Source organism: Melozone crissalis, unplaced genomic scaffold, assembly GCF_028551555.1.
Source record: "Melozone crissalis strain CALT ecotype California unplaced genomic scaffold, PUWL_Pcris_2 ptg000018l_1, whole genome shotgun sequence".
In the NCBI taxonomy this organism is placed as follows: Eukaryota; Metazoa; Chordata; class Aves; order Passeriformes; family Passerellidae; genus Melozone; species Melozone crissalis.
The window spans coordinates 10,478,540-10,540,466 of record NW_026535796.1 but is presented as its reverse complement, the minus strand read 5'-3'; the positions used below and the strand labels follow the sequence as shown (position 1 = coordinate 10,540,466).

Below are 61,927 nucleotides of genomic sequence, written 5' to 3'. Positions count from 1 at the left end.
GCGCGCAGGGAGCGGGCGCTGCGCCCCGGGGCCGGCGCCGCTGAGGGCTCGGGGGCCGGGACAGAGCGGGCCGGGCTCTAACCGGGGTCACCCGCCAGCCTGGGACACCCCCGAGCCGCGCCGCTCCTGGCAGAGAGCGCGCTGCCGTGCGGTTCTGGGTCACGGATGGTTCCCGGGTTGCCTAGCGCTGCGAGGCTGAGCCGAGAGCGCTCCCGCAACTGGGGCCACCCCTACCGCCTGTCACCCCTCTGCCTGCTGAGCTGGAGCAGCCGGGACCTGCGGGGCGCCCCACGGGACTCATTCTCCCTGGGGTGCCCAAGCTGCAGAAGGACAGGCGTAGGGACAGCGCGGTCTTGGAGGGCGGCATGGTGAAGTGTGACCAAAAATCAGGAGGAGTCTGACCCACGGGTCAGTTTCTGGATGGATGGAGTGGGCTCCATCCCCATCCTGGAGCTCAGGGCTCCCCATCCTGCTGCGGGTTCACCAAAGAACTGGCCTGGTTACACGGCAGGGGCTTTTCTCTGCCCTTGGCCCTGGCGTGGCAGCTCCAGCTTAGAGAGGGATTAGGGTTTAGAAGCTTAGGTTTTGCTGGTGCTTAGGAAATGAAGGGAACCTTCCTCCCTGCCGATACAGATGCCGGATGTTTTAAAATTAACTCTCATGTCTCCAGACACGGGGCCGGCAGCTTGCTCAGGAACGTCGAGCTCCCACAGTAACTGGCGGCAAAATCTTTCCCAGAAATGTCATTTCTCACAAAGCACCAGAGGTATAAAACCCGGGGATGCTAAAAAGTCTCGCTCTCCCCATTGCATAAGCAACACTGAGTTCATGCCCTTCTCCTAAGCGCAGAAAATCAGCTCACCCAAAGCTGTCAGCAGGGAAACTTTTACAAAATGAGGGATATTCTACCTAAACTCATGGGTTGCAGCCCAGTTATCATAATCAGTGGCAAGATGCTGGGGTAGCACGGGCACTTGCTGCTTTAGTGGCATGGGAACACTCGGTCCTGGTGGGAGCTGGAGCAGCAGCATGACCGGCATGGCTGGAACAGAGCCTTTCCTGCTGGTTTTCCTGCCCAGATCCCTCCTTGTGGCCATGCAAAGCACCCAGATGGGGAAAACCAGAGAAAACCTAGGGAAAACCTTCTCTTGCCTCAGCTTTGGACTGTTTCCTCCCCTACCCAACACCCCTTTTCTGGAGCAAAGCAGGAAAAAAGAGGGGGAAAGGAATGAGCCTGAAAATCCCAAAGCTTCCTCATAAAAGCTGTTATCTAGGCAGAGAGCCATGAGCTCACAAAACCTGCTGAAGGAAGAGGATTTAAACAGTTTTTTTTTCCAAACTCCAGTTAAAATCAATGTTTCCAATACTGGACCTGGCACATCCCAGATGAGCTGTCAGGAAGATTGTTCCCTGTCTGTCCAGTGGCATGGCACAGGGGAGGAGAGTGGGAAGCAGATGTAAGAAATATGTTGAGTTTGGAGCAGGCAAGGGATGGGGAGGTGATGAGGATGGAGGGTCCTGAGGGACACCCTTGAACTGTACATTCCAGCAAGGGACCAAGCTGAGCTCCCTCTTGAGCCTTCATCCCTGGCAACCTCTCCTCAGCTAATCCATGGGTGCCCCTGCTGCATCCCTGGCTGATGCGGACACAGGAGATTTGCCCCACACAAATCCCCACTGGCAGCAAACAGGAGGAGCAGCTCCAGCGGGCTGGGGACCAGTGGGACACGGGTTCTCACGGCCACGGGAGTGGCTCCAGCCCACGAGCCTGCATCTCTCCCACGCCCACTGCTTCTGCGAGAGGCGCTGCCGCCAAGCGCCTGGTGGGGAGAAACCAAAACAAATGATTCACTGCGGCTAAACTGCTCCCGGGATCGCAGGGGCCGGGAGCAGGCGTCAACTGAGGCTTGCAAAACCTACCTGCCTCCCAAAGCTGGGAGCTAACCCTGTTTGGATCCCAGTCCTGCTCAACTTGATATTCTGGCGTTTGGGTGCGGACCCACGGCTGCATGGAGGTGGGCAGCCAGCCCGAGCGAGGGCAGCGCTGCGAGCTCACCTGGTCAGCTCTGCATGGCTCGGGTCATCCCTATCACCCCTGTTTTCCCCAGGGGAAATTAGGCTGGGAGAGCCAGGGCAATGCTGTAATGGTCAGGCAGGCAGAACAAAGCAGGCTCGTCTCTAAGCTCCATCCACCAGATGTGGATCTATTGTCTCAGCCCCAGGGCCATCACACCCCCCTCTCGTCACAGCCATCACCAGCTGAGCAAAAATTACACAGCAAGGTGCTTATGGCTAAAGGAAAGCACTCTGTTTCAGGTAAAGCACTTAAAAAATAATTCACCCCACTCAGGTTTTTCCTCTCTCCCAGATTTCAGGCACATCCAAAGATAGATTGCATCCCAGCTACGTGTTTCAAATGCAAGTTATGCTTGTACACGTAATAGTTCTTGCTGAAACGTTTTCCAGGCCCCCTAATTGCCATGGCAGGCCAAGTGCAGAAGAGTGCAGCAGAGCCTTCTGCATGCATCCTGCAGGGATTAAAACTGGAACCTGATCATGAAGGAAACTAAAACTAGTAAAAAGGAATTGCTGCCAAACCAACTTTCTTACCCATCAAAAAAAGAGAGACTTTTGTCAACTTGCAATTTCTTTAAATGGCCAAATAATATTTTTTTTAACCTATCCTAGTTATTTAGAGGCAGTTGCTTGCACCACTGGCTGAGCCAGCATCCCATCACCCTCACTCAGCAGGGCTGGCTGTGGCACAAGATGCTGTGTTCCCAGCATCTTGTGGGTATCTTGAGGGGGTATTGGCACCTCAAAACTGTGCTGATAGCTGAGGCCAGAGTCAGCCTGGGGCTGGCATGGCTCTGCTTCTTCCAGCCTTGGCACGTGCTTGCGTGTCACCCTTGCTGTGACATCCTGGAGTGGGGCACAGTGTGGTGCTGGAGGAAGGGGCTTGTCAGGCGTTGTATCCCTTGTTCTGTTCATAAAGAAATGTGTTGGTGTGGTGAACTCCACATCGACTTTGAGAAGGGCATCACTCCCTTCTCTGGTGCCTGTCCATGCTCTCCCAGCTCTCCCACCTCGTGTCTGGGATGGACACGCAGATCCCTGTGCACGCCACCTTCTTCCTGCAAAGCCCCAAATGGTGTCACTCAGTGAAGAGAGCTGACATGCTTGAGCAGCAAAAGACACTTACAGCATCACCAGGCAGGTGTGTTTCTCACACAGGGGCTGCCCTGGATCTGTCTCCATTTTCCCAACAGGAGAATCTGCCTGTGTGCAGGGTGGCCCAGCCCTGGCAGCGTGCAGGGCGGTGCATGCACGGCGCAGGAGCAGCTCCCGTGCAATTAATCGCAGAAGGAGCGGGCTGGAGGGCTGCGTGCTGTGCCATTCAGCTCAGCACATGCTGCAGAAGCATTCATTCTGTAGCTCTGACTGTGCCACAAGGCACTCCTGCCAAAGGGGAAAAGGAAAAGTAAATCATCATACAGTGAATAAAGTCCCTCTGATTCCCTCTGGCCCGGCACACTGGAGGAAAGCTGGGCAGGAGCGTGGAGATGTGCCAAACACGGGGCATGGCTGCTGCGAGCTGGCACGATGGGTCAAAGTCAGGGGATGGGAGGGGTGCAGGAGCAGGACCTTTGCACTGGCATGAGGCTGTTACAACAGAGGAGCTGCTTTACAGTAACACTCTCAGGTGCAGGAAGCATTCCTGCTCCTTTGCCCCCAGTGCTGAAATGGAGTGCCATGTTGGCCCACTTTAAGACTTGCCATGGGTAGTGAGGGTGGGCGAGGGGCTTAGATGTGCTTAGAAGCTGTCAGGGGTCATATTCACTTCTTTGAAGGCAGAGGGAAAAGGACAAGAGAGAGGATAGGGACAAGGGAAAGGGAGAGAAACCAAAGGGTTTCATTTTAATGTATCCAAATCTTAAACAATAATCACTGCCCAGTGCTCTGGGACAAGGCACAGTCTTTTTTCTCTGTGAGCTGGAGACAGGAAAAACATTACCCTGGGCCAGAAGGCAGCATGGAGCTAGGCTCCATGCAAGGGTCTGTCAGGTCCAGACCCTTTCTCTGTACCCCTGTGCTAGTTTTTGTTAGGCTGCTCACCAGTTGCTAGGGTTTTTTTGTTTTGCTTCAATCATTTTCACTGATGAGAGCATCTGCTGCCATCTGTGCCTCCCCCTCCTCCCCCCGGCAGGGCTGTGCATGCCGTGGTCTGCCTGCAGAGCCAGGCGCTCTTCAGTGTCCAACCTGTGCATGGATGAGGGCATGGACAGGAGGGAAGGGGCAGCTCCATCAGTGTCCAGCTCTCCCCCTGTGTTTGCCAGCCATAGCTGGGCACTCCTGCAGTTGTACCCATCACAGGACACCCACAGTGCCAAGGTCCCAGAGCCTGGTGGTTCTCAGCAAGGCTGCAGTTCTGCCTTTGAGAAGCCATCAACCTATGGGACAGTGTTGGAGGGGGATAAGGGGATGAAAGGGCTTTGGTTAGGTCACCCAGGACATCAGCACATGGCTGGGAAGGGAGGTGAGGGTTGCTACTTGCTGGCAGCATAACTCTGCCTCCTGGCCCATGGAGCACCTGGGAAGCAGGGCTGTGATGCTGCAGCATAGTCAGCTTTGCTGGAGGATTACACACCCCAGGGCAGAATAGAGGTTGCCATCTCTCTCTGACAGTGAATTTGGGTATCCAGGCCGATGGCTGCTCCAGGCCTGACTCACTGTGCTCTGCCTGCAGCTCATCCCAAGCAGGGGAACCAGCGGGTGACGACACTGGCCCGAGAGGTCCTTACCTGAATGAGCTCCATCTCATGTTTATTACTAAAGGAGAAATGTGGGTCGTGTTTTCCAGCCAAACCCAATCCAGTTCACCCCAGCTAGGACTCGTGCTGCTGTCTGCACACTGGCTTGGGGCCCTTGTGCCCAGGAGAGATCCCTGAGCCCGGCGTGGCAGCAGGGGCAGAGGCTCGGCCGGGCACCGAGACTCGCGTAGGCACGGCAGGGTTTGCTCCCGCCCTGCCTGGCTCCCGGCCACCCTTCCCTGCCAGCGTGGAGGGTGAGTGTGCCCCGTGCCCGTGCCTGACGCACACCTCCCGGCTGGCACGGAGGGCACATCCCTGCGGAGGGACGGGGACCCGCTCTGGCTGCTTTTAGGAGCCACCCTGAGCTCACAGCTGCTTCCTGCACAGTCCAGCGCCAGCCCGGGGCTGGGGCTGTTGGCTCGGGGGTCCCGGAGAAGCGTGGATGGACCGCGCTCCTTGCTAGGGCACGGCTCCCGGTGATGGGCGGCGCTGCCGGCGGCGTGCAGCCGCGGTGCGAGAGAGCCCTCTGCCTGCGGGCCGCAGCCCGGCAGCCCCAGCCGGCCCGGACACCCGCTCCCTGCCCCGGCGCCTCCTCCCGGCTGCTGGCGCTGCCCCCAGGGTCCCCCCGCAGCCATCCATCGCGGGGCTGAACGAGCCCCGGCCCCCAGCATCTCCTCTCCGGACGAGGTGACCCTCACCAGCCTCGCTGGCCTTTCCCCAGGCTCACCCCTTTGAACGCCGTTCAGCTACCGGGCACACAAAACCGGCGCAGGTGTTTTAGGCACAATTGCACGATGTCGCCCAACGGGGAACAATCGCTCCCCCCGAGCTCAACAAAAACCAAAAAGCAATCCTCATCAAGCTGTCAGGCTCCCGAAGGAACACAATTAAATCTTTAAATGGCAACGTGGCCGTCAGTTCTTCCCCATCTCAAAAGATGCTTCTCAAGCTGCGTTCGGCTGTTCCTCCCTTCCACCCCCTCCTCACAGCTTTCCTTCCCGCCGCGGAGCGCAACAGAGGCTGCGGCTTCGCAGCCAAAAAAAAGTGCGATTTGGAGAGCGCGGAGCGGCGTTGTGAGTGGCAGAAGTGAAAAGGCAGAGAAGCAGCTCCTGAAAGCCTGCCTTCTGCCGCGGCGGGTGTCAGCCTTGGCAAAACCCGAACTTCCAGAATTTTCTTGCAAAATTAAAAAAAAAAAAAAAAAAAAAAAGGCAATTAGAGGACCTGTCGGATTTGACTGCTGCTTTTCTTTCCCTTGTTCCCTCAAAATCAAAAAAGTCCTTTCTTTCACTTAACAGCACAGTTGGTGCAATCTGGGATGTACTTGCCTGACAGTATATGGGGATGTAGTTTTGCTGCCTCGATTTGGGGTTCCCTGACACTGACAAGATGAGAAATGAATGCTGAATACCTTGATGTTGCTTCACTTGGAAGACCCATGCATGAATAATTTTTTTTTCTCCCCCAAAAGATTGGAAATCTACGAGTCTCCCTTATTTCCCTTATTTTGGAGGTGCTTTCCTTCTGCCATGGGTTTGGAGGGACTCCATTAAAGGGGAGACACTAAGAGAGAGGAAGGGAGAGCAGAGGAGTTTTGCTGCCCCATGGCCCAGAGCTGCAGGTGGAGCCAAGGCGAGGGCTGTGGTGGAGCTGAGCATGATGCTGAGCATCCTTCTTGCTACCCTGTTCTTGTCCATGGTGTGTCTGGGTGCACCTGCAACCTCTGCAGCAATTTCACCTCCTACGACAAGGGTAACAAACAATAAACATGATGGCTGCTAATAGTAGCCCTCTCTCTCCATCCCCGATGGGTTATAGATGCAAAAAGTGCTGCTGAGTCAGTTCAATATTCCCCCTGGTTCATTAAACCAGCATCCATTTTCCTGCAGATAAGACAGTCCGTCAGGGGAAGGGATGATGATAACTCATTTGTCACACTTGTTAAATGTAGAAAAGGCTGGCTTTGGGTCACTTCCAGTTTTGTGTCAGCTCTGCCTTTATCTGAACAGCCCCATGCCTACACACCAAGCAGGGCGGCTCTCTCCTGTGTAGCACAGGAGATGGGGACAGTGGCATTGTCCCTGCAAGATTTCCTAGTGCTGGGGGTGGCCTCTGAGTGCAAAAGCGCTTGCAATGTGGCTGACATGAGTCCCAGCTTATGGGAAGGAATGCACTCATTATTGCAAGAGATGCCACTGGTCCCACAGGGATCTGAACCCTGAGCTTTAGATCCTGTGCTGAACCCCTGGCACTGCACACAGGGTGGTCCTGTCAGAGTTATCCCCCGAGCCCCCCAGCTGCACTTGTGTTTGAGCTGCAGAGCTTGAGGTGTAATGGGGAAGGATATCAAACCAAGGCCTCAGACACAGCAAACGTGAGCTTGGTGCAGGTACAGGAGGTGGGAAAGGGGATACAGCTTCATCTCTGTGCCTCTTCTCACCTTGGAGCATCCTGGGATGCCTGGTCTGGGCTGTGCCTGAGGTAGCACTGTCCCAGTGGATTTAATGTGCCAGTTCAGGGTGATGCAATGTGAGTCATTTTGGCTGTACCCTCTTTGGGGGCATTGCCATCGTGACATGTCACTTCCTTCCTCAGCCTGGGACGAGGACTGGCTACAGCCCCTACATTTGTTAGGATGGAAATGCCTACAGCCATGACCCCTCAGGTCTTGCTACAGGGAAGGCAGCAAAAAGTAACCAAGAGAGGCTGGGAAGAGTACTGACCTCTGAATGAGGGATCACAGAGCTGTTCATGGCTGAGATACTTTCAGTGCATCATACACTGCACTGTCATCTGAAAATTTGCTGCCAAACAGATCTCTGATTGATCTGATGTGGAAATGCTCTCCAGTGAGTGGGAGGCAGGGAGGACTGCAGCTCTTTCTGCCCATAGCTCCCCTGATAAATGAAGCCTGGGACAGGATGAAGGTGTGGAGACCTAGACAGGAAGAAGGTGGCATCTCATGATGCTTTCAGGGAAGCATCTTCATGATCTGTCCCTACATCTCACTATGGCACAGCCCAGAGACAGCCTGCTGATTAAACCATGCACTCAGCAGGTGATGAAGTGTCCCATGACAGCCTGTCTGCATTCCCCATCTCTTGCTTCACCTCTGCTTTCAGGGTGGGTGCAAAGGTGGATCCTGATGCCTTCTCCCCGTTCCATGGCTGGTCTGCAGTGATTGCTGCCCCTTGGCATGAGGTCATCTTACAGCTGGAAAAAGATGAGGCAGCTGTGGCATATGAGATGAGCTGAAGGGTCAGTGGGGCTGATAGGCTGTATTTTAGTCCTGGTCTTGTCATTCATTTATGGGTGTTTTCAAGTCAGGGTGTGCTGATTTGCAGCGTGACAGGCGGCTGCAGGCAGTATTGGGCAGGGCTCTGAGCTCCTGCCTGTTTCAGTGGCAAACACACGTTCTCTCCGAAATCTGCCTCTTCATAATGACCCTGGGTAGTGCTGCAGTAGCAGCAGGGTCAGGCTGCAGTGATTTATTTCCCTCTTCAGCGTTGTTCCTAGCAGGGGAGGGGGCCCTGCCCGCTTGGCTGCCTCTGCCTGCTTGCCATAGATCTTCCAGCCAGGAGTCACCGAGGTCTCCGCTCCTCAATCTGGGGCTGCGCTCTCCTTCACGGCTGCGTGCGGCCCCGACCTGCAGCAGCATCCCTCACTCACTCCTGCTTTAAATCTCTCCAGCAGCTGCTGGGGACATTAGCATTTTCTCTTGCCAGCCCATAGAGACCAGGAGACCAGCCCTGCTAAGGAAGGAATTAACCCAGCAGCATCACATATCAGAGGTATCTTTTTATTGACTGTTTACAGAAATACAGTAGCACTCCAATTAGGTGGCGTAGGCGAGTTCTCCAGAGGGTGCCTTCCTTCTCAGCACTGCTGGGAGATCCCAAGGAGAAACCTGCCCTTTTACACTTTGGGGTTTCTCTGGAGGCTTTGGGGCTCCCCAGCATATACTTCCTAACACCTTCAGCTCTCCAGGGGTTGGGAGTTGTTTGAACCAGTGGATGGAATTCAAGAGAAAAAAAGAGGAAAAGAAACCCCCACAATCTGGGGGTGGTGGGGCGGTCTGAACACACCTGATATGTTGTAAGCCAGCCCTGCCATGATCCCCATCCATCACTGCATGTGTCTCCAGCTCCACAGGACCCCACTGCTTCCCAGAGCTCAGCTGTCTGCCACTAAGTGTGCGTAGCTCTGGGCTTTGCACGCTCTTTTCACACAGCTTGTTGGCCATAAAACAAATATTTCTTGGTCTATTTTTCTTCCTGTACATGTGTAAGAGTGAGACCCTTTCCTTCAGCTGTTCACATACCATTTCAGGGCAAGAAAGGTATGCTCAGCTGGGCTGATAAACTAATTTAACATTTATTTATGTATTTAATTGACTTTTTTTTCTTTTTTTGGCAATCAAGGTGTAGTGGTTGCTTGTTTTGTGTGTCCTTGCTACAAGAAACTGCAGACACTTCTGGCATAGAGGCATTTTGGCGGCAGCAGCTGCTGTTGGCCTCACTCAGTAGTCAGTGAGAGGGTATCGCAGGAAGATGAAGATAAGGATGATGCAGAAAGTGGCAAGGGCTGAGCTGGTGATGTTAAAAAGCCGGGCTGTCTTGGCATCTTCAACTGCTCCATTTAAGTCATTGAGGAGTTTCTTATCCCGGACCTGAGACAAAAAGATAATTAAATAAAGGAATTGCAACATGTATGAAAGGCATGACTTGTTTCAAGCAACAGCCACAAAACCCAGTGCACCTGTACGTGGTTACCTGTACAGGTGCACTGTGAGGGCTGGGCTGGGCCTCCGTGTTTGAGCACTTGGGATGCCATAAAACATCCTGAGGTGAGGTTTGCACCCCATCTCTGCTATGGGTTGAGCTTGTGAAGCCAAGCACTGTAATACTTGTGGGCTGGAGATTCTTGGAAGCAGAGAGGACCTGAAAGAGTGACCCATTGCTGTTACCAACCAGGCAAACCAGGGCCCCACGGTCCCTGGAGTGGGGCAGTGTCATTTGGAGCCTGAAGGTGCACAAAGGAACTGAGATGCCATTGTACCCCCCAGGCACACAGGCACTAAAGCACACTTCCTTCCCACCATGTCACAGCTCCCTGGCCCTGCAGTGCCAGGCTGGGCCCACCCAGCCCACCAGGGTGCAAGTCTGCTGTGCATCCCTATGGCTCCATCTGCACTGAGGGGCTGAGCGGGTGAAAGCTGGCACAGCATCCTACTGCAGCTCCAGGGCCGTGCATGAGCCTCCAGCATATTAAGTAGTCCTGGGTTAATGAGTTCCCTTCCTTTTGCAGGTCTTATGCGGATTGTGTAGCATCTCTGCCACAGGCAGCTTTCCATTCTGACAGCACAGTCTGCTCCCTTCATTATCCCGCAGCTTTTATGGGATTTTATGGGCTTTCCTTGGGACAGCTCTGCAGTGGGAGATGATTGTGCATGTCCATGTCACTGGCCTGTTCCCACCTCTCCCAGGCTGCCAGGCAGTGCATGGCACTGCCAGCAGCAAAGCCACTAGCGGGCATTGCCGATGCACCAGCGACAGCATTAGCAGGCAGCAGAGGGCACTGCAAGGCAGCAGATGACACTGCCAGGCAGCAATGGCATTACCAGGCAGCATGTGGCACTGCCAGGCAGTGGATGACACTGCCAGGAGGCAGAAGGCATAGCCAGGCAGCAATGGCATTACCAGGCAGCATGTGGCACTGCCAGGCAGTGGATGGCACTGCCAGGCAGCAGAAGGCATAGCCAGGCAGCACATGGCACTGTAGGGAAATGATGGCATTGTACAGCAGCAGATGGCACAGCCAGGCAGTGATGCTACGAGCAGGCAGAGGTGGCACTATGAGGCAGCAATGGCACAGCCAGGCAGTGACGGCACAGCCAGGCAGGCAGCGATGGCACAGCCAGGCAGCTGATGGCACTGTCCACCAGCAGCAGCTCTGCAGTTGGACCCCAGCAGAGGAGGGCTCAGACTCCGCTGCTTCCTAGCAGGGATATGCCCCTGTCCCCAGGCTGCCCCTTCGGCCAGCACTCAGCACACTCAGGCAGCTGCAGCCACAAGAATGAACAAAAGGACCTGGACAAAAGGACCAGGACACTTGACCCCTCATCCATCTCCTGTATCCAAGCAGGGTGCCCAGGCCTGCCCCCCTGCCGTCTCTTGGGTAGGGGTTGTGGGGACTGGGGCTGTGAGCCTTGGTCTGCCCTGCTGCCAGCAGAGAGAGCCCTGCTGGGCACTGCTGGCTGGGCACCAGATGTGGGTGGCAAGCTGCAAAAACCAGCACCAGAGTCAGACTGAGGAATATTAAAAGGCTTTTATCGATTAGGAGCTTTCCAAAAAGACACTGCAACAGATTCAGACCACATCTTACAGACTTTTCTCTCTTCCTCCTGCAGTGCTTACCTGCAGGACTGTCCTGAAAGCCTTCTGCTAGATATGGTGAAGGGCTGCTGTACCCCTTGTTCTCACTGACATGTGCTGGTTCATGGGTCCTCCAAAACTGCATTTCAGACCCTCAAGCAACATTCCTCCTCTCCATCACACCACTGAGGACCTCTCTGCACAAGCAACCCCTGATCTTCTGAACTGTGGGTAGGGAAGCTGCTGTTTCCATGAGATCCACAGGATCTGGTGCTGGCAGGCACACAGGCAAGGAGAATGAGCCTACTTTTAATGTATTTCATTTGTATTAAATCAAACTGTGCCATGTCCTCAGCCTGTGATGTGCCCTGCTCATTGGAGCCCAGAGCTGGAGCTGGGGCCATTGCCCTGCTGTGGAGTGCTCAGCTCAGCATCCTTCTGGGACTGGGACGAGGGACAGCCACAAACTGCATGTGTCTTTGGGGCACACTTGGCTGGAGCTCTCAGCAGAGGAGATGATCTCTGGGAAAGCATCAAGCCGGCACCTTGGGAGCCCATATGCCTTTCTGTGTCAGCTGAATGTCCGGGATGACTCACATTTGAAATTATTCAGTAAGTTTAACATCCTCCCAAAAACCCTTGGGCTCAGCAGCAGCAGCAGACATTTGGCACCTCCTCACGCACTGGGGAGAAGCCCCAGAGGTGCTGGATTCGGGCCAGAAATCCCGCTTGCCGCTCCCAGCAGACTCTTTGAAGCTCTCACACGCTTTCCTCCTCCCAGCGGTGGGGCTGCCTCAGGCAAAACCGACATGGAGCAAATGCCTTTTGCCCCTTCCTGCACTGTGTGCCGGTGCTCTGTGCCGCAGGCACGCTGGCCTTTGCTGTCAGCGCTTGCTGTCAGACGGAGCTGGCTCCAGCAGACCGGCACGGCCGGCACACCGAGCCCTGCAGCCCTCCCGCAGCCGAGCCGCTCCACCTTTGTGAGGCCGGTTCCTCTTGGCCCCAGGAGCTGTCTCCTGCCCCTCACCTCCCGTTCCTCCTCTCCCTGGGGCGCCCTACAACCCTAATTTCCAGGCTCAGCCCTCTCCAGTGCTCCCAGCAGCATCCCCACCTGGCACCGGCTCACACTCGTGACTGGTGCTTCAGCCCTTTCCCGCGACACACTTCAGCAGCAGCTCTCCTGGCCTTTCCCACGGCTCTCCCTGTGGCCCTGCTGCTGTCATGCTGCTGCTGCTGTGGTGAGGTGTGCCTGGGGCTGCCCTCTCCCCAGTGACACCATTTCCCCACAGTTCCTTTCTTTTATCCCTTCCATCTCTTCCCTTTCCTGTTGTTTGAGTCCAAACGATGGCTGCCTTTGACTCCTACCGAAGGGCACCCAGCTGCCTCCTCTCCCCGCACCTCCAGCTGGTTCCACCCACACACTCCTGCCAACCCCTGTGGCTTCAGTGGTCACCCTCATGGAAATCATCCCTGATTGCCCCTAATCATTTACACTGAAATGGAGCCTCTAAGCACCAGAGAAGTGCAAGGGCCCACATGGCATAAAAGTGCAATGAGAAGGAGTTTCTCCCTGCACACCACTCACAGCTCCAGCCTCCCACATCTCTGCAGGGCAGCCTTGCCTCCCCCTGCATGGCTTTGCACCCCTAGATGCTTCCAGATGTCCCTCTTTAATGTCCTGCTGTGGCAACTGAGCCAGGCTCTGGAGGAGCTCTCCTAGAGAGCAGATAAATGTTTCAGCTCCTTCCCTGCTTTGTCCTTAAGGAGATGCTGGTGTCTTTCTTATAGCCCAGCTTCAGCTTTTCCTATTTTCATGCTCCTGTGGCCACCATCATCATAATGTGCTGGCAGCTGGTGCACAAGCTTCTGGGAGCCCTGGAAGCCGATTCTTTCCATAGCCAGAGAGATAAGTATAGTGAGGGACAGGTCCTCAAGGTCACAAGGCTGAACCCCCACCCAGACCAAGGTGTGGTGTTTTCTTAGCCACAGGCTCTTCCCATCATCCCTTTGACCCTTCTCTCTTGTCTAAAACTAGATGGTGACTTTTGGCCCTGCTTTGCACTGAGATGACTGGAGTGTGAGGATAATTACATCTGCTGACTGGGGTTTCCCTGGGCACCTCCAAGCACTATGTGATGGCATCCTTGGAAATCCCCCTTGGACAAGGCAGAGCTCACCTCTGATCCAGGCTGGCAACTTACACAATTTCTTCATCCATGCCTATCCTTATGTGAAACACAGCCAGCTTTTGTGCTCTAATATGCAAACCTTTCTCCTCTCCTTTCCCACCAACAAAAGGTGGTGTGGCCTTTCCATCCATCCATCCATCCATCCATCCATCCATCCATCCATCCATCCATCCATCCATCCATCCCTATTTGCCTGTCACCTGCCTGCTGCTCACCTTATCTTCCAATATCTCCATCTCACTGTGTCTTCCCACACCTCCAGCCTGTCAGTGCCCAAGGGTTCTTTCTCTCCTCCCTCTCCTCACCATCCTCTGCTCTTTGTTTCCTTGGGGTTTTACGTTCTGCTTCCTCTCCAAGGGCTCCCCTTGGCTCCTAGCACCCCATTCCCTCCCCCAGCAGTCACCTCCCCTCTCTCAGCCCCTCTCATTTTTGGGAGCAGCAAACTTGCTGCTCTAGTGAAAAGTGCTGCCTCAGCTTGCAGAAGGAGACAAATGGTTTGTTGATAACGAGTCTAATGAGGCTGTTTTTAAGGCAGCCTGGAAGTCCACAGCTGGTTGTCAGTAAACCCATTTCTGTGCAGAGCTCCATGTCCCTGCACAGAAGGAGCTCTGGAGGCGATCCTTGGATTTATTTGCTCTGTGAATTGCTCAAGAGCTCTCCAGCCCACGTGCCTCCACCACAGCGGCACTGGCATCACGGGACTGTCACCCCTGCCTTTCACCCACGTCCACAAACCATTGCTCCTTCCACAAAGCAGGATGAGAGCCTGCCTGAGAGGCTGGGTGAGGCAGCCTCTCAGGGTTAATAAATAGCTGTGGATTTGTGCCTCCACTCGAAACAAGGAAGATCAACAAGTGGCAAGAGAGGAGGGCAAACAGTCGTGCCCACAGCTGTGTGCTAAGGGCTGGGCAGAGAGTGGGCAAGAGAGCTTGGCATATTTCCATGACCTCAAGGGACAAGAAAACTCTGCAAGCAGTGCTGTGGGCTGCTGGTGAGGCTTAAAAAGCCAGCAAGGCTCCTTGGCATCTTCATCTCTATCGAGCCACAGCGAGGCATCCACACTGCAGCTCATCTCAGATCCCAGCTCCTCTGATCTACTGCCTCGTGGCACAATGGGTACAGAGGACTTGGCTCACCCCAGCAGTCTCCAGAGACGAAGCTCTGAACAACTGAAGTGAGATCTCCTGCCACCAGGCACTGATGCATCATTCATTACCACTCGGAGCTGGGAAAGGGGAAGGGAGGGAGCTGCTGAATATCAGACCACAACATTTGCTTCTGATCAAAATCAACTGAATCCAGAGCGTTGGTGTTGGAGTGATACTTTTATCTGCGCTGGGCTGGGATTAGGGTTACTTTAGGGCTTTTCTAACTTCCTTGTTGATCTCTCCTCCCCCAGCATGCAGCACACATGATTAGATGCAAGTGCCTTGCTTGCACTCTGGGAGGCTGACCTTGAGAAGCCTGGCATGCTGGAAATGACCCCTGGAGGGATCCATGAGTTGTGTGACCCCGCTGTAGCCCAGCAAGCTGTGTTTGCTGAGGATCTGGCCTGCAATGGGGGCAAATAAAGATGAGGCATGCTGCCACACTCCTGTTCACTCCTGACACACTCCCGGCTGTGACGCCTGCCACACACAGAACGTGGCTGGTATGTCGCAGTTTCTGCCCCCACCTGAGAACATGTGTTTCTTTCTTCACAAATTCTTTGGTGCTGGGGTGGGGGTTTTTGACATTTTTAGTAACTGGTTGTCACCATGAAATAGCATTTCCCTGCAGAAAGGAATCTAGAAGGCTGTAGCTAGCATGCAAAAGGCCAGGCAGAAATGCCTGTTTTCCCAGATGTGGCTGAAACCAATAAAATAGGGCATGAGGAAGGAGACAGCTTCACAGTAATATTCAAGTGTACCAAGGATATATCTGTCTTCCAGAGTGGGCATTATGCTGCTGAAACCAGAGGAAATGCTAGGGTGTGCTAAGATATACACTGAAACATCTCATGGACTTGGGTCACAAAGGAGATACTGCTTTATTAACAGCATGAATCTGTCAGAAGCAAGTGACCTTTATGACAGGGAATTGAAAATACTATTTCTGATAATGAAAACGATAATTCCTGAAGTTGCTAGATGTTTCAGTTATTTAAAGGAAGTGTAAAAGCTAGGTGTAACCCCAAAGTGTAACCCCAGGAACCACTTAATGGTATCAGTGCACTGATGGCTCTTGAGGAAACCTGCGTTCCACTGGCTGAGGGCTCTGTGTCAGGGGTCCCAGAAGAGGCTCAGGGAGAGGAAGGCGCAGCTTCATTCTTCTTCCTACTGCCCCTTAGTCAGTCCCTAGAAAGGCCAGACTTAAGTGCCTACTGCTCAAATGCCCTTACATTTAATTGCAGAGGAACAAGATTGTTCCCTGTTTAAAGGGACATCCGGTCCCAGGGCATTTCTTGCTCCTGTTTTCTCTGAACTTCTGGGAAAAACATTATTGACAGTAAAAGAGAAGAAAAAATGTTTCTGGAGAAATAACCGTAACACCCAGCCTGGCTAGGGGGCTGTGAAGATCCCTGCAGGAGCTGTGGGTAAGGAACACAGCTGCCTTTCTGAACATCCAGTCTCCCCCAGGACAGACCTGCTACTGCCCCAGCATCTGCATTGCCTCTCACCACCCACACCAAGAGCAGCTCATGAGAGCACTCGGCATCCCTTCAGCCACTTGCTAGCTCTGTCCTCTGCCTCTGAGGGACATTTTGTTTCTATTTTCCCCCTGCCACAGAGTCACAGTCACTGGGGAGCTCCAAAACCAGAGCAGAGTTATTTCTACCCGCTCAGCGTTGCCTCTGTTTGGGTACCGCAGTTACATCCCATCAGCTACTGCCTTCTCAGCCCAAAAACCAAGGCTGGTTTTTGACAGCCATCTTCTCTTCTCTTTTCTCTCATTTGGAGCAAATTTCCCCATTTGCCTTCCCTCTCCACTGCCTCTTTTTTTTCATGCTTTGTGTCTTCTAGGTCTTTGCAGACAGATGCCCACACTTGTGTCCCGGTGCAAGGCCCCAGGTTACTTCTGAGCTTTGCCCTCCCTTCCATCCCATGTCAAGGATAGTGAAGGGTCTAGCCTCTAAAACCTCTGTGGGTGGCAGACACCACTCTACCTTGTCACCAGGGGATGGGTGAGCCCTGTTCTCAGGCTGTCCTGCCCTCACTGCTGCAGCAGCAAGGAAACCCATGTACCCAGACACCCATGGTAGCCTCTTCCACGGGAAAGATGTCAATTGCTAAAGGCAAATACAGACAAGGAAAGGCTTAAAAAAACAAGGAGGAAGCCAGCGTTTTCTTCCCTTGCTGGATCAAGGTGTGGGGGGTGTTAGGGGACTTGCTCCCCCTACTCATACTAGCCTGCTGCTGGCTGGATTTGCCCTTTGCTTGTGGTGATGCTTCGCCCCAGGATGATTTAAGTTATTATGTGCCTCACCCAGGCAGCAGCAGAGCCTCCTGCACAGGCAATGGATGAGAGCTCATCTCCCATCTTGGGGAATGAGAAACTGAGGCAGGCACCACCAGGCCAGTGCTCGGTGAGCCCAAGACAGGGGGCCGCAGGGAGCCTTTCTGATGGAGACCCTGACAGTGCTGGGAGCAGCCTCCTTGCAGTGCTGGGTGCTCACAGTGCAACTCACAGGAGCTGTATGGGGTTAATTGATCTGCTTCTGTGACGAAGCCTGTCTGCACCCTGGCCTTCCTCTAAATGCTGCCTGCCAAAACAAATCAGCCAGCTCCTCTCCGGGCCACCCAGCCGCCCCGGGCTCTCTGCACATCCATTCAGTTAGTTTTGCATCTGGCAGGCAGGGAAGGGGAGGGCAGCCCAGGCCCCTCTCTCCTGGCAGCTGCCAAGGTGCTGCCTGTTTGCCAGGCACCATTCCTGCCGGGCTGCTCTCCCCTGCAGCTATCAGGAATAATAACCTGGTCCCATTCCCATCATGGGCTGTGCTCCACGCCATCGCCCTCTCCAACAACACAGCTCTCTATGCCCCCAGCCCGACACTGTGGGAAGCCCCCTGCACTCCCTTCCACCTTCTCACCATTCCCATGATGCTGGCAGGTCTCCAGGCCTTGTTTTGGGATTTACAGGGCTTGGGGTGGGGGAAGCTGACCATGAGTTCTGGTGTTTTAATTACGGAGAGGGCAAGAGAGAAACAGGCAGGATTGCCGTGCACTTTGTAAGCTTCTTACCCCCTGCAACTTGCCAGCTGACGGCTGATCCTGGCCGGCTGCTTTTACTGTTCCTGCCTGACCATCCAATGCTGCTGGGTCCTATCCTGATGATCTCTAACAGCCAGGATCCCAAATAAAGGACCTAGTGCCGGCGTGCCTGCAGGTGCAGCATGAGCCAAAGCAGCCCTGTGTTGCCTGCCTGTCACCCTGCACCGCGGTACAGAGGAGCCTCTGAGGGTACTTGGAGCAAGTGAAAGCACCTCTTCCCCACCTGAAGTAACATCCCAGGCTCCTCAGCTCTTCCCATCCCCATCCCCACTGTCTGCAGCCTCTCATTGGGGTGGCAAAGTGGGGTTTCACATCAGGCACAACCCCCGAACGCTTCCCCCCTGCCCGGTCACCCCGCACCCCGAGCCCGGCGCTCAGCACTCACTTTCAATGAATAGGCCAAGGCGATGAAGCCGAGGCAGCAGAAGTTGAGGTATACAAAGTTGAAGATGGACCAGAGATAGTAGTCGTTCACCTCGGTGGTGTCGGGGTAGATTTCGATGACAGTGGTGGGGTTGGTCATCGTCTTCTTCTCCACCGAGTGCTTGCACGGGACCGCTGGCCGCAGGCTGTCCCCTTTGCAGCTCTTGCTCTCCATGAGATAAACGGCAGAAGAGGGAGACAGGACGGGCGAAGCTTGCCGGAGAGCCGGGGGCTTGGCGATGCAGGCGAAGCAGCCCTGCGGGGGGCCTTGCGGGGGTCTCGGGGTCCAGGCCACCCCCTCAAAGGGGCATGGCGGGCCCAGGGGGGGGTCCTGTGTCCTCTCCGTGGTGGCTGCCGCGGCGTCACCGCGCTCTGCCCTGGCAAAGCCAAAAGACCCCCGTCAAAAATGGGGGTGAGGGGATGGAAAGGCCGGGGGCAGGGGGAAAAGAGAAAGGGGGGAAGGAGCAGAGAAGGGGAGACGTGAGGGAAAGGCAGGAGAGACAGAGAGGGACCGGGAGAGCGAGGAGCGAGCAGGGAGAGGAGTGAGGGAGTGGGCAGAGGAGAGAGGGAGGAGAGTAGGGCAGGCAGGAGAGGGAGGAGGGAGCACCGCTACACCCGGGGACCACGACGCCGCCGCCTCGGCGCGGAGCTGCCGCCGGCGGCGGCCCCGGGCGGGGGCAGAGGCGCGGGCAGGGCGGGCAGCATCCCTCCCTCCCTCCCTCCCTCCATCCCTCCCTCCATCCCTCCCTCCATCCCTCCCTCCATCCCTCCCTCCCCTGTGCCACGGCTCCCCCCGCCGCTGCCCGCTGGCCTGCGTGACCCGCCTTCCAGCCACCACCGGGGAAACCATCCTTTTTTAAAAAGGAGAGAAATAAAAGCAGAAAGAAACACTCGGGAGGCGCCGGGGGGCTGCGAGGGAGTTGCCAGCCGGCCGCGCTGCAGCCCCCCGCATCCCTCCCCGCCCGCCTGTCTGTCGGTCTGTCGGGGCCTTCTCCTTTCTGTCCCATGCCGGGATGGGAGTCGGTGGCTCGCTGCGGGCGGAGCGGGTCTCCCGGTGCGGCAGAGCAGCCCGCCCCTCCGCCCTGCCTCCCTCCCTCCCTCCCTCCCTCCTTCCTTAGAGGGGTGGGCATTTTGGGGGGGATTTTTTTCCCCTGAGTCCTAGTCTTTACGGTGATTCCATTTCCCGGTTCCTTCCACCTGCCAGCAGGTTTCCCATACCCCACTCCCTCCACCTTTTTTTTTTTTTTTAAGGATATCGTGGCTGAAGAGGTGGAGGAGAGGAGGAGGGGAAGAGGGGATGAAGACAGAGGATGGGGAAGGGGGATATTAGAAGAAGTTCCCCTCCACCCTAGCTTTGCAAATAGGAGAGACTAGTCCACCTCTGGCTGCCCGTCCGTCCGGCCATCGGTCTCCTCCGAAGGCATCAGGAGGAGCGAGGGATACTCACAAGGAGGGATGCGGGGAGTCGCTGCATATCCGGCTCAGCACTGCCTCCGGCTCGGCTTCCTCGGCGCTGGAGTTGAGGGAGGAGGGGAGGGCGGGGAGGGGGGCACCCATGGACCAGGGATGGGCAGGGAGGGAGTTAGGGGATGGCAGCGTCAACCTGCAGCCCCCTGTCTCCCCCCGAACATGCTTCTCGCAGGAGAGCTCCTCTGTGTCTCAGCCCTTCTCCTCGTGTCCCCCCCACTGGGACGTCACCTCCTGCTTGGAGCATCCTGGTAGCGCCCCGCTGGAGAAGGGCACCTCCTGGGCCCCGGCCGAGCGACTTCCCCTGGCAGCAGAGGGGGATGCTCGGCCCTGCTCCCCCCAGTGTCACCCACAGAGACATTTGCTGCGGGGACTCGCTGCAGCCTTGTTTGCGGGCTCACCGCTATGGACCTGGGTGAAAAACTACAATAAGTGTGGCAGGAGTGCGTGGGGACGAGCGGAATTAACGAGGGGAGGTGGTGGTGATGCAATGCTGTGGGGAAAAACGGGCTCTGGTGGTGAGGGGATGAATGGAAAGGGGATAAATCCCGCGTGTGCGGTAATAGATCCTGCTGGCATGGAGCAAATCCCAGCGCGGGCAGGGGTGGGAGCACTCCGGCAGCAGGATGCACGGCAGGGGGCTGCTTTAGGGGAGGGGGTGGGGGTGTCACCAAGGCTGGCCGAGCCCGGGAGGATTTGGCTGTGCCCAGGAGCAGGGATGTGCTTGCTACCTCCCATTGCTAACACTCTGGAAGCTGCTCGGAATCCCAGCTCTAGGGTGCTGCAGTAGAGTCCCCCAGGGACGTGATGGTGGAGAGCAGCTGGTGGCGTGCAGGGACAGCTTGCAGGTCATTCAGGAGGATGCACAGGGAGGGTGAGGACGCAAGGACACGCCATGTCACCCCACAGTGACATAGCCTGGCGCAGGTGGCCTTGCTGCAGCAGGCAGTTCAGCTGTGGTGCTGGGGAAGGGGAGCAGAGAAATCAATCCCCAGAATACTGGAAACGGAGTGGGTAGAACAAAAGTTCATGTGAGCAGAAACTGCAAGGGAAGGGAAATCCTCTGGAAAAGCCTTAAGCCTACCCACAAAGTGCTGAGCTAAGAAAAAAGGATGGTAATTCACTCAGCTCTTCACAGGCAGGTTTGGCTCCAGCGTAGGGGCACCCACCCTGTGTTCATCCCTGTGGGTTGGTCTGATGTGGGGCAACTTCTTGCACATCCAAAGGTCTCTGAGACTGGAGGAGGTCCAGTTTCCATGAGACCAACTTAATCCTTCTGAAGCCTGCATTGGTTAAAAAAGGACAAATTGCCCTCTGGTTCAGGATTTATCGCTGCTGGAGTGGTGGTGTGTCCTGCCAAAGTAAAGAAGGTTTTATTACTGCTACGGCTGCCTGTGATGAGATCCAGATCTCTCCCCAAGAAGCTGCAAAGAAACAGAGGCAGTGCTAGGGTGAGAGTGATGTTCCTGTGGGATTAAGAGGTTTGCAGGAGAGGCAGAGCCATGGCCAGCTGTCGTCAGCTTTTCTAGAGGGCTTGGACAAACTCAGCTGTGCAGAGCATCCTCCCTGCAGGCTCAGGAGGAACAATGAAATCCCATGGATGCAGACTGGAGCTACTGATGAGTCTGCTGTTTGTTTGTCTGGGGAAAGTTCTGTGGGTAAGGCTGCTCCTCTTCTTAATGTCAGGAAGGGATGGAGGGTGAGCAGAGAAAAAGGTCAGAGAAGGTTTGGAGCAGGCAAGAGGAGGCAGCAGGGTGGCGTAGGGGGATGTGAGATCAACAAGAGACAGTCACACACCCTGGTATGAACAGGACTGAAAGGTCAGGGAGGTTGAATGGCTGCTTCTCCTCTTCTCCAGGTACCAGGTCATCCCTACAGTTTGCAGAGCACTTTTTGGTCTTTGGGTGACTGATTCATCATCTTCCTCAATGTTAAGTGTGAGTGGTGAGAGGTTTATTACGTGGACCACAGTGGCATATATGCAGCATCACTAGTTCAACAACCATTCGTGTGACCTCAAGGAACTGACATAAAAAATGGAAGGAATAAAACCCCTCAATATTCTACATTATTTTGACCCTCCTCCAATTTTCTGAGCATCTTCAAAGGTGATGCATGCATGCCCTCAACCATATGGTCTAGGACTACTTTCCTTTCAAATAAAAGGTGGGGTGAGTATGAATAATTGCCTGCATTACATCAAGGCTGGCTTCCACTTGTGCTAAGCACGGGACAAACAGAACAGAAGGATGCTTGCTGCCCCAAAGCAATTCTCACATAATCACATTAGAGACGTGGGCTGTAGCATCATCAAATGCTGTAAGACCTGTGAGAAAATCTGTCTCAAATCCTACTCAAGCTCTTCAGAAGCCATTAGCAGAACCTAACCTTGCTTTTTTTTTTTTTTTTTTTTTTTTTTTAATTTCTGAAGGGAAAAGTCCACAGCCTCCTGAATGCTCCTTTCCTTATTTCCCCTATAAAATTGCTCAGTGGTTGCTAAGTTCCATAAACAGGCAGCCTGAGACTCTGAGGGGTAAATCCAATCTTCCCACTCTCCCTTGATCTGTCTCCCGTTCTCTGAGCTTTCATTCTGCACTCCGCTTCTCTTCCCTCCCAAAGAAACCTAAAAATAAACAAATCCAAGAAACAGCGGAAAAAGGAAAAGCCATCAGCCCCCAAAACGATGTGCTTAGTCATTCATGGTGAGTAAAAATAGTTTCCCAAATGAACAAATTGCTGAGCCAACCAGATGAGCAAGTCATCTCCATAAATGAGGGGTCTCATCTTCCCTCTCCTTGGGCAGGAAAAGGAAGCCGCTGGTTTAATGGGCTTTTGGTAAAGCCCAGAAATGGAGAAGGATCTGGCCCATGAAGACAGCCCTGGGGGTCAGTGCCAAGCCCCCTACTACTTAAGGGGACATGAAATGAAAAATTTGGTGGTTTTTTGGACCGATGGAGACATTCAATGAAGAGTGAAATACCAAATTGTCATGTGCATGGAGTTCTGCAGAGATGGTGCAGTAAACAGGGGGGCTGAAGTAAACCTGAGGATTTTCTGGGCAAGATAGTGTGGGGCTGCATTCAGGCTGCTCCTGGGGCAGGGTGTGTGCTTTGCTCCCTGCTGGAAAAGCACGGGTGGGCAATTCCAGCTCTTGGCTTCTCCTGCTCTTGGCCAAGATCAAGGCTGTGATTGCTCCCACTGGGATGTAATGTTCTGTACACAAGGCATGATTGAAGACTTAGGCAGAATCCCCCCAGCAGAAATAGGACCCTCATATTCCTGTCAATAAATATTTGGCAGCAGATGACTTGTTCTCCCCTTGGGCTATTGAGGAACAGTAGGCTGCATGATTTGTTTTCAGGATCCAGCCAGCCCTTTTGGGTTAAATCCATCTCTTTAACATAGGGGAACAGCTGATTGGGGAATTTAGGCATCCTGGGGGAACAGAGGCTCAGGACATGCCAGCAGGGAAATCAGCTAAGCTGTGTGCTTAGATCTGTGCTCAGAAGATGGGATGGGACTTGGCTGCATCCATCTTGCTTATGTAGATGATGCTTTTTTCAAAGTAGGGATTAGCTCTTATCTTCCACCTGGCACATGGGGCCTTCATTCCGCTTCAGTCTCCAGCTCCCATACAGCAGAGCTGGGACTAAAAATTACACAGCTAGGCAAGAGGGATGGATTTTTCCTACATTGTTGAAAAAACCCTACACCACGTTCATCACTGGGCTACAGGACTTCCCCAGACTTCACACCTTAGCTGATTTTAGGCCAAACTTAGAAATGAAGTTCTGCTTTGGCTGCTACAGGACTACTCCAAATCCTAAGCAGGAACTTGTTCGAATCCTAAGCAGGAGCTTGTTCTAACGGGTCCAGATGATCAGGGGACAGCTTGATTCCCTGTAAATGGGCTACCCTTGGCAATACTCAGCTGGGGAGGTGTGGCCGCAGGAGAAGGCTGTAGGCTAGCAGGGACACTGGGAATGCTCGCTGCCCCAGTGGGGCTGCATCAGGCAGGTGGCATTGTCATGTCACCTTGCAGAGGTTATGTCCTAATCCATTGGAAATGACAAATCCAACAAGGTCCTAGCATGTTTCCTTATCAGAGAGAAGGGGAGACACCCTTCTGAAACACACAGGAGTCCACACAAGAGTGCAATCAGATGTCCAGGGACAATAGGTCAGGGACATACAGTCTCTGCACGCCCACAAAATTTGTCATCTCAAACCGCAAAAGAATGACCACTCTCAGAGTTAATGGGGAAAATACTGTATTTTCTGTTCAATTTTCTGTGAAGAGACAATTCTGACAGCAAAATAATTTTAAAAAACCAGTCACATGATTAGAGATGGGTTTAAAAATGCAAATAACATAACAGGGGGAAGAGACCTATTCAGGGAAGACTGCAGTGAACTGGTCCTCCAGCCTATCCTAGTGTGTTACTCAGAGCATCACTCTGGGCCATGCTTTCCCAGGCAGCTGCCTCCTGCCTGCGGACAGACCCCAGCTCCATGGAGTCACTGTGCTGGGACCACGCCCAGCACAGCCACGGCCCAAGGGCTCCATCTGGGGCTGTGCTGCACATCCCACTTCAATCTGATGCTGAAGACGTTCAAAAGCCACTGCCAGGTCCATGTCAAGCTTCCACCTCACATCAGGTGTGATGTGTTCAGCAGGTACTCAAGAGGCCAACTCTGTCTTCCCATGCTGAAGAAATCCTGGGGCTGGGAAAGGATGTAGCAGAACTTGGAGGAGCTCGGAGCACTTAACTGGTGTGAAACTGAAGATCTCTGGAGAGGTGCTGAATATTTGCTAATTTTGGAGCAGCTACTGAAGATTTTTTTTCTTTTGGTAACATGCTACTGTTCTCTGACTAGTCTTAAACAGATGTCCTTTGGTGTCCAGATGCAGAGCTCCAGGTGAAGATTATGAGGAGGCAGAAGGAAGCTTTGGGGAGCAGCATTTGTCACATCTGGGGTTGTAGGGCACAAAGTATGTGTCCCATGTGTGCCTATGCCAGTCCCCACTGTCTGTGCCAGACCCCCCAAGGAGAAGCATGGTTATAATGCCAAACTTCTTCCACTGGGCAAAACTGTCTATTCACTCACTGCCCAAAGACCTTTCTCAAGAAATTTCTTGGCCCCACTGCTACTGCTGGCAAGATTATGAGTGACTTTTGGGTAGCCAGGATTTTGCCATCTGTTTAGCTTGGTTTGAGGTCATGGCCGCCACGGATCTTATCTTTCTGCCACTCCAAGCTTTGTTCCTTATCTGCTGCCACTCCCTTAACTTCAGGACCTGATCCAGCACACTGGGAAAACGAAGAGAGTCTTTTACTCCCAGCTTAGGGCCTCGGATTCTTGGCAGGCTCTCTTCTGCTTTCCAGTACTGCTTAAAACTAATTTTATCATGTTCCCAGCTCCACCAGTATCTGCCTACCAGTGCCAGCCCAGCAAGCGGCTCCGCGTGCGCAGACCCCGGCTCTCTGGGAGGATCTGTGTGCACAGCTAAATCAGCTAAATCCAAAGCAGGATTGTGCCTCATTCTCTCTGCAACACAGCTGGACATGAACAGACCTCAACAGCATTAGTGAAGTGGAAAGCAGGTACAGAGGGTGTTAAAGGCAGTTGGATTTTGGGACAGGGCAGCAGGGAAAGTGAATGTAAGTCCAGCAGCTACCATGGCATCCTCCCGCCCAGGAGGTTTGCTGGTTCTGCCAACTGTCTCTTGAGTTTTGGGCAGTGCCAAATGCTGTGAATCATGTTTCCAAAAGCTCTTATGTGGCTGACAAACACAGATTTTACCAGAATGATTTCAGCTTGTAGATCACTTAGTTGCTTCAGGAAACATTATTCTCAACTCACTGGCTGTGGTTGAAGCTGGGAAGATCTGCTGTTTGGGGAACCTGGGAGAAGGTCACTAAACTCAAGAGAACTTGTGCCACATGACTTTGCTCAGCAGAAGGCTGGACCTTCATGGCCCTGAATTCAAGTTACCTCTATTATAACCTATCTTGACCCCCTTAATATTCATACTGACTGAAAAGTCCCACTGCCTAGAGCCCCCCTACAAACCCATGTCCCATTATGTCAGGGATGTGGACACTATGCCTCCCAGCCCTCTCACTAATGCCATCACTAAACAAAACACACCACCACAGCCCTCAGGCTCTGAAACTCGCCCTCTGGGCACATTACCATGCTTCCCCATAGCTGCAGCCCAGGACATGCTCTCCTAGGACCAAACCTAGCACAAACTCCTTGAGAAATGACCTACTGGTTACTGCCTCAACCTCCAAAGAGGGGTCACAAAGACAGATTCTCCCAGGCCATCCACTCCCCCACTTCATGAGTGAAAAAGCAGTAAGAACTGATGTGCAGGACAGCCTTCCCTCGTCCCTCTCCCCCAGCACAGACGACCAAACCGAAGAGATGTAGCACAGCCTCTCTGCACGAACAGATGTGCCAGGGGCTGGCTTCAGCCAGCTGCTCCCCTTCCCCCCAGGAAGGACCCCAGTGCTGGGAGATGTGAGAGGGCCTTGTTTAGCTCTGAGAATCATTCTCAAAAAGAACTACTGGAAGACCTAGCAGTAAAGCAAGGGACTACTCCAGCTGGAGTTGTCAGCTAGAGACCTCCCAGCACCACTTACTCAGAGTGGAAAAAGTAGCTAGCAGGGCACTAATGACTATTTTCCATGTAATTTTAAATCTAGTTCTGTTTCTTTTTCCTTTTTTTTTTTTCCTCTTTCTCCTTTCCACTCACTGGATTTCTAATACTGGTAACCTTTCTCTACAGCTCCCATGTGTGTGTGTTTAAGTGTGTGTGTGGCAGAGGCAGTGGGGGGCAGCCGTTTAGGCACTTGTGGCAAAGCCAACACGGTTGTTATCACGGTCAAAGGCGGAGTAGTAGGGTCCAATAAAGACATCTCCCAGGATCCAGAGCGGGCCCCCGGGGGGTGGGATGTCCAGGCCTGAAAAGCCACTCATGCAGATAGTCTCTCCTTGTGCAGTCATCTAAAAAGAAGAGTGAGAGCTTCAATTTAAGCAGGCCATTCCCTTTCTTCAACCTTGCAGGCTTGGCAAGAACACCTGCAAGGCTGCCTTTGCTTCAGCCTCTCCCAGACTGAGATCCACAGATTGCCAAAGTGACCCCCAACCCACCACTTCTACAACTGCAAACCCAGCTCCCCCTCCCTTAGGCACAAAAGCATCAAGCAAAGCTGGACGTGGCCATAAACCTCCCAGCCCACACAGCTCTGAATTAGAGCCACTGGTGAATGGCTGCACAAGATGGTCTTTGTGAGTTGATTCAGATGGCTTAAATGACAGGCTGGTGGCCTCTGCTATAATAAGGCTGGCCTCATGGCACCAGAATACAGCAGAAAAGAGCTAAATGTTTGTTGGAAGTGATGCAACAGCTTGCCTCCCCTACCTTAACCATCCTGCTATTCCTCACGAGCACTCTGCAGGGGGTCTTACTCCTGTGAGACTTTGATGAAGTTAGGTGGATCCATCTGCAGTGCCACCACCCTAACACCCCAACCTTTCAGATTTTTTCCTGAGCACCAGCTCCAGCACTGTTCTGGCTGCTCTTGTGTTTTGTTGCAGTGGAAGCAAAAGCCAGGCCTTGGGGAAGAAGCATAAGGCTGGAAAAATCTGCCTGGACATACCTTGAGGACATACTGGTCTCCTGAGAGGTTGAAGGACTTCCCTCCTATTTTCATTGAGATGACAGGCAGCGTTGGCACTTTTTCACAGGGGACCATGTACTGAAATTGCAACAGTAAAGGTTTTAGATAGGACCTCCCACACTCTCCCAAAGCCTTCCTTGAGCAGAGTCACATCTTTGCTGTGGTATTCCCTAAAACCAGCTCAGCTCAGAGTGCAGAAGCTTGAGCTGAGATAAGCAGGCTGCTCCCTGCCTAGGGCTCCAAGTTGAGGGGCAAGAGGGCTTTATGGACAGGCATGGAGCCAAGGAATGTTGGATTCAGCTTTTGGCTCTGCCGAGTCCTAGGGTGCCACAGCTGATGTGGCATGGCTGGGGGTTTTTACCAGAGGAGAGGCAGCTGTGGCTCAGTACACAGACAAAACCAGTTTCACGAACAATGGCAAGCCTTGGGGATGATGGCAGGTCTAAGCCAACTGTTGCTGCAGCTTTGGGTCTCTGACACTAAAGAAAAGCCCCACAAATGCTCATGGCTCTGATTTGGGAGAGCTTTCAGAAGAGGCAATTTTTTTCTACAGGGTCTTTATAATCCATATTCTTCCACAATTTTAGGGAGGGAAAAGTCTTGTGAGATTAGCTGTGATGGTTGAAAACTTTCATACAAAGGGTTGCCATTTGCATGAAATATACTTTAATTAAAGTGTCTCTGGACTCATATTAATGTGAATCCTTCGTCTCAGCTGCACCTCAGATCCCTTCTCTTCCACCATCCAGAGATGGGTGGCAGAAGTGACTCAAAGATTTCCAAAGTTCATGGGACCTGGGCTTTCTACCCTGAGCATGAGCAGGGCAGTGCATGCTGCCCAGGGTGAAGAGATGAAGGGGTCCCTGCTGTGCCAGTGGCTTTTCCAGGAGCACAGCCTGGGAACTAAGATGAGAGGGAGCAGAAGACTAGGGTCCCAACAAGCATTTGGGTACAAAGTAGGGTGCAAGCATAGGTGCTGTTATGGCCATAGACACCCACATTTTCAGCCCGGCCTCACCTCGCCCTTTATGAGTGGTTTTGCACCAATGGCCTGCTGTATCTTCTTCACTTCTTTGGTGGGGCCAGTGATGAGTGAAGTTCCTGTGTCCACAATGGCCTCACAGCCCCCCTCACACACGCTTAGCCCATTGGCAACATCCACCCTGGGGAGAGATGCCCAGACATTAGACAACCCTTAAAGGCCTCCCAGAGAAGGCTGCAGGAAGCAGTATGCAGGCAGGCAAGGGAGGGCTGTAAGAGACACCCATCCAGGAAGCACAGATGTTCAGAAACACTGATGCAGCACCAACTCAATGCACAGACCCCCTGGCTCTCTGTTGTCTGCTCGTGACTGAGCAGGTGCCTTGAAGTGTAACTGCATTTCTGCAGAGAGCCTGGATGCTGCCTCGTACCCTGCCTGCTACCTGCACTCCAGAGCTAGTGTCACAGCTAATGGACATGGGAGAGAGCTAAGGACAATGAATTATGGACTTTTACAGTACTGTGCTACTACAGGAAAAAAAGGGTTACAGGGTGCTGTGACAGCCATGGGCAAGGGAAGGATTCCTGTGCAGAGAAAAGGCAAGCCAGGAGCTGCCTGGCCTCCTCGCCCGCATTGCATTTCACAGCAGCGCAGAAAGACAAAGCCTTCTCGCCAAGGGTCTGCCATACTCTGCCAACGCTGCAGCTCTGGGGGAAAATGAGAACTCAAACGCCGCGCTGGGGAGGGATGCAATTCCCAGGAAAAGGACACACTCTGATCACAGGGCACTTTTAAGTTCCCATCACGTGGGAGAGCTCAGAATAGACCGTGGGGCTGGCGGCCGTCAGCTCAGCCCGCTCTCCTCCCCTGTGCCTCCAACAATGCGCGCTGATTGCTGCGCCGTGCCCTTCAGTCAAGGGCTGCCTTCCTGAGGCCTCATCCTGCTCCTCCGGAGCTGTGTGCAGGACAGCCATGCAGCTCAGGCCTTGCCGAGAGCTCAGCACAACTGGGGCTTCATCTATGGGGCTCGCCCTGCCTGCAAGGAGCACACACTGCCATTCTTCTCTGCTTTGCAGGGATGCAGCAGGCATCCTTTCAAAGGTCACGGGTCAAGGCACAAACAAGAGGAAAGGATTTTGCGGAACATCTCCTTATGGCTTCTGCCTTTTGTCTCCTTCCAGCGACAAACAATCCAGCCCTAGTGTGGGATTTAATCTGCTTTTTTTGGTGTGGATGTGTTGCAGGGATGATTCCTTTTCGAGGAGGGTCTCACTGAAGCCTCAGGCATGTGCTGTCAGCACATGTGACCCCCTGCATGTAGTCAGGTGGATGGGGAACTTACGAGTCCATGTGGATCTGCCAGTAGGCCTTGCGTGTCACATTAAACCAGCTGAACTCGCCCTTGTAATACTTGGGGTCGGTCCCTCCCAAGACCATCTCACCGCCAGGTTCACCAGAGGGATCTCTGAAAAACAATACCCAAACCTGTGAACATCAAGGGCAGGGTGAGAACAACCTGCTTCAATGCCTCCCAAAACACCTGCTGGGGTGTTTAGAGGTGAAGCACGGCATTAACAGTACTGGAAACAGATAAATTATGTCATGCTATGTTCTATCAATATAAGGACAGGTACTGTGAAACAGGCTGGGATGGGGAAATGGAAATATTTTGCAGCTTTTCACCTGGTACTTTCTCACAGAAACCTGAAGAAACTCATGGCAGGGAAGGGGGATGGCAAAGGGGAACTAGGCACTGACACAGGGACTTCCTGAATCAGCTTGTAAAAAGTGCCTGTGCAGGGCTGGACACAGCTGATGCAGGGTTAGGTTATCTGCACTCAACTCTGCCAACCAGCAGCCTTGAAGTGAATCCTCTCAAGGTTACCATCAGATAAGAGCTCACTGCTGAGCAGATGGGAAGAAATATGGTGATGGGGGAGGGCTGGTGCTTGAATGGCCAGCAGCAGCCCTCTCTGCCCTAGGCGTGCTACTTTTTGGGCTGAAGTAGTTCAGAGTTGCTGCTGTGGTGCCAGAAAAGAGATGGGGGTCCTGTGGGGAGCAGCAGTGGGTGGGAAGGTGCTGGCAGCTGCAGAGGAGGATCTCCCAGGGTGGTGAGACAGCACTGGCCCCTCATTAGTGATGACTGATGGGGGGCACCTTTGCTGGGGAGGTGACATAGTGGTGACCACCTGGCTTACGGATTCTGGCAGCAGACTAGGGCTATTCACCTCTATAAAGGGGACTGCACTAATATTAATCTCACGAACACAGCCCTGCTTATTTCTATTTCTCTTTCCTCTGGAAACATCCTCTGTCTATTCATCAGTTAAGAAATCTGGTCAGAGATCCACCCAGCTTTTTATCAGTAAAAGAATTGCATTTCTACTTCCTTCTCCTTACTTCAGAGCAGCAAACATAAAGAGATTTTGGCCTGACTGCTCCTGCAAGCAGAACTTGCTGTGACTTCCTCAACTGGGAAGTGCTGTCCAGAGTGTAAAACAGCAGATGACAAGAGATGCTACTGGAAAACAGAGAAAAGCCCACTGGGCTTGCCCTCGCAACCAGGGGTGTGCCACCAAACCCAACACTACCTGTTCAGGTAGAAAGAGAACATATTTTTCTCGACCAGCTTCTGTTTCATGACATTGTCGAAGAAAGGCTCGGCGCCCTCCACAGAGATCTTTGGGAATGCCAGGCCCAGGATGCCATCAAACTTGGCAGCGATGAATGTCATGCCTGGCTGCTTTATGGCCTCCCCAAAGGTCTGATCCACGATGTTCAAGTCACCAAGCTGTGGGGAGATGGGGAGGGAAGGGAAAAGCAGATTGTAAAGAAAACTGACTCAGGGGACCTGGGTGGTAACAGACCCTCACTGAACACAGGCTGTAGCACATCCCTCAATGTGCTGCCACACTCCTGCCTGCTTCCACCACTGCATTTGCAGGCAGCTGCAGAAACCACTCTTGTCAGGGGAAGAGACTGGCAACTCTGGCTCAGTGGAACCTCCCAAATCCCTGCAAAGCCCAGCATACTTTAAAGAAGAATCCCTTTAGCCTTTTGCAGTGTCCCAGCACTGGCCTTGGTGTTCTGCAGCCCCACCTCTTTGCACAGAGGACCCATATCCATTTGTCCCTCCTCCATTTCCTCCTCTATCACTTACTTCATCATTTCCTCCCTGAAAAGTCTGAAGAGTCTGAAAAGCTCTTGTGCTGTTCCTTTCATCTTCTTCCCCACTCTGGACATCTTCTAAGTCATCTGTGTATCCTACCTCCTTGGGTGCTGCACACATCCTCGGTTGGGAGCACAAATCCCTCCCACCTCTGCCCACAATCCCTGTGATCTCCCCTACATAAGAAACATCCCCAGGATACTGCTGAATCTCTTGGAAGAGCCACCAGCCTGCAGAGACCTCCCGTGAAAGCGGAGAAGACCCATACAAGAAAGTGAGGTTGAGCATGAAGCACGAAAATAGCAAGCAGAGTACTGAGAATTCAAAGGTCATCTCCCTTGCCAGCCATGACAAGGACTGGCATTCCCCACTGGAAAGCTGAAACGCCTTCCAAGGGCAGATCCCCAGAAAGAAGATGATCAGAGAAAGGAGGATAGCTCTGCTGATGGGGAGCAGGATGCATCTGCTGGCTTCTGGCTTTAGCAGTTCAGGAGGCTTGTGAGCTTCTGGCTGACCAGAGGCAATTTTAGCATCCACACTAGGACAATTTCAGCCTCTCAGCCTGCAGCTAGCAGCCCTGTAGTGAGCCAGGCTGGACTGACAAGCTGGCCTCTCCTACCTGATGGCAGATAACGATCCCTGTAAATTACTAATATGCCCCCAGGGTTAGACAGCACAAGGCTGGGACAGCAGTGCTGCCTTTAATGGTATTGGAGGACTGCACTAGGAAAGGGCGATCGAGCCTTGCGAAAGCTGAAAGCCACAGGGCAGGATGTGGGGGAAGCGCGCACAGCAACGCATCCGCTCGCCAGCGCCTGCCCCACTTGTACAGCCCCGGTTCACAAAAGCCACCCCTTGGCACCACTGATCCTCAGCGGCTCGGAGAGTTCAGTGAAGCCTCTGCTTACAGTAAAATGCAATGGACTGATAACACTGAGTGTCAGGTGTGTCTGAATATTGCTCTGCTTGCACATCCCAAGGGGGAGGCAGATTTCTGCCCAGTCATGGATATTCTCAACAGACCCTGCCTGCACTTGGTCCGAAGCAGGGCTGAAACCCAAGACCATCTTTAGCAAAGTGCTCCTGCCAGGTCACAGATCCTTTGTCTCTTTCTCTTGGCTGGCTCTTGCCCTGAAACTGAGCAACCAAAAATCATGACCAGTGGATAGCTGCGTGGTGGCCACCCTCCAGCACTTTGGGTGTCAGCACTCCACAGCTTGCCTGGCCTCTTTGTTGGTGGCCTCAGCCAGTAGTTAAGCACTGGATGGCAAAGGCAGACCAAGAGGTGAGGGCCTCTAAGGCATAGCCTGGCCCCAGGGCTTGGGATGTAGAGGCACAAGGGAGAGGCAAGGAAAGTAATCTGCGCAGTGTATCTGCACTGCAGTCATGGGAGAGACACTGTGCCCCATGGCCAGCTAAGTTTCCTCTGCTGTCCTTGAAGGACATCCCAGGGTTGGGCTGTGATAAAGAGATGAGATGTCTGAGCAGCAGAAGGCTGGCTGAACCTGCTGCTCTTCGGAGAGCAAGCAGCCCTGCAGAGTGCGGAGCTACAGGGCATTGCTCCTCCACAGAATGAGAGAGGATGTTTGACATGAGCTCATCACCCTCTCAAAAAACCATTAGGGCTGAGGGACTCAGGACTACCTGCCAACAAGCATCTTTTGGTCAGATGTGAGGGCTACCAGAGGCTGCTGTGGCTGCTTCCACCCACCAGAATGGCTGGAGCCAAGAGGGTCACCCTGAAGGTTATTTCAATGTCTTTCTTTCAAGACTATACCTGACTGGGAGCTTGCCTACAACATGTAGTGCATCAGAGGATGCATCCATGCGTCCAAGCAGAAGGTCCCCGACCCTCAGTCAGCCCTGCTCCTGCCTGTTACAAGTGGGACATTGCTCAGCTCCATGGAAGAGGTTTCCCTTCTTGCAGACAGAAACCAAACGGTACAAGCGGTACTGTCTCACAAGAGCCATCCCCACTTCCCAAACAAACTGAGGCACAAAATCCTTCCTCTCAGCTGCTGGGAAATGGAGAACTAATCAGCAAACAGGGACTAGGGTGACAATTACAAATTAAAAAAAAAAGACAAAAAAAATGGCAATCTTCTTTCTGACTCATTTCAGCCCTTGCATTAAGCCCACACTTTCTAAGGACAATGAAGTTTGCTGTTTGCCTTACTGCATACATCTCTGGATGCAGCACAGAGGCAACAGCTGATGCTTCCAGGCTAGCCTGAAATCTTCGTGCTGTAAGAATTGGCTAAAGAGTGCATCCTGCAAGAGTCACACACTTTAAGCTTCTCCTGGATACATTTTGATTCTGATGAAATTGGTAAACCAATACTTTTCAGCTGAACCTAAACAGAAACCTCCAAATCCCCAGATTTATGTGCTTATTCAAAACTTTTGCTTTGTTTCTCCCCCCCTGCAAAGCAAACATATGCTCTTATCCCTGCCAGGAGAGCAAGTAATCTGAGAGCACATGCACCCCTGACGTTTGGCAGCTGGCAAACTCTCCCGAGCATCTGTACCTGGGAGGAAGTCATGAAAGGCACTTGTCCTTCACAGAACAGAAAACTCAGGTTTTGCTTGCTGAAAAGCAAACTGTGAAGCAACCACCACACAGGTAACTCAAGCTGCACACTGACTACCCCCAGGGTGTTACCCAGCCTTTATAAGCATAAGCACCAGTTCATGACGTGAGACCAGGATGGGGCAGTAAAGAGCTTTTCTGGTCTGTTTTTGGGCAGCTGCCCATGTGGGCATCCCCTCATGTGGGTATATTGGCCAAGAACAAGCTGGGCACCACCAGCAGTCTGTGCAGTGGTGTTGGAATATGCTTGGGCTGGTAAATTTTTGGGATAATCAGGAAAAGTGTTGGAGGGATGGCCAGAGACGATGTTTGGAGGGGCACCATGTGAGCAGTCCCCACTCCAAGCCTGCTGACCTGCAGATTAATACCTTCTCCCTTCTCAGCCTGCCATGGTTATTGCGACCTTAACAGACGTCATTACCATGTCATTTCAAAGGACTTGGAAACACAGCACTGAAGGATGTTTTATAAGAGTAGGACACTCAAGAAAGGAGATCCATTGAAATCTAACAGCTCTGAGCTCTCTACTGAAAGCAGTCTGGGCAGTCGTGACTCACCGTGACCACGTCTTGGCTGAGGTACCCGGAAAGGCTCCCTGTCCCATAGTGGATGGAAAACTTGGTACCATTCTTCACATAGGTGCTGGATTTAGAAGAGTCATACTTGTGGTGCACCACTGCAGTTGGGAAAGGGGACACAGGGGGACACACAGCATTAGTGCTCCTTTATACCTACGGTTCCCCAAAACCTAATCCCACACCATCCAGTTTATCCAGACAAATGGACACTCAATGATGAGAAGATGGGCCTGAACCCAGGGTTTGCCAAGCCCAGATTGCTTAACAAAGCATTTCCAGTGTCTGGGGAATTAGGTGGGCAGATCCAATTCAGGCTGTTAAATCCGATTTGGCCACTGGGTATTAAAAGCCTAGAGGTTATGTGGTTGGTGTGGTGTGTTAGTCAGCAGAGCAAAATGTATCCCTCCACATGCCATGGAGAACCAGGGTGGCTTTAAATATAGTCTGCTAGGGGCAGGAACATTTTCACCTCGTGGACTTATGCATTTCTTTTACTAGGAGTAGCTGGAAATTTTTCAAAAATTGTTTTTAGTCCAGGAAGAACTCAAAATATCCCTTTATTTTCAGAGAAGGGCTTTTCCCTAGCCTAAGCTGCTTTTCCCCTTGGCTGGGCTGGGAGCTGTAGGATATCCCTGGTTTTATGGGCAGGCAGATTCCGCCTCACCAGACTCCTCCCAAGTCACGAGCTGGCCAGCACAGTCCCATGGCTGGCTGCTGAGTGGTGCAGACAGCAGCTGAGGATGAACCAGCTGAGCCCTGCACAAAGTGACAGAGCTACACAAGGAGTTTCCCAGCTAGGCTGTCTGGGTCCCAGTTTGAATTCCAGTCTGGCAGGAGGTTAAGCCCCTTGTATATTCATAAAATGAGCCCTTTGGTCCCAGCACCTCCCAAAGCACTGCCTTGAGAAACCATCTCCCTGCTACAAATCAGGAACCCCCTAGGCATACCAGGTCTGAACCTCACCACCCTGTCAGCGTCCTAAATCTTGTTTCACATATGCAAAGAGAAGGTGTCTGTACAAGAAGTCCAGATTTCCTCTCTACTCCCAATGAGCACTGTGGAATGCCTTTCATGGTTGCAGTTGTTGACTCCACAGGTTTCTCCACTTTGCTGAACCAGCACAACCAGCGGCTTTTGAATGGCATTTTGCCATAGCCGGGTTTGACATCTTCAGCTGTGGAAGTTTACTGCATAGGAATGCCACAGAATAAAAAAAAAACTTGCAGTCCCCAAGACATTTCATTGTGCCTACCTGGCTCTCGTTAATTATAACTCCATAAACATGCACACACATGCTCTGTGCAGCAATAAACCAGAAACTAGGACAGTTTGTATCAGATCTGGCAAGAGGCTGACTTAAAAAAGTCAGCCTTGCGCAATGGGATAACAGCAGCATTGGTCTATAATTTGGGGAGAAACATCACAGCCGATGATGCTGCTCCCCTGCTGTAGGGCTGAAGCTGTTGGAGAAGATTTGGCCCTGTATAGGGGTTACTTGGAAAAGAAAAAACCCAGGAAAGGACTAATGAAGGATGGATGCAGGAAGCTGGGATTGTATTTCCAGCTCTCGCCCTAAAAAGCCCATCAGCCTCTGGCAAGTCCTTTCACACTGCTGCCTCAGTTTCTCCATTTGCAATGCAAGGCTCTGCATTTTGCAGGAAGGAGAAGCTGATTAGCAGCTTCTGGCACCCGTGACACTTACTGCAGGCGATGTCCAGTAGGGAACAGTGCACGGATGGCACCCAGAGGTTGGAGGAGCCAGTGTCAAAGATCACGGTGAAATTCTGGGGGGGTGTTCCGATACCGATCACACCGAAATACTGGGCCTGCAAAGCAGAAGAAGGGAACCATGAGCAGAGGCAACTGGCTGAAAGCAGGGATTAGAGATCAAAAAATCTCTTAGGGTTGAATAGAGGATCAGCTTCCTATCTAGACATTGCCCTCCTCTTGGTTTTGGCACCGATGGGTTCCCAGCCTTTTTCCTCTGGAAGGGAGGTTCCCCATCAGCGTTCATTACAGCGGGTGTGAAAAGGATAAATTGAGGACAAGTGGGATGGGCGTGTGCGGGGGAGGACATTTGGGGCACGGAGACAGAGAAGAAGAGAAGGGGGAAGGTCTGCAGGCTAGCAGTTCACTACAAGGATGAGAAAAAATGATGGAAGGAAGCCAAGCAAAACACCTGCGTTATTGAAAAGCTGAAACTGGCTGGGGAGCTGCTTTGCTCGTGGCTTTGCAGAGAAACTGTGGGCTGCAGAAAGCAGCAGCACTGCCCACTGCAGGTGGAGGTATAGCTGCTGGGGGTTTTGGTGCTTGCTGGTGAGCTCTGGGAATGGGGGGGGAATAAACAAATGCTCAGTCTCGACAGGTGGAAGACTGGAGGAGTGGTGGGAGCAAAGAGCAGGAGCAGCACCATCAGAGATGGATTTAGGCCTCCAGGGTGAAAGACTGGGAGAAGTCCCTGTAGCACAGGTATCTGATGGATACACCTTTGCTCTAAGACTACATTTTTGCTGGGACTGGAAGAAACCTGAATGGCTGAGTTCCTGGCAAAGTATCCCTCTCTCCACAGAGGTGAGGATGAATGGAGAATGTTAGGCAGGTGCTACATGGACTCATTTTTCCCCAGTCCTCCCAAACAAGCAGGGAACTGCGTCCTGCCTGGTGAGCACCTGGTTCAAGGTTCTGGAGAGAAGGCTGGAGAAGCAAGGGAACTCAGCCAGTAGCCTTTCCAAACCCCACGTGTACTTAATAAAGAGGGGGGGAAAGGGGGGAAGGGAAGAAAACAGGATTATCAAAGCTGTTCACCTCCTGTGCGCTCAGTTTGCAAGGCTTGCTCACTAATTAACAATCCATTGCAACATTGCAATTAGCCATAATGGGGAGGCAGCACTTGCTTCCAGTGGTTCTGTAATTATTGCTGGGGCTTGAAAATTAACCCCCGGTACAGTGGCTCTGTTTGTCACACACACAGACCCATGAAGGGTCCCAGGGCAAGAAGCACACGAGGCAGGCTAGTGGGGTTTGTCCCGAGAATTCATTTGGCAGCAAAAGTATTCTCAGCCAGGCTGGGAGGGACGCAGCAGTCCTTTATCTGCCACCACAGGTTGGATTGGTGCCTGTGTGACAAGGGAAAACAGTGCTGCCCTGAGTGGCGGTCTGAGCCGGTGGCTGCAAGAGACAGCACCGTGACACAACCGCTCGCCCTGGCTTTCAACACTGCCAACTGAAACACCGGTGGCCCTTCCCAGGACAGCATGGTGCTGGCTGGGTGACAAGCGCCGCTGGGGAAGGGCAGCAGGGGAACATACGCTGAATTAATGCCTAAATACCTGGGCCCAGGTTTATTCTGCCAGCCAGTGCTCATATCCTACTCTGCCCGGTAAGGAACCCTGAAATAGTAAACCCCACACGTGTCTGGCAGCAGGGCAAGGGCAAACTTCATGCCCTTTATCTGGCTTCTCTTTCCGCCACCACCCAGCTCGCTTTGTTCCTTAGGTTGCTGACCAGAAAGTAGAGATAAAGGCTTTTCCCAGGGCAGTGCAAAAGATGAAGGATAGTAAGAGGAAGGGTCCTGCATCCCCAGGACCATAGTAAGCTAGCATCCTCAAGGAGTAGAGCATGATTTTTATGCCCCTGTCTTGTCAAAAATAGAGTCCAAATGGCCAGAAGATGATAGGAAGGATTGTAAGTGAGCAGGCCCCTATTTATGATTGTTAATTAGTGACAAAGGGGAAAGGAAATAGGTCACAAACTGAAAGGCTCCTGCTTGGGTGGCAGTGGGTTGTTTGTTATTGTTATAATTACTAGTATTAGTATTTTTAGTTTAGTAATAATGGGAAGCACCTTCTGGTACCCACTCACTAAGCCACGGGGATGCGTTAATCTGTCCTAGAGGATCAACATCTCTCCCTCCTTTGCCTTCCTGGCTGGTGGCAGGCTGGCATGTCTCACCCTCCCTGGGATGGGTACCCCTACAAGTGACACTGTGCTGGGGTCCGCTGCAGTGCAGGGGATGGTCTGCAGGGGGGTTGTTACTCACATCCATGTAGTTCTTCAAAATCTCCGGAGTGGGTTTACCCGCCTCGGCAAAGCCCAACTTGTACTTGATGGACTCAGTGATGGCATTCATATCTGGGATCTCACTGCCCGCCTCTTTCAGGATCCGCCGCATGGAAGGGAACTTGGTCAGGGGGATCCTGTGTGGGGACGGCAAACACACACCTGTTAAAGGGGGTGTGCAGGGCAGGGATACCTAGGGAAAGGGGGCAGCAGGGCTCCACTCAAAACAGGGGACGCGCCAGTACGAGGTGGGTGAGGTTTGGGCTCCTGCCAGCGCCCTATGCCAGATCCCCCTCGCCGCGCTGCGTTCGGTGTTTTTCCCAAAGCCAGGGGATAGCGGGAAAGGCCGGCGGGCTGCCAGAGGGTCACCAGGTGTACTGGAAGCTGGGGCAAGGCCCCTCCATGCGCAAGATGGGGGGGATGTTCCGAACCTTCCCCTCCTTGCGTCGATGGAGGGGGAGCCACCCGCTATGGAGGGCTGCGAGAGGATCTCGGAGGGCACCGCTGCAGTAGCACCGGGGGCGCTTCTCCCATGTCCCCCGCCAACCCGGGGGGCTCAGCAGCCCCTGAGGAACCCCCTCCGCTCACCTGATGAGGGCGGCGCAGGAGCCGGCCAGGGCGAGCAGCAGGAGGAGGCCGCGGGGGCCCATGGCGGCGATGGCGCTGCTGGCGGCGGTGGCGAGGGGTCAGAGGCTGGAGGTCCCGACGCTGAGAGGCCGCGACGCCGCTCCCGCTGTCCGTCCCTGTTTTTGTAGGCAGAGCGGCCCCTCTCCACGGATTTCTGGAGTCAGCTGACGGTCTAAAATTGCAACCAGCGGCGTCACGTGAGGGCGGGCCGGGGCGGGGAGCGGGGATCGGGCGGGGGGCCGGGGGCGCCGCCTCACGGCTCCCCCCGGGCTGACCCCCGGCGCCTCGGGCCGTGACTCAGCCCCCGGGAAAGGGGAATAAACACCGTGAAATCAGTCACGAGATGCCTGCCCGGCCGCGCGTGCCCCGTTCTGCACTGCCTTTAGCTTCCTTCAGCAGCCTTTAGCTGGGATGGTTTTTTTTGTTCTTTCCAGATTATCTGGCGTTTTTTCTCCCCGGGGAGTGGAGGGGGGACGCGGAACACACGCACAGCCCCAGGCAGCAGACCCCCAGTTCCTCGCGGGGCTCGGCTGCTCAGGGATCTCGGCCACTCTGCCACCCGCTGTCACCGCTGTGCAGGGTTCAGGGTTTCACTGTGCGCCCCTGCCCAGGGGGCCCTGGCAGCTCCCCAGCCCCGTGTTTCTCCCTGGCCTCAGGACACCTCCACTTTGGGGCACTCATCCCTCCAATCCCTCTGAGCTGGGTGTTTCTGGAGCCGATGGGCATATCCTAGGCCACAGCTTTTTTGGGAAGCACAGTGGGGGCCCGGGAGGGGATGTCAAGCCATATCTGCCACCCCTCAAAATGCACTGTGGTGGTACTGTGCAACCTGCAGCCACTGAGAATGATGCTGGTGCAGGGCAGAGCCTGGGGACACAGGCCATCAGCACTCCCTGAGGTCTGCCCCTTCCTCAAAATGCAGACTGGGTACTGGAATGGGCTCTTCACCACCACCCGAGTGTCGTAACGGGGCTCAGAGGTGCCACGCCACCAACTCAGGAGGCCACAGCTAATCCCTGTCCAGTTTGCGGCGACAGAACTCCTACAGAGCCACGAGACCTGCTAGAAAAACAATAAAAATTAAATCGGATTTACAGACATTTTCCCTTTGAAGTCTTGAGGGCTGGAGTGGAGTGACTTGTTTTCTGTTCCTGCTTGTGCCTAGTCATGGGGATGGGAAAGCAGCAGCCTGTGGGATGAGCCAAGCACTGCTGGAGTGGGGGACCCGTAGCTTTGTGATGAGGTTCCTGTCCCTCTCCCATCACATTTGTGTTCATGAAACTTCTGTAAAATTGCTGTGTCATGTCACTGGCACCTCGCTTGCACCAACTCCTTCCCACACTCCATCCCTAAGCCTCTTCCATCCTCCCATGGCCTGACGCAGGACCCTGCTGCCCTGAGCGCATGCTCCCCCTCAACTGTGATCCATCCCAAACATTTTAGAGGGCATTTCTACCCTGGGCTGTATCTTGTCCCATGAGCTCTCCAAATTGCCCCATCTTGGTCAAGCTGATGGGCTTCGAGAAACCTGCTGCCTGCCTGTGGGGCACAGCTGCCATTGGGACGAGGATTTCTGGAGCGATCGCTGGAGGCGTTGGTTGAACCTGGTGGGTCCCGTTATTTTGGTCAGCACCTGCTTCCCTCCTGGCCCTGCGGGTGTGTGGTCAAGCTGAGTGCCACTGACCATGAGTCAGCACAAAGCATTGCCCTCCCGGCCCCGAGGCACTGCATGACTCAGCAAAATCCCGTGTGGCTCATTCGGGCAAGGGGCCAAGGCATAGCGGGTCCGCAGCAGCACGAGCAGCCTGACCCCAGAGGCATCTCTGCTGCTGCTGCTGCTGCTGCTGAGGGCTCCAGCTCACAGTCTCCTCATCTCGTTCCCCTGGATGCTCGTGGGCAGGAGTGGGTCAGACATAAACCAGCCCCACTGTGGCCCCATCCAAGCAAACCCACCCTCACGAAGGGCTCTAAACCCCTTTACAAATGTGCTTTGCAGGCACAAAGGACAGCCCTGACGCCAGGCCCAGGCTTCCCTTATGTCCCTTATAGGTTTTCCTGGAGCCTGTGGCAGAGCAAGTGAAGTACCAGTTCTCCTCCTTTCTCTTTGAAGTGGCTGGGAAACTGTAGCTGGCCAGAAAACCTGCACCTTGGCCTCCAGGCTGGGGCACCTATGGTAGCTCCTCCTCGAGCGTTTCCAGTCTGGCCAGTCTCTGCTAGAATCCCATGGCTGTGGAGTGGGCTCCAGACTGCAGGGATGGGCCGGTGAGTACAGCATACGAGTCACGTACCATCACACAGCAAAGTGCTTCAGCAAAGAACTCTGGACCCAGGCTGTGTCTGTTTCTTTGATTCCAAGAGATTAGAGGCAAGCTTTGCTGTTATGAATGAGCCTTTGCTTGAGCTTCCTGGTAGCAAGGCTTGTGTCTTCATGTGGGACTGCTCTCATACCAGTGCGAGAGGGTGACTGCTTTTTGAGCTTACATGTCCCATGTTTCCAATGGTTTATTGGGAAAAGGGAAAATGGAGCTGTGTTAAGGAATGTTACAGTAGTGATCCTCTCCTGGATGCTTACAGGATGGGAAGGGACTGGGGGTCTTATCCCCTGAGTTTTTAATCTGTCTCTGTCCCTTGGCCCCAGTAGTTTTGGAGCTGACACTGCAGTGCCTACATGCTGGGAGGCCAGTGGCTCCAGCAAGGAGACAGGATTTCTGCATTCAGGCTCCCTCAGCACCTCTGTGGAATGTTTGCCCTGATGTTAAAGCCTTGAGAAGTACAGTGGATATGTTTAACCAGGAGCTGGGAGCACGTCTGGGTGTTTATAGGCTGGGACTGTGAAAGTTGCACCATATTATCTTAAAAAGATAGAGTAGCCCAAGCCTGGGCTTAGGGGTTTTTACACACTTTTCCTTGTTTGTGGAGCAAACAGGGAGTGCCATGGCTGAGGTATCTAGAGAACATGTGAGACACAATGGAGGGGTCTATCTCTCCTCACTCCTATTTTTGTCACAATGAATGAGCCCCTTTCCTTGCTGCTCTGTCTCCCTAGCCCCCTGCATCCCCTGCGGCTCCAGGGGTGAACCAGCACATCTTCCCCGGCAGCCCCAGCTGTGGGTGTGGGGTGACACACCCCTGGGGCCGGGCCACGCTTTTGCAACCTCCCTGCCTGCCTGCTTGAGAGGATTCCCAAGGTGGGGTCAAATGACTCAGCTCCAATAGCTCCAGTTGGGAAGAGCACCCCAGCTCTGGGAGATTGGGGTCTCCTCTGCAAGTGACACCTGGCTGTCCCATCTGCCCTTTGCCCCACAGGCAGGGACCTCATGCAGCTTAGTTTATAAACATAGAATCCTTTAGTTTGGAAGAGACCCTTAAGATCTTCGAGTCCAACCAGCAACCCAGCACTGCCAAGTCCCCCACTAAACCATGTCCCTAAATACCACATTTGCATGGCTTTTGAATGCCTTTGGCAATGGTGGTTCCACCATTTTCCTGGCCAGTCTGTTCCAATGCCTGATCACCATTTCAGGGAATAAATTTTTCCAATATCCAGTCTAAAGCTCCCCTGGCACATCTTGAGGCCATTTTCTCTCATCCTGTCATCTGTTACCTGGGAAAAAAAGCTGCCACCTCACTGCAATCCCCTTTCAAGCAGTTGTAGAGAGTGATGAGTCCTGAGCCTCCTTTTCTCCAGATTAAACACCCCCAGCTCCCTCAGCCTCTCCTCATAAGACTTCTGCTCCAGACCCTTCACCAGCTCCACTGCCCTTCTCTGGACATGCTTCAGTGCCTCAATGACTTGCTTGTAGTGAGGGGCCCAGAACTGGGCCTAGGACTTGAGGTGCAGCCTCGCTGGCAGCAGTACAGGGGGACAATCACTGCCCTAACCCTGCTGGCCACGCTATTTTTGATACAGGCCAGGATGCCACCGATTTTCTTGGCCACTGGAGCACACTGGCTCATGTTCAGTTTCAAATGCCTTATTTTGGGGGGGCTCTAGCAGGTCTCCCATTTGCAGTTTGGCAGACCTCTGCCAGGATTGCTGCAGAGGTCTCTTTGTCCTTACACATGGCTGTGTGTTTGCCTTCACCCTTTCCTCAGTGTTTTTTTCCTAAATTTATTTATTACAGCAGCACCAATGCTGTGGACTGCAATCACCTACAGGGCAAGGAAAGCTTCAGCTCAGGGATGAAGATTATTTTTTTGCTCAGCTGTGGGTGGGATTTTTAGAGGGCGTCTTCAAATTCAAGAAAATGCATTTCTGATTTTGCAGCTCATTGCTAAAAGGAAAGAAAACCATTCTCCTGTCTGAGCCAAGCAGAGCCTACGGGTGCACAAGCCTGGGCAAGTCTGGTTTCAAGCAGTCTGCCTCTGCTGGTGCTGGTGCTGGTGTGAAGGTGCTGGATGCAGCTCATTAGTGGAGCCTGATTCACCATCCCTGAGATCCCAAGGGAAGCAGTAGTAACTTTTTCCTGGCACGGTGCCAGGACTTCACCCACTCCCTGCACCGTTTCCTAAACTGATGTACAATTCACAAGGTGAGGGTGCGTTTTGCAGTGGCGCTGGCACATCCCAAACTACACCCTTTTTCAGGGTAACACCCACAAAAGCAAGGCTAAATGGTGGTTTGGTAGCAGCTCTGGGTGGTGGGAAACCTGGGAGCAGAGGAGGGGTTGCACTGAGCACAACAAGGTGACTCATGCAGCCCTGGCCATTGTGTCCCAGTGCTGTGGGCACTGGGGAAGATGTTCTTGGCATCATGTGTGGTGGCAATCCCCAGTCCATTCATGCTGGCTGGCCGGGGCTGGTTTGGAGGCAGGGCAGGCCAGCAGCCTGCTGAAACATGTTCTGGCTGCCATCATGGGCTGCAGTGACCTAGGGGAAATGCTAAGTGCAGTTTCAGAAGGCCAAGGCTGGTATTTTTCCCTTTGGTGTCCCTCATGCTGCAAGCCGTGATCCTGCTGGCAGGTGAGGGTGGCTCACTGGTGGCCGTGTGACACAACTGGATGTCATAACAGGCAGGAGCCCTGAGCATGGCCCCATCCTCATCAGGGCCATTTGCAGCAGCCTTCAAACATGGAGTGTTTTCATCACATCTTGCTCTTCCATATTTTTCCTAGCTATTTAAAAACAAAACCTAGAAAGGGTTTCATAAGTGAAATATATTTACTGTTCTTTAAGATTCTGAGCTGCTCTGGTGTCTTCACTAGAGTTTACTTACACATTACCTTGTCTCAGTGGGCTGCTGCCAAGCTTGACATTGCCTGTCCCTGTGTCCCACGCATTTCATGGCCCTGCCCAAATCCTTGCCACCCCCACACCACCTGCCCGCTCCTGACCCTGCTCGGCATTGGATGTTCTTCGTCATCCCCTGGCCCATCCTCCCCCACGGCTAGTGACACACCTGGCACCCACCTTGGGGAGGAGGAGACCTGCCTCTCCCTGGCTGCAGGCCCTGTCTGCTCCTCAGGGCAGGGATCTCATGTTGTTTGCCTCACCTGAGTTATTTTGCAGGAGGCTGAAATTGCGAGGGATGGGCAACAACAATCCTGGCAGACCCTGGCAGCAAGGCAGCGTGACCTGTGGCTGACAGGATGGGTTGATAAGTGACAATGATAGTATTGATTCATCCCCACCCACGCCAGGATGTGATGGGGAGCACAGGGACCCAACTCACCTTGTCACCACCTTGGGCAATTCCTGCTTCTGTCCCCCATGTAAGCCTGACTTGGGACGGGGGATATTGGCATGCTGGTGGGGCTTCCATCATGATGCAGAGGAGTGCCTCCAGCCACCTCCAAGCACACATTTAATTTCATTTGCCAGCACTAGATGTCATTTAATTATTTCCTTTGGTTTCCAGCAGAAGCTGTCCTAAGATGACCATCATTTATACAATCATGTCTCTTCCACATAGCAAAACACTGAAGCAATTGACACTTCTGATCCTGAGAGGAGTGTGAGGTCAGAAAGATGAGGGTCAACACCCCCTTGCAAGCCAAGAATCAGCTTAAAAGTTGCAATGTGTTTTCTTGGAATGAGAGCAACCAGCTCTCACTGGTGATTTGGTAAGTCAGTCTGGACCTCCTGGGGCAGTTTCTCCTGTGTCAATATTTCCACAAAGGGTCTGAATTCTAATTTATTGTCACCTTTCTGCTAAGTTCCATCTTTACTTGCCACCACAGCCACTATTTTAAGTGTGACTGCCTGGGGTTAAGATCTTGAAACCAGTTTTAAGCACGTTGGCAAACACAGTCTGTGGCTTTGCACACCCTCTCTCTGACCTTCTACATGCACAACAGCCTGTTAATAATTTTTTGCAGCGTGGGACGTGGCATCTTGGCCTCTCTGGCTGAGAACTCCTGAGTGTTTCTCAAGGTACACTGCCACCAGGGTGACTTAGGGTTAAGGTTATGGTCAAAAATCTAAAGATGCCTTGCTCAGTGCTCATGATCAAAGGTGCTTGTAGGTTAGGGAGGTGTGGGAGCATCCTTGGCAGACACTGCAGCTGCGCCCAGGTCCTGCAGCCTCCAGCATCCTCTCCCTCTGCAGCCAGGAGTCAATGAAGCTGAACAGCTCGGACACTGCCACTGCAGATCTCTATTAGCAGATAAATACCCGCCAATCTTCCCTCCCTGCAGTACCACTGTTTCATAAAACTCTTTCTCTTGCTTAGCACTGAGTTGTTTTTAGCATTGCAACCCTAAATTGACTGGTGCAGTGAGGGAGGGATTAAGGGCACGGTCCTGGGCAAAGGTCTCCTGTAACTCCTCAAGGCCAACCAGCTGCAGCCTCTGATCGCTGGGGTCACGCGCCCCACCCTGAAACAAGGGCCACTTGTTTGGCATTGCTGGCAGAACTGGGCCCTGCAGAGGAGGCAGCTGCCCTGCCTGTGGCTGAGAAGAGTAGGGGCCCACTTCCTTTTCTGGACCACAAGGGTGTCTCAGAGGGGAACCCAGATACCAGGCAGCTTTGGCTGGGGTTGTGCAGGGTTGTTGGAAAGCAGTAGTCAGAATCAAGTGCAGGTCCTCAGAGCCCCCTGTGCACTTCTCTTCCTGGAGTGGAAAGGTATGAAACCCAGCAGGGTTCAAAGGGAGCCTGTCTGTGGTGGTGACATGGCAGTGTGGTCTGCTCCTGCCTTGCCCTGGCCAGCAAAACCTGAGATGGGCATCAGAGGAGCATGCCATGACCAGCCCCGGAAGCTAAACCCTCTTCAGGTTGCAGCAGCGGCGCAAGACCTTGGAGCATCAGCAATCCCTTGAAAGGAGGGAGCTTAAGACACCTCAGAACGCCAAAACCTGAGGAGCATCCCAAGCATAAATGAACTTATTACAGCAGCCTCTAAGGCAGAAACAGCAAGTTTGTCCTTGCAGCAGGGCATGAAGATGCAGTAGTCCTTGACAGAGGGTGTTTTTGATGGTACATCCTTGGAGCAGGGCAATTATGGCAGTTTTGATGCTACAAGACTGAACTATGGCCTGAAACAGCTGTACTTGGCCCTATATGATGCAACCCCACAAGTCCCGAGTTTCCTTCCTTTTTTCCTATTTTGGGCACGTTTTGCCCTGTCATCCCCCACTGTGCTGACAGTGCTGGAAGAAGGCATGTGGTGCTTTCCTGCTGCCCTAGCATCCCACACACTGCAGCGGCTCACGTGGGCCTGTCCCCATCACCCTTGACTCAGCTAATTTCCTCTCGCCCAAGGCGGTGACCAAGCTCCTGCTGGCCCCATCCAGGCATCAGCAAATGTGATGGGTCAGGGTGGTAGAAGATGCCCAGGGCCACGGTCACCTCCAGCACCGGGTCTGTGTCCCCAGCAGCAGCTGCCATGGAAGCAGCTGGCTGTGTGTGGCAGGCAGGGCTGGAGTGGGGGCTTGGATCCTGGTACTGAGCCCGGTGGTATCTGACCTGCACAAAAGTGGGACAAATATCTGCACCTGCTTACTGAGCATGTTTGGAGCATCCTGTAATTAATGTTTGTTCAGCTGACGGCTGCTTAGCATTATTAGCGAATGATGAGTGGCTGATGTTGTTGATGTTGCTACCTCGAAACATCTAATTTCAGCATCTGCACTGAGCAAGAGGGCCATGGGCCAGATGGCTGGCGCCAAGACCCTGCCACCCTTCTTTGGAGGTGGTTTCCTATCAAATCTGTGCACATGGGTATCCCTTCCCTGCCCCGAGCTTGGACCCAAACGGTGGCCATAAAGGCAGGGACAGGACCTCTGCCAGTGGCATGTCAGGGCCAGCAGCTGCCCTTGCTAAAGCAACAAGTGCAGAGTCCTGTGCTCAAGGCAGCAGGACTGAGCGTGGAGACAGATACAAGATGACATTCAGGGACCTAATCCAAAGCCCACTGTAGGTTTCTTGTGTATTTAAGCCATCTGGATGAACATGCCAAACACCTGATAAGTAAATGAACGTATGTAAAGCAGCACTGAGTTATCCCACCCTTCCTCCCACACTGCTAGACACAGGCATGAGGAATGAGCACTCACACTGGGATGTTTGTTTATTTATTTATTTGAGGAGGGGGGGAATCTTCAGTGAGAGCAACACTTGTGAAGCCTTTAAAATAATTATTTTCTGATTACACTGAGGTTAAAAAAACTAAACCAGCATCATCTTAATCTCCTCGTCCATAATCCCGCTGTTGCCTGAGCAGCCAGTTTGTGTTTTTTAACAAGGCGTTTCTGGACAGCTGGCAGGGATTTGAGGCGCCATGTCCCCAGGCAGCACAGTGGCCTCTAGTGGCAACTCGCATTCAGCCCTGGGGAAAGAAACCTGCAGGTGAACCTCGCAGGCTCCTTGTTCCCCAGGAAAATTAGGAATTGAGTCCAAACTGCCAGAGGAGAGGCATCCCTGTTTGGGGTGTGGTGTGATGCCAGGCAGGGAACCGAGCACACCAGGTACCCCATGTGCAAGGAGCAGTTGCTCCTGAGACCCCCACCTGGCTCTGGAGATCCATTTAAGGTTGGCCACAGTTCCTGGTCCTGCCCCAGCCCCCGTAGTGCCGGTCTGCAGCCCAGGCCCTCCATGGCTTCTCCAGTGCCCTCTCCTGGTGGGACCTCAGTGCTGGGCTGTCGTCCTGTCCCTGTCTTGCAGCTCCAGGAGCTGTGTGTCCCACAGGTCTGACTCCTAAAAGCACTCTGGGCAGTATGTGTGTCTAAGGAAAGCTGTCTTCTGCTATAATCTCTTTTATGAGGAGGAATAGCTTGGGCTTTCTTTCTTCAACCCATTCACCAATTTCTAAAAGGTTTGTAGGTCCTTTACAGTTTTGAAGTCTTTCTCCCTCTTCTGAGTTTGGCTGGAGCTGCCTGAAGCACACACTAGCACATCAGTCTCCTCAGAAAACCAAGATGAGTGTGTCCAGTGAGGCACAGTCTTGAGAGCTCTCTTTAGGCAGATGGGAATAAATCATAGAATAATAGAATGGTTTGGGTTGGAAGAGATCTTAAAGATCATCCTGTTTCAGCCACTCTGGTGTGAGCAGGGACACTTTTTACTAGATCAGGTTACTCAGAGCTCCATCCAACCTAACTTTTGACATTCCCAGAGATGGGGCATCTACAACTTCCCTGGGCAACCTATTTCAGTGCCTCATCACCCTGACAGAAAAGAATTTGTTCCTAATATCTGATCTAAGCCTGCCTTTGTTCAGCTTGAAGCCATTCCCTCTTGTCCTGTCACTACATGCTTTTGTAAATAATCCCTCCCCATCTTTCCTGTACATTCCCTTCAGGTCCTGGAAGGCCGCAGTTAGGTTACCCTGAAGCCTTCTCTTTTCCAGGCTGAACAATCCCAATTCTCTCAGCCTCTCCTCACAGGAGAGGTGCTCAATCCCTTCAGTCATCTTGGTCTGCCTCCTCTGGACTCGGCTCAACAGTCCTGCCTGTGTTGCTCAATCTTGGGGACAGTCTAAGCACAGCCAAAACTAACATTTTTTTTTCTTGCTCCTTTCATCTTGTGTGTATGGCATTAGCTTCACTAATTTCTTTGAGAAAAGTCCCCAGGTCCTACATGGCAGGTAGGTGTAGTCCTCAGTGTCACAGCAAAGGTGTCCTCCCATCCTGGAGCAGTTGTGTCTTCTGGCTTTATCCTAAGACGTAAAGAGCCTCTTATGAGGAGCAGAAATATGCATCAAGCTTTGCATGGGAGTCCATGCTCTCGTTCCCTTTCCCTGAGATTTGCTTGCTGCACGTTAGGAGATCTTTCTTTCTCCACCAGAAGTTTTGCCTCCAACTGACCCAGTCCCCTGTGTTGCTGGGAGGGAGAACTGCTGGCCTGCAGCCCATCAGCAGCAGGAAGGCACCCAGGCAGAGGGAACCCCCACATTCTGGGCCCCTTGGATGTTATGAAGCCCATCATCAAAGAAAATGTGAGGCTGGATCTGGGCGAGGATGGGGCCTTTGGGAGCCCCATCCATGAAGAAAGCCTCGTCGATGGGCAGTCCCCATTCCCGGAGCGTTTTGATGGCTCGGACGCCCATGTCCCGGCCGCTGCGCGCTGTCACCAGGTAGGTGCGGATGGGGGACTCTCCCTGGCCAAACTTCTTACGCAGCTTCCCGAGGTGCATGGCAAAAGCCTTCAGGGGGCCCTGGAAGGACAGCAAGACGGTTGGGAGTGTGTGGGAAATAAGGAAACACCTACTCTGCCTGTACAAGGCACTTGTTCCCACTCAGGCTTTCTCAGGGCTCTGCAGAGCGCACAATGCCTGTGGGCTCCAGGGCTGGACAATGCTGGGACTGGGGCTGTGCACTGTGGTCCCTGGGAGGAAGGTGAGCCTTGTGGTGCTCGTCCTAATCCCAAAGTGACCAGCAAGGTATATCCCAGCAAGCAGTGCCCCTGGGTCTGAATCCTGCAGGGACTTGGACAGCAAGAGCTCACATCCTACAAAAGGTGATGTTGGGATTAGCCACAATCCTAGATATTTAGGGCTTATTTACAGGAGATAACAGATCCATTTCCAGTGAGACTCCAGATCAGGCCCACACCAGGGACTGAATAGTGGATGCACAGGGACTCTGTAAGGATTTCTGCTTTTGTGACAATTCATGCCAAAGCCCTAGCAGGAGAGACGGCAGAGCCTGTGGGTGCCCATGGAAGCGAGGGGGCACACTCACCTCTCCTATGGGGACGGCCTCCATGGCCCGCTCGTACTGCACTGCCCCCTCCAGGCCCTGCTCCTGGAAGATCTGGTCTGTCTCATCCGAGAAGAGCACGGCGTCCCCGTCAAACGCCACGCGGAGCGGAGTGCTGGGGGCCTGCACCTCTTGCTGGAAGACGAGCGCCGCCGAGACCCCTGTGAGGCAGAGCAAGCTGGGGTCAGGAGGGACACCCCTCCCTGGGGCACCTCATGCACGACCAGCTGCTCCCGACACATCTGCTGCAGCCCTGACCCACATCACCATGCCAGGGCCTCCAAGTCAGGGAGCTTTCTGGGGCAGTCAGCCCAGCCCTTGCATGGCTGTGTGATCCCCTGAGAAAGTGCTGCTGATCAGAAACCGAGGCCTGGGCAGATACTGAAGTGTGGTAAGAGATGGTGGGTGGTTGTCAAGGCATGAGCAGCCCTCCTCCTGGTGCTTGCTCACCCTGCCAAGCCTCAATCTTTAATGCCCAGATTTAGCACACTGTGGTGTGAATAATATGGGCTGGCATCTCCATTGATTGTGGTAATTGGCTTAATTACAGTCTCTTCCTACAAGCTGCTCCCTGCCCACCCTCATATGTGGACCCAGGCTCCCAGATGGGAGACACTTGTCAGGGCAATGATTCTCTCAAGGAGGTTCCAGGAATGTGCTGTGTGGTGAAGGAAAGTCCAGACTGCAGATGGCTTGCTCCTGACCTTGAAGGACGGTGGCCAGCTGATGTGCTCATACCCAAGTGAATTAATAAGGAGGTGATTAACCCCATTAGAGGAGATGGGGAGACTGCACTTCCTCTGATTGAGGTCAGACACATGCTTACTGAGCACACAGAAACTCTGCATGTACCAAGACAGCAGATTTCTGTGGCATCCTCACAGAGTCCTGGGAATCACTGATAAACTCTCACTGATGAATGGAATTGGTTAGAAAGGCTTAAATGTCAGGCAGGGCATGACAGCCCATGGCAGAGCTGTGCTCAAATGATGCATAATGCACTCGGTGACTTGTGAGGGCATCTGAGCAAGCCTGGTGTGCTTGCAGGCTACTGGTAAGGACAGAAAAGGAGACTGAACTGTTCAGGACTGTAGTGGTAATCAATGTGCCATTCACCCCTGGTCCCTGTGAAATCACAGCCTCTGGTGCTGCCTCTTGGTACTGAGCTGCTTGGAAAAAGGGTGGTGGGTTTGGGGCTGTGGGATGGAGGGGAGAGCGTACCTCTCCGGAGGGCATTGCAGACATCTGTCCTGTCAGCTGAGAGGAACAGCTTCACACCGTGGGACTTCAGGTACTGTGTGGAGTCCTCATCGCTGACAAAGCAGAACTTGGAGATCTCCAGCCCTTCAGGACAAGGGATGTGTGTGAGTGAAGACTTATAGATCAACATCCTCCTCACAGCCCCTCCCTGGTCTCCCTGGGTCTCAGTGTGCTCTTCTGCAAGAGCTCAGGGCAATGAATTTCCCAGTGATGTATGGGGAACCTGCCTGTGTTCTTGCTGCATCTTCTTGACCTGTTGTTGCTCCTATAAAACTGCAGAGTGCAGGTAAATATTCCCTCCATCCCCTCCTTAAATGAGCATTCCTCCTGACAGCACTCTGGGATTTAGGGTGGCTTTTTTAAACAACTTTTTTTATTTTCAGTACCTGCCTGAACATCCCCAGGCTGTGCAAAATGCTGCGACTTCCTGGTGTGAAAGATATGGCTGAGGGGAGCTGGGCTCCAAGAGAACCCCTTCCCCCTGTATCCCCTGGCTCTCTGTTTGCCCCTGATGATCCACTGTGGTGCCTGATCGGCCCTGCAGCCTCCCAGGGGCACCAGGCCTGGCCAGGGATGGGTCCCCCTTACCGTAGTGCTTGGCGCTGTTGATGATGCGCACGCCGCTCTCTGGGCTGTTGTTGGAGAGCACCAGGATGTCAAAGAGGTCCCTCTCTGCTGGGCTGCTCTCCAGGATCTTCTTGTTAACATACTGCACTGCCTGGGAGGAGATGGGACTCTTTTAAAGAGGCATGACTGCAGTACCTTTGCAGGGGTTCTTTTGCAGTTACGGTTAGTGGTTTGTGCTGCATCTGTCAGCTGTGGCAAGGCTGGCGTGTTATGGAGAGCCAGACAGAGCAACCATCCTGGAAAAGCTAGGGGGAGATGGACTGGTCAGGAGAACAGGTCTCAGTGCCCTGCAGTGAGGCCCAGAGATACACCCTGTGATGGGAGCTGAGACTTAAAGCTGGGAAAGCTGAGCTTTCATCCCATCCTGTGAGTGTCTGCATGTGCCCCATGCCAGGTGTGGGGCTCACCTGGATGAAGGCAAAGGCTGTGCCTGGTGGCAGGGGCTTGTCCTGGTTGGCCTGCTGGTGCCTTGTGTACTCCTCCTTGCCCTTCTCCAGGTAAAGCTTGTGCTCCTCCTCCAGGTTGAAGATGGCTCTGGTGGTCACAGCAATGACCAGTGCCGTGCTGGGGTCTTTCTGCAGGACAGGAGGAAAGAGGAGTCAGGGGACAGCAGAGAAGGTGCTCAGGGAGGTGGGGTGAGCAGGGGGCACCAACCAGAGTGGTGGGGTTGGGCGCTGGAGGTATCACCCCTGTGTCACGGTTCCTGATGCCAGAGGTACCACACCCAGTCTTCATCTTCAGGCCACCAAGGATGGGGCTGGCAGTTGTGAAACCCTAACCTGTCTGATAAGTGCCACATGCTCCAAGGACAGCTCACACAGAGGGGACTGCTCCATAATTTTGTTCTTTGTGGGGCCAGCACAGCCACAGTCATCTGTTTGTGCTGGGTTTCTCTGCACATATTGGTGGTGCTACCCTTTGTTTGTGTCTGTTCTGGACAGCTGAATAAAGTCTCTGTGTATGTAGAGAAGCTGCTGCTTTCTTCCTGGCTGCTCCAAAATGTAAGTGTGAGCAAATGTACCTGTCCAGTCCAAGCAACTGGAAATCACATGGACTTCACTGGGACCAAGAGCCCAGCAGCCCTGGGACAGCCACTTCTGCTGAAACCCAGGCACGAGCAATTCAGGCCACAGTTCTGGGCTGTGGGGTGTTCCCTTCTGTGGTGGCATTTCAAGACTTGGTTTGGAAATACAGGATGTGTGTTTTGTAATGGACAGCCTTTTACCTGGTTTACATTGGTGTTTATGACTGTGCTTTCCAGCTCTGCCATCTTCAACTCTCAGCCTTTAAGAGAAAATACAAAATTAAACTGGAAGATTATAATGTAGCCAATCTATAATCATTCTTGAGAGGGGGAAGAGTGGAAAGGAGACAGGAAACATCCTACACACCAAATACAGCAGCTCAAATGAACCTGTTTCTGCTGACAGCAGCTTTGCCCCGAGAAAAACTGTTCTAATAGTTCCAACTAAATGTGATGGGAAAGTGGCTTTTCAAACACAGATCACTGCTTTATTTTTACTTCTGTTTTTCTCAAAGAGTATTTTTCTCTGTGTGGAATTGCTGAAAGATGTTTTTGAGCTCTTTTCCAAGCAAAATAAGGCTGTCTTTAAAAGCCCAAGTGGGTTAGATCTCATAGGTAGGTTTCTAGTTCACATCCTTGTCTTTTTTGCCACTTTTGCTTGAATGGTGAATTTGTATCTACAAATGAAGGAGTTCACTGCATCAGCAGCTCATTTGCAGCTGTAAAAGGCCAGAGTAAGTAGAAGTGTGTGGTGAGGGCTTGGATAAAGGCTGAGACTCCTGCGATGGGGTTGGTCTGCCCCTCCACAGCCCTGTGAGCCAGTCAGGCCCTACCTGATTACTGTACTGGGGGGCTGGGCAAGCAAAGGGTAAAGCCAACATGCAGTGTAAAGGACAAGTCAGGGTATCCACAGAGACCTGTCTTGTGCCCCAGTTTTATTTAATTAATGTTTATTGTTCAGGGACTGCAAAATGTTGCCTGGGCCAGTAAGTGCCACACTTGGCTGATGCCAGCCGTGAGAGCCACAGCCTTGCCATGGGGGGCTCAGAGCTTCCATGTGCACTCCCCGACTGCCCGAGGAGCAGAAAGCCCTGCAGCAGGGCTACTCCCCCAGCCAGGGCTGCCTGGAAAGCCAGGAGATGCTGAGCATCCCTCTGCTTCCTCCACCCCCTGCCCCATGCCGGGAAGGGGTCTCCTCCCAGAGAGGGTGGCAAACACCAGCCCAGCGCAGGCAGGAGCTTTCCTCTGACATAATCCCAGCCAAGTATTCTCTGAAAGTCAAAATTAAATGCAAAGGGGTAACGGAGCTGAGCAGCCCTTCCTGGCGGGAGAATCCACCTCTAATTTCTGCTTCGCTCTTCCAAGCACTGCAAATCAAGCCCGGCTTCTCCTTTCCATCTCCCTGCCCCAACAGCCCGCAGCGCAGTTCGCACGCAGACATCCGGAGCCGCACAGGCACACGTCTCGCTGCCAGACCCCAGGAAAGCATTCCAGGGCGTGCTGCTGGTCCCCTCCCAGGCTGCCTAGCGGGGAGCAGGTGTTACCCCCTGCACACAGACAGGGTTCTGCCGGAGAGAAAAGCGCTCACTCACTCGCTCACTCACTCGCTCACTCACTCACCCCGAGCGCTGCCTCTGCTCCCGGCCGGCCCGGCCCGTCCCGCGGCAGCATCCCGGCCGTGCCTGTGCCCGCTGTTTATATTTCCCCCGGCGCGCTGCAGGAAGCGGGCAGCAGCCGGGATGGGCGCAGCTCCGCTCCCCGGCGCGCTGGGATTTGTAGGCAGCCAGCGGGTTGGCGTCCTGCCCGGCCAGACTGCATTTCCCGGCTGGCATTGCACAGGATCGCGGTCACCGGGGCCTGGCTTCGGACACGGCTGCGGTCACCCTGGGCAGGGCACTCGGCGCTGTTCCTGCCTCCGCAGCCCTCTCGGCGCTTGTGCTCAGTGGCTGATCGCTGTCCGCAAGCCGTGATGTCTTACTTCTGCAGCTGGAGTGTTTATAGCGTGCCTCCAGTCTTCTCATTTCCCAGCCCCTGAATGTTGTATTTTTGACCGAAAAAATTAGAGGTACCTGTCCAGAGTGACTCGGGACGGATGCAGGGATGCAGGGAGCAAAGGCAGGTGCAGAGCGTGGCTGAATGCAGCACGTTTGCCATTTTACTGTAATGGTTTTGGGTCTCTTTCCCCCTTTTTTCTGAAAGCCATGTGTCACTTGCTGTCCTCAGCAGGGTTGATTTTGGGGTTAGGATTTTACTTTTCTGGGTAGGCTGTGTGGCACCCAGCCTTGTGGGGCTGATAGTACCAGGATTGTTCAACACCTTTTTTCTGTCCAAGACTGTGACTGTGAGGGATGTGGGGGGGGGAGAGGGTGAGGGGAGAGGGGCTCAGGGACCCAGGACCATCCTGCAGCTTTTCCCTTGCCCCACTGCTGAAACAAGGTCCACTGCTGCAGCCTGCCCAGCCTTGGAGACCAAATTCACATGCACGAAGGCTGAACAGTTGTCCACCTGCATGACATCAGGCTATCACCAGCATCACCAAATCTCCTCCCAAAATGTGGGAAGGCACCAGGGTGCTGTGCAGCTTGGTCTCACTGAGGTCATAGAATCATAGAATGATTTTGGTTGGAAGGGTCCTAAGGATCATCTAATTTCAACCCCTTCCACCAGGGCAGCGATGCCACGCACCAGATCAGCTTGCTCAGAGTCCCATCCAACCTGGCCTTCAACTCTACCAGGGATGAGGCCCAACTTCTTTGGGCAACGTGTTCCAGTGCCTCATTACCCTCTGAGTAAAGAATTTCTCCCTAGGATCTGAATCTCTTCTCTTTTAGCTGTTTCTAGCAAGCCACCTGTTGAAAAGGCTACTTACATGCTCAGCTTTTAGTGTGCATATGCAGGCCCCCTTTCCCTGGAAGATTTAATATTCCCTATTCCCCCATCCCCATATTGCATTTCTCTTGTGCATCCCTTGGGACTTCCAGTTTAGAGCAAAAAGTTCTCCCAGAGGTTTGCTGCAGCATCATTCCTGCAGCATCATTCCTGCATCTCCTGCTCCTGGAGGTGGTGCTTTCCTGAGCAGCATGAGTGCAAGGCCCTTGTGAGTGTGGCTATTTTTTGGATGGCTAAAGGGCAGCCCTAGCCCCTCTCCTGTGGCTAGGCACCCGCTGTGGCAATGCCTTGGTGGCCATGTGAAAATCTGGAAGGACTAGTGAGTCAGGGTGGTGGGGCAGAGCTGGGACAGGTCTGGTTTCTGGGGCGTCTCCCATCACTACCTCAGCCACTAGACACTGACAGTTTTGCAGTATGGCTCCCTGCTTCTGAGACCACCCCAAATTTACGTGGCAATAAGGCAGGTTTTGGGCAAACTTTACTGAATTGGCAGCAAGGGAAGAAGTCTACAAGCATAAATTTAATGCAATGGAAGCCTGTGAAATTGCTCCTGGCTGTGTGCCTGGTGCTTCTGTTGGCGCTGGAGGATGAAACCACCCAAGCAGTATCCCCTTGTCCTGTCTGTCCTTCCTGCCTTGTTGCAGCAGAGCATTCCTGTTCATCCACACACACGTTTTGCAGGCCCTCACACAGTGTATGCCCTGAGGGCCAAGGAGCTGGGCTTCCCAAGGGCGGAGATCACCAGGGATGGATGCAGTCATGCACCCATCCCCTTGAAAGAGTCCATTCCCTTGTGCTGTGCCTGCAGCCACACAGTCCAGCCCAGCATCGCTGCAGGGATAACTTGGAGAAGTGAATTTCCCAGTGCCTGAAGTGGAACAGCAATGCCCTCCAGCTTCTGGCAGGCAGGAGGGCAGGTTTTGCTTCCTGGTCCAGCAGGGAGTTCCCCGCTGGCTTTTCGCCTGCATGAACACTGCTTGGGTCAGCGGCGAGGTGGGGCCGGCGGAGCTGCTGGGGCCACCTGGCTCCTGAGCTGGCAAAGCAGACTTTCCTGTTTGGGCTGTGCAGTGCAGCCACCATCCCTTCTGCACCCTCAGCTGCGTGCCCGCTGGGCTCCCATCTCACCCATAGCATGTCCCTGCCACTCGCGCTGGCTTGACTGGAGCCTGGGCAGCAGGGAGGGCCGGCTGACGCTGGGAAGGACACCTGTGGGTAAGTCTGGATTTGGGAACCCCGTCAGCTCAGGGTGGGAGCGAGAGCCAGGGTTCCTCCAGCCCCTTTTCCAGGAACATGGATGCTCGATGCTCCCAGCAGACTGCCCACTGAGACTTTGCCTCCTGTGCCAGACCGCAGCAGGGCTGTCCCCATTGTTCCCAAAGTGGTGGCTCAGTTCATTCTTCGGGGTTGGGATAAAGGTTTTTTTAAACCAGGGTCAGTGTTAGACTAATGTGACACAGCCTGTGGCAGGCAGAATGTACTGGCACTCTTAATTGTGTGCTGGGTGGATGCCTGCTTGCCTGTGCTGTCCTGTCCACTCTTCACTCCAAAGCTGCAGCCTGGTGCCTCTGAAATACCTGAGCGATGCTGCGGGTGTCCAGTGACACAGAAGTCCCTGGTGGCCCTGGACGAGTCATTTAACCTGCTCCTCATTGTCCCAGCAATGACAGCACAGGGGTGACAGCAATTCCCACGTCTGTCCAGCCCCATACCCACATGCAGCAAAGCACACTGCTGGAAAAAGAAAGGGTGCTTGCTGGCTTTGCAGGCTCAGCGAAGGGAACTGCAGATGTGGTTCTCTGCTCCCAGGGAAGATCCCCATGCAAGGAGCACCTTGGGATGGGCAGAGCGAGGTGGAGTTGGCTGCTTGAGCAGGGACCCAGGCCGGGCAGGAGGCTGGGCAGCCCCAGGCACAGAGCTGCCAGCCTGGGCACCAGGGCTGGGTGCCACCTGTGCCGTGGTGGCTGCAGACCCGCTGCTCACCGCGCAGCACCGCTCTGGGCACACCTGTCCCGCTGACGTGAAAGGAATTTGGTTATGAGGAAGTGTTCACGCTAGAATAAGAGCTCTGCCATGGGGAAAGCAATGCTGTAAAACCATCCTGCTTTAAATTTGAAGCCTTCCCTGAGGCTGTGTCAGCGTTGCCATGTGCACAAGCCGAGCTCACGGAAAGTTTCCGAGCTGATGTGGCCCCAGCCCGGTGACATCACTGCCACCGGCTCCTGCAAGCCCAGGAGCCAACCTTACCTTAGGGAAAATAGCCAAAAAGGGATGTTAGCTGATGATGGGGCTCTCCTGGAGCTGATGAAACCCTTCAGCTCACTCTGCCTGGCCGGGGAGGAGCCAGCACAAAACACCTCTTGGCTTTTGTCCCCTGCAGCCAAGTGATTCCTCTTCTCAAAACGCCCTGGAGCCCCAATTTCTCCGTTTTCAGCAGGCAGACTTGCAAGGATATGAAGGAGAAGGCTGCATGGGAGGGGCCGGCTGGCACAGAGCCCTCCCTGCCAGCAGCTCCCTCCCGCTCCATTTCACATCTCATTGTCAATGTGCCCAAGCTCTAATCGCTTACCCTGAGCTCTATATTTTAATTGTGTTTGTTCTCATTAGAGCCCTGGGCTACGGGCAGCACACGTGCTGCCAGAGAGGAAATCCCCACCCTGCTAATTTTGCCTGTGTTCCCAGGTCACCCCAGATTAGCCATGGCAGTGGCAGCCAGGAAGGGCAGGACTACAGCCTCCCCACACACCAGCATCACCACCACAGCTTGGCCAGGTTCCCTGGACAGCTGGCTTAGCTGGATTCCATGTGAGTACAGCGTCTCTTGCCCTCCTCTCCCAGGCAGCATTACCTGCTGGGGCTGCTGGACTCTGAGGCTGGGTATTCCCTTCACCCTCCCTTCAAATTCCATTTTCTAGTGGGCTCCATCAGGGAGGTATTACTGCAGAGTAGTACCACACTGCCTCAGGAGCAGAGGGTACCTTTGCTACCCATTTGGGGAATGGTTTTCAGTCTCAGTCTCCCTGCATGGGGCCTGTCCAGGATTCTAGGGGCAATTTTGAAAGTACAACTCCTTAATGTTGAAGGACCACGAAGAGGTTTAAATGTACTCTGTATGTTTTGTTTGGTTTTAACTCTTCTATCCAACTCCACTCCCTGAACATCGCACCAGTACCCAAATGGGCTCTCATCACCGTGGCTGTGGCAGGGGCCATTCTCCTCCTCCTCTTCCTCATCTGCATCATCAAGTGCTGCTGTACCAAGAAGAAGCCCAAGAAGAAGGAGAGAATTGGCTTGTGCGCCGTCAGCAACCCCACGACGATCAACCTTGTGCGTGCTGCCTTCCCTTCAGTCTCCCCTCCCTCCCTCCCCCTGAGGTGTTTGCTGCTGCACTGCCCGGCCCCAGGCATGGTGGGAGCACGGCATGGCAGGGACATGGCTGAGTGTTTCTCTCTGCCACAGGTGCAGCCCGAGATGGAGGACCTGGAGCAGGCAGTAGAGCAGAAGCGGCGAGGAAAACTGCAGTACTCCCTGGAGTACAACTTCCGCATGCAGGAGGTGGGGATGCTCATGGCACAGCAGGGAAAAAGCCATACTCTTGCATGGTCACTCTTTGCTGCCCACTGAGGCGGACGTGCCCTCTCGCACCTGCCTGCAGCCCACTAGCTCTCAGGCCTGCATGGTGTCAAGGCATTCCTCACTGGTGCACTCACTTCCCACTGAGCCCCCACTGAGCTGCCTGACCCCATCCTTCTCCACCCGCTGACCTTGTCCTCACTCCTCTCCAGCTGAAGGTTGGTGTGAAGCAGGCAGTTGAGCTGAAGGCCATGGACAGCGGAGGCACATCTGACCCATATGTTATTGTCTACCTAACGTCTGATAGGAAGAAAAGATATGAGACCAAGGTTTACCGCAAAACCCTGAACCCCATCTTCAACGAGAGCTTCACTTTCCAGGTACAAACCAAAGCCAGTGATGTTTTTCTGGTCCCATCAAGAGTGTTGCATTGACACTGCTCCCTGGGCAAAAGCCTCTCAATTCTAGGAGATGCTTGCACAGTCAGGACTGGGAAATGTGAGAGAGGAATACCCTCATGGGGCAGGGCTGCCACTGAGGAGTGAGTCCAGGCCTTTGGGTCCTCCCCTGCAGGTCCCCCAGGCTGAGGTGTCTGAATCCACACTGGTGATGCAGATCTATGACTTCAATCGCTTTTCCAAGCATGACATCATTGGTGAGGTCCGGCTGCCCCTGGCCGGTGTCGACCTGCAGCATGTCATCGAGCAGTGGAGTGACCTGGCGGTGGCCAGTAAAGTGGAGGTTGGTCTTGGTGGGTGGGAAACTGCTGGGAAGGATGTGCTGTTGCTTGGCTTGCCACCTCCCCAAGAAGCAAGCCCTTAGGGGCAAGCATGAAGCATGAGAGTGGGGGAGACTCAGGAAACATGGGGCCAGCCTGGTGCTCCAGTCTCAGGTGAGTTGGCTCCTCTGCCTGGCACTAATTACTGGCATCTCCCCATCAGGAGGAGCATCTGGGTGAGATCTGCTTCTCTCTGCGCTACGTCCCCAGCACCGGCAAGCTGACGGTGCTCATCCTGGAAGCCAGGCAGCTGAGGCGGATGGACTCCGATGGACTCTCAGGTCAGTAGGGGCTGCTTGTGCTCAGACCTTCCCACTCCTGCCCAGGCCTCAGTGGTGGCACCTAGAGCTGCAAAGCCTTGAAAACTCTAGGTATTAAGACCTGCTTCCTGCTGCGACCACCATATTCAGCCCTTGGCTGACTCCCAGCACAAATACTCCAGCTTTGGGCACTACTGGAGGTGTCTCCCAGGTGGAGATGTCATGGCTGGATTGTAAAGCAAGCTTGGCAGGAGGAAGCGAGCTCTGAGGTGGCTGTCTCACCATGAGGAGTGACAAGTGGGATGCCATGGTCTCCTTGGGAATGGCTGAGGAAAGCTGTTTAGTGGCTGAGTTCCTCAGTCAAAAACTGCCACTTGTGCCAGGTGTGCCTGCCCTCTCTCTCTTCAGATCCTTTTGTCAAGGTGCATCTCATACTGAACAGGAAGAAATGGAAGAAAAAAAGGACAAGTGTGAAGAAAAACACCTTAAGCCCTTACTTCAACGAGGTGTTTGTTTTTGAGGTGCCTTTCAGTCAGATCCAGGTGGGTTTCCCTGAAGTTCCCTGAACAGGTCCCCACTGCAGCAAACCTCTTCCCACTGACCCTCTTTCTTGTGTCCCCACCAGAATGTGGACGTGGTCATCTCCGTCTGGGATCATGACAAAGTGACCAAGAATGAGCCCATTGGCAAACTCCTCCTGGGCTGCCGAGCCACGGGCAACCAGCTGCGGCACTGGTCCGACATGCTGTCCAACCCCCGCCGGCCCCTCGCCCAGTGGCACATCCTGCAGCCCCCAGAGCTGGTGGACAAAGCCCTGGCACTGAAGTCCCACCTCAAGCTGTCCCTGCACTCCAGATAGTGGGGGTCTCCTCCTCCAGCCAGGGAGCAGGATGGTGGGCTTGTGGAGGAGTGAGGGGCTTCTGCTCAGCAAGCCCTGGACATGTTGGTCCCAGCTCATCGTCAGCAAAGAGGGAACTGAGACTCCTGGCCAGGAGATGATCTGGCTGCTGGTGCGGCTTGCGCTGTGTGTTACACCTGGGACAGGGCAACTTGGTATCCCAGGGGAGGGCTGGATGTGGAGCAGAGGGTGCTAGAGGGGATGTCATGGGTGCCTGAGCCGGCTCATCCCAACTGCTCTTGGGCTGGGGGGGGGAATACACAGAGCTTCAGGCTCATG

The 61,927-nt window shown here is 53.5% G+C and overlaps 4 protein-coding genes across 5 annotated transcripts; 1 reads left to right on the top strand and 3 right to left on the bottom strand.

Annotated features, from left to right (window-relative positions):
* Positions 1-8,593: 8,593 nt before the first annotated feature.
* IFITM10 (interferon induced transmembrane protein 10) lies at positions 8,594-19,753 on the bottom strand. Its single transcript, XM_054275692.1, has 3 exons — positions 19,492-19,753; positions 18,007-18,421; positions 8,594-9,477 (listed from the first exon to the last, which is right to left on the bottom strand). The coding sequence occupies exons 1-3, from the start codon at positions 19,599-19,601 to the stop codon at positions 9,328-9,330; spliced, it is 675 nt and encodes a 224-aa protein (XP_054131667.1). The 5' UTR covers positions 19,602-19,753; the 3' UTR covers positions 8,594-9,327.
* A 4,012-nt stretch (positions 19,754-23,765) lies between these two features.
* CTSD (cathepsin D) lies at positions 23,766-39,405 on the bottom strand. Its single transcript, XM_054276098.1, has 9 exons — positions 39,169-39,405; positions 38,561-38,717; positions 36,224-36,347; positions 34,501-34,619; positions 30,776-30,975; positions 29,527-29,649; positions 28,221-28,365; positions 27,182-27,280; positions 23,766-26,525 (listed from the first exon to the last, which is right to left on the bottom strand). The coding sequence occupies exons 1-9, from the start codon at positions 39,228-39,230 to the stop codon at positions 26,364-26,366; spliced, it is 1,191 nt and encodes a 396-aa protein (XP_054132073.1). The 5' UTR covers positions 39,231-39,405; the 3' UTR covers positions 23,766-26,363.
* Positions 39,406-49,131: 9,726 nt separating this feature from the next.
* LOC128936654 (cytosolic 5'-nucleotidase 1A-like) lies at positions 49,132-54,972 on the bottom strand. Of its 2 annotated transcripts, XM_054275762.1 has the most exons (7): positions 54,874-54,959; positions 53,455-53,513; positions 52,637-52,804; positions 52,191-52,320; positions 51,564-51,686; positions 50,325-50,503; positions 49,132-49,798 (listed from the first exon to the last, which is right to left on the bottom strand). In XM_054275762.1, exons 2-7 carry the CDS (start codon positions 53,497-53,499, stop codon positions 49,496-49,498), a joined length of 948 nt encoding a protein of 315 aa, XP_054131737.1. In that variant the 5' UTR covers positions 53,500-53,513; positions 54,874-54,959; the 3' UTR covers positions 49,132-49,495. The 2 variants fall into 2 exon arrangements, with proteins under 2 accessions (XP_054131737.1, XP_054131736.1); XM_054275761.1 differs by lacking the exon at positions 53,455-53,513 and having other exon boundaries at positions 54,874-54,972.
* A 3,866-nt stretch (positions 54,973-58,838) lies between these two features.
* SYT8 (synaptotagmin 8) lies at positions 58,839-61,609 on the top strand. The gene is made up of 8 exons (XM_054276095.1): positions 58,839-58,944; positions 59,309-59,466; positions 59,599-59,694; positions 59,925-60,092; positions 60,286-60,453; positions 60,654-60,771; positions 61,159-61,292; positions 61,376-61,609. Exons 1-8 carry the CDS (start codon positions 58,839-58,841, stop codon positions 61,607-61,609), a joined length of 1,182 nt encoding a protein of 393 aa, XP_054132070.1.
* Positions 61,610-61,927: the final 318 nt, after the last annotated feature.

Coding starts and splice junctions, on each gene's coding strand:
- CTSD (XM_054276098.1), bottom strand. CDS start 39,230: ATGGGCCCCCGCGGCCTCCTCCTGCTGCTCGCCCTGGCCGGCTCCTGC. Junction 30,976..34,500: donor TCAGCCAAGACGTGGTCACG/GTGAGTCACGAC, acceptor ATCTCCCCACAG/CTTGGTGACTTGAACATCGT. Junction 27,281..28,220: donor AACCACTCATAAAGGGCGAG/GTGAGGCCGGGC, acceptor TTGCAATTTCAG/TACATGGTCCCCTGTGAAAA.
- SYT8 (XM_054276095.1), top strand. CDS start 58,839: ATGGCAGTGGCAGCCAGGAAGGGCAGGACTACAGCCTCCCCACACACC. Junction 58,945..59,308: donor CTGGCTTAGCTGGATTCCAT/GTGAGTACAGCG, acceptor ACATCGCACCAG/TACCCAAATGGGCTCTCATC. Junction 60,093..60,285: donor ACGAGAGCTTCACTTTCCAG/GTACAAACCAAA, acceptor CCTCCCCTGCAG/GTCCCCCAGGCTGAGGTGTC.
- IFITM10 (XM_054275692.1), bottom strand. CDS start 19,601: ATGGGTGCCCCCCTCCCCGCCCTCCCCTCCTCCCTCAACTCCAGCGCC. Junction 18,422..19,491: donor GACTCCCCGCATCCCTCCTT/GTGAGTATCCCT, acceptor TGGCTTTGCCAG/GGCAGAGCGCGGTGACGCCG. Junction 9,478..18,006: donor CCTTGGCCTATTCATTGAAA/GTGAGTGCTGAG, acceptor TTTTTGTCTCAG/GTCCGGGATAAGAAACTCCT.
- LOC128936654 (XM_054275761.1), bottom strand. CDS start 54,924: ATGCTGCCGCGGGACGGGCCGGGCCGGCCGGGAGCAGAGGCAGCGCTC. Junction 51,687..52,190: donor CAACAGCGCCAAGCACTACG/GTAAGGGGGACC, acceptor CTTGTCCTGAAG/GGCTGGAGATCTCCAAGTTC. Junction 50,504..51,563: donor CTGCAATGCCCTCCGGAGAG/GTACGCTCTCCC, acceptor TCTGCCTCACAG/GGGTCTCGGCGGCGCTCGTC.